At 42.0% G+C, this 72089-nt stretch overlaps 2 protein-coding genes and 1 long non-coding RNA gene across 3 annotated transcripts in view; 2 read left to right on the plus strand and 1 right to left on the minus strand.

The window, feature by feature from the left end:
* six2a (SIX homeobox 2a) overlaps positions 1–27 on the plus strand; it is a 3599-nt gene extending 3572 nt beyond the window's left edge. The window contains exon 2 of the mRNA XM_030070655.1: positions 1–27. This exon is cut by the window's left edge and continues 829 nt beyond it. The gene's annotated coding sequence lies outside the window, so the exon portion shown is untranslated.
* Positions 28–25260: 25233 nt separating this feature from the next.
* On the minus strand, positions 25261–29054 carry six3a (SIX homeobox 3a). Its single transcript, XM_030071430.1, has 2 exons — positions 28230–29054; positions 25261–26264 (listed from the first exon to the last, which is right to left on the minus strand). The coding sequence occupies exons 1-2, from the start codon at positions 28919–28921 to the stop codon at positions 26072–26074; spliced, it is 885 nt and encodes a 294-aa protein (XP_029927290.1). The 5' UTR covers positions 28922–29054; the 3' UTR covers positions 25261–26071.
* A 2934-nt stretch (positions 29055–31988) lies between these two features.
* On the plus strand, positions 31989–51727 carry LOC115372238 (uncharacterized). Its single transcript, XR_003929437.1, has 3 exons — positions 31989–32231; positions 32490–32624; positions 50426–51727. It is a non-coding gene; the product is annotated as an uncharacterized LOC115372238 (long non-coding RNA).
* The last annotated feature ends 20362 nt before the right edge of the window (positions 51728–72089 follow it).

A 72089-nucleotide genomic window follows, 5' to 3' on the forward strand; every position in this document is an offset into this window, starting at 1 on the left:
TTTAATGCAGTGTATGTGGTGTATGCACACACACACACACACACACACACACACACACACACACACACATACACACACACACACACACAGGCCTATATCTACACACACACGAACACACGCAGACATGCACAAACACGCACTCACACGCGCACGCACGCACACACACACACACACACAGAGAGAGAGAGAGAGAGAGAGAGAGTGAGAGAGAGAGAGTGAGGCGGATTTAGGACGTTATAGGTAAAAGAAAAAAATATTTTACCGGAATGTAATAACGTAACATGTTATATTGTTGAAAACAATAACAATAAAATGTCTTAATTCTTGTTACTATTAACGTTGTTATTTTAGGGGTTTAGATATATCAACAGACTCTAGGCACCGAGTTAAAGGTACCCCATCGCTTCGTTTACATAGGGTTTTCCAAGAGAGCCATAAGCAGTTTATTTTGTTTTGTTATTTTTTGGGGGGGGTATCATATCTTCAAGTGTCTTATATACCAAGAGCCGTCTGTGATACGATGAAATATCTTAATCTCTTGACATTATTATTATTTGCATTTTTCATTTTGGAAAGAGACTGCATGTAAACTTTGCGATAAATAATGAAACAAATAAATCGATTCACCTATAGTTTCATATACCCTTTACAATAAAAAGAAAAGAAATACATGGATTAAAAAATGAGAATTGTTTGATTTATGCCATTCAGTGATTTTGGAATGTTTTGCAGCAAGCATTTCTTTTTTTTTTTTTTTTTTTTTAGAGAATATTGTGTCTCCTGCAGGCCACCATCAGATGTGTGTGTTTCAAAACGCCGAGCCACTGGGTGACATTTTAAAAAGCTAGGAGAGGAAGCAACAGGCGAGGCGAAATGACTGGAGTTGGCGTCATCCCTTTAGAATAAGTAGCCTACGTCCATATTATAATACCGACGAGAGCAGGGACACGTCAAGACGTGCATAATCACTGCATTTGAAATCATGCATTATTTAGTGTGCATTGCCTCTTCATAACAATATTAAGATATTTGTGTTTACATTAGGGAAATATTTATATTTGTTCTTATTTTGACGAATGGCACTCTGCCCATAGTGACCTTTGTGGTTTTGACTAAGGCAGCGCATATTAAAAACATGATATAGGCTTATTAATGGTCTGTGCTTCAGTATCTGCTGCGGTGTTTGAATGGGCGCTTCCTTACAGTAATAACGTTGGGGAAATGTATAATAAGATAGCATTACTCAAAATCAAGAGCTCTTAGCCTTTGACACATATGCCTGCTCTTGAAGAAAGAAGATATTGTCCTGTATGAGCGGGCAGTGTGCCGGTATGCACGAGTCGATATCCTGGGATTATCTACCATCTAATCATGAATGCTGGAGGGGAAGTCGTTAGGAGAAAAACTATCTACTTCTCCCCGTTCCCCTCAGCGACTGCCACTCGATTCCAAGCTCAGGTCCCTGGCTCTTGGTGCACAGTTCAAATGGAAACGCGAGCACGGAGCTGATGAATATGGAAACAAGTGTGGAAATTCGGGGTACACATGGCTTGTTAGTTAAAGAAATAAAAAAAAGCCTGTACGAGGGATAACCTGCGCGGATTAAGTTAAGACACCTTTTCATAGTGTTGGCCAAAGTTTTTATATGAGTCTTTATTATAGAAATGTGTTCTTTCAATCAATCAAGGTCGACCTTTAAAGAAGAAAACACAATAATGTTTTTTTTTTTAATTGATTTTGTTGATTTTTTTTTTCTTCTTATGGTGATTACCGGGAGTCATACCTACTTTAACCCAACCACCTCGGTTTAAAAAATTGCCCTCAGACCATTACTTTGTTAAAACAACACGCAGCTAGTGACTGAAGCATGGCATGTGGCCATAATAGGCAGAGCCGGGCGAAATTATACGTGCTGCTCCCAACCTGGGACCTTGATGTTCAAGTGATGACACCTTATCTTTCCTCGCTTTGGGTGACGGGAACAAAAGTGCCGTAGTGTTGGCGGAGAAAAACAGAGCACTGCAAACGTGCGTTGAAAGAAGACACTTTGTTTGAACAGACGCCCCCCCCAACACACACACACACACACACACACACACACACACACACACACTCCTCAAAATCTGTCCAAGCCCCTGCGAATATGGGATATGCCGAGAAACAGTGTTTGACCTGTAGCCCACCCTTTTTGTCAGGAAATGTCAGTCTTTGCTGTCTGTCATATTTTCATTAGGAGGGTTAAGCTTCAACATCAACTCACCCAACAACAAATCTATCATTCTCCTATAGGCTTGGACTTACATTATGTCCAGTAGGCCAGTCAGTAATGGGGTTTTACAACGAACTCATTGAACTTTATGGTATCACAGTGTGCCTGCATAGGTATTTGTATAGTATGCCTTTCATCATCATCATCATCATCATCTCTCTCTCCCTCTCTCTCTAAAAATCCCCAATGATGCTATGACGTTAGATTCTGGTATTTGCCTAAAAGTTTTTTTTTTTTTTTTTTTAATCCACATATGGCTATTCCAAATATTAGCTCACATTAATTGGACGCAGTCGGTGTTAGGCTATTAGGTGCAGTATGTGTGAACAGTTGTGCAAACAAAACGGGCTGGTGGACTGTTTCCTTGTAATTCGTGAAACAAAAGCAGAGGCAGTGTGATCCAGTGGCAAATTAATTTGCTCGGGTGCATGTGTGAACATAAAATGTGTTTTCCAAGAGTGTGAGAACTGTTTCCCTCCCGCCTGTAAATACTAAGTATCACCCACATCTTGTTGACTGTAGCTCCTGGCCCATGAAGGTCAATTACACACGGAGCTCAAACCCCACACTTTATAATTAGCAAGCATTTTGGTGCATATGGGTCTACTCAAAACAAGGCTGTAATAGCGGCCCGAAAGAAGACATAACACGGAATAGTTGGGCTCTCACCAAACCAGCTCTCCAGCTCCAAAGATGTGTGATTTTCGTCTCCTCATACATTCTCTTCCTCTTGTTACCCAAACAGCTTGAAATGTGAACTTGAAGTGGAGCTGTGAGTGTGGCATGTGTGCCTCGGGAGGGCTGGAGAGGCTGTTAAACTTTTTTTTTTTTTTTTTTTTTGGGCAGAAGATGTTAGGAAAATCTGCCAGCATGCAAGAGGAGGGCTAACAAGAAGCACTGCTTATAAACTGATTTAATTCTGCCAAGCTGGCATGTGGGAATAATGACCATCCAGCAATAGCAGAAACAGAGTCCGGATGGAGCTCTTGCTCTCATTTCTTTAGGAGACAGGTGTGAACTTGTGCATGTGGTGGTTTTCTTGCCTTAAATGATCGGCAGGCTGGTTAAAACCCTTGTCAATGTCTGGCGATGCGGTGCAGATAGACGTCAAGTGCCCAGCGGCATAAGCAGCTGTCTAGGGCTGTAGTTAATGCGCTGTTGCCTCAGGATAACTTTTAACATTATGATTAAACTGGGAGAAAGAAGTTTGGGAGCCGCGGGACAAGGCATGCTCCCGGCGCTCCAGCCACACAAGTCTAGAGAAGCTTTACCAACCGGTTTGTGCAGGGAGGCCTGAGGCGTGTGCAGTCTGCAGGCCGCTGACCTGACCCCCGCCGCAGCCAGCCTGCTGAGCTCCAGCAAACAGGGCGGTGATCTTATTCAAATTACCACGACACCGCACGTCTCACAAGTATATATCAAGAACACAATGTTTGATTACATTGTTAGGAGTTAATAACAGAGTGTTGACTGATGTTTAATTGCCGTATGGCTTTTTAAACATTTCCTCTTGTCAACAAGGCTTTTATTTATTTTATTATTTTTTTTTGACACATGGCTTTGCTTGTTTGTAATGGCTGCAGCGGTGTGATAGCCTACCCTGTGCTGTACCAAGAACTACCGATTCTGTTGTCTAGTGGCCAGTTATTTATTTATTTACTCCATCCAGCTTGATTCAGGTTTATTCGGTTAGATCCTGTCCTGCATAATTTAAGGAGACAAGAATAATCGGAAAAAGAAGAATTCCCTGTATTTGCACGTTGGACCCAGCAGGCTGACTCAAAATTTGAACATGCAGAGCTTGTATATTATTTAGGAAAATACATTTTTGTCACGAATAGTTAAAAAAAAAAAAAAACACGTAACATACAGCTTTTTTTTTTTTTTTTGGAGTTGTTATGATTTATGGTGTTGTCTAAGAATAATAAAATAAAATAAAATAAATAGTAGGCCAGAAGCTAAAGCTAGATTCGGTCTGTCGTCCTGTAGCCTGTGAACTGAACTTTTCTGACTAATTTAAGAAACAGGGATTTCTCCCTTTTCAGCAAAACAAAAATGATATGCTAATATTAATATGTAGAGTAAAATAAAATATTTTAGCAATTGAGGATAAAATGCAAAGAAAAGAAGGGAGGAAGAAACAAAACAATGTTACAAAACAATCATCTTATTTGTTTATGTTATATTTTATAGATGATAGATTATTGCTGTCAGACACTGAGGCTGGTTGACAGTGAGAACAGCAAAAAGGGACAGTAATTCACAAACACTTTTGAATTTGATTTTTCAGGTTTCTACCAAGTGGGAAGTCAGGACAGGATATTATAATTGTCCCCTTAACCTGTCCCTGTGTCCTTTTGATGACTGTCCTCAGGAACATTGTCCTTCTCAACTGGGATCTGAGGGTGAAATTAAAGCAGAAAGGTGCAGTTCAGCATCACTGTTTATTCAGCCTTTGTTCTTCTTGGCTTTTTCTGAAATGATTTGGAGTTGTTATTAGAGGAGAACTGGGTCAGATGGAAAGGCTTTGCTATTGTAAGGCTTCTCCCATAACCCCCCTCCCCACTGAGACAACAGGAGGATAGCACACAGCAGGCTGAGATGAAACTCTGTTTTGACACAAGACTTTTAAAGAATCTATATGGATGAGTTATTGTAGGTTCAACAAAGGCTGTCTTTTCCCCTCAAAATGCAAACAGAAACAAAAAAGAAAATGGAAATGCTGCTCCTTGGACTTGCTGATATGCCTACAAAAGTTATCATGATAAAAATGTATCATGTCAGTCCATATCAGTAATTATCTCTGTATCAAATAATTATAATGTCATATTAAAATGATACTTTCAGCTTCTGAGTGAAATCTGCAGAAACCAGAGGGCTCTCTCAGTGAATCTCCTGCCAAAACAGCACAGGTGTGGTGTCACTGTGCAGTCTTTCCTCAGACAGACTGTTCTCTGCTCCTGCCACATGATGGGTTGTTTGTGCGTCAGTCACCGGATATAATTTTGCTGAAAATGGAATATCATAATTTTATTTAACTTTTTTTTCTATTTATATTTAAGATGATATATTGAAGTTTTATCATTGTTTTATTGCCCAGCCCTAGTTGCTTCAAAAGCAAAGTATTCTCATACAAGGGCTAATGTCGCTCTGCCCAGTCTCCATGGAAAAAATGTTGTCATTTTATGTTTCTGCAAACCAAGGATACCAACATGACATTGAAATGTCACATTTTGAAGTTTTGTGATGCAGTGTAAATCGAGCGAAAAACACTGCAATAGGATGCAGGAGGTGTGGTGGATTGCATCATTAACACAATTAACCGGTGTCAAGCAAGAACCATGCTCATTTTCAGCTAGCTGTTATTAGCAAATGCAAGCTAAAGTTTTGTAATGTTAACCACGACCTTTTCCTAACCTTAACCGTGATGATGAACATTTTCCTAATCTTAACCAAATAGTTTTGGTGACTAACAAAGCTAACAAAGCAAACAAATATGGTTAACGTCAGCTAGCCTTTGTGCATTGCTGAACGTTAACAGTCATGTGATGTGACGTCCACCACATTGGCTATTAGTCTAAATGCTGATACGCAATGTATTTTTGGTTCAGAAACGTTGGCACTTCAACATATTTGTTGGTTTGCAGAAACATAAAATGGCATTATTTTATTCTGGTGACTAGGGTTGCATTGTCCTACTGCTGTCTTCTACAGCTAATTAAGAGTCCAAAGAGAGAACGGAAGGCACAGCGATTTGGTCCAACCAGCTTCTTCACAAGACAAAATGCAGGGATGAGTGATAAACCAGCTAAACCAGCCCTCAGTGATTCAACATAAAATGGCTGGCAAGTGACCAAATTTTCATGGTTGGAATATTTGACAGTCACTCATCTGGGGATTTCTGCAAAGTGACCCAGCAAAACTCCCAGGTTGAGTGAATGTGGTGAAGATTTATGATGTGAGACTTTATTGATCCCTGTAGGAAATTGGCTTTTTGCTCACCCCTCTCGGGGGAGGACAGAGGTCAAGTTCAGCTGCAAAGCGGCAGCCCTGGAGCTGGAAGGGATTCAGTGCCTTGCTCAAGGACACTTCAGCAGGGCAGGTGCTGGTAGGGTCCTGAACAGTCTCTCCTACCAAAAGCTCACCAGAAAGCTCTGTGTCTGTGACCTGTAGTCACAACAGACCAAAAAATCCCAGGTTGAGTGATCACGAGGATGATGGTACACATCAGATATTTCAGAATCAAGGTTAAGTTGTGTGTCATCAGTTCACCGTTCACACGTCTCATTGCCTAGACGTGGCGGTGGGGTTTGGTGAGGGTGCTAACAAGACAGTAAGACAGCTGGTATTCACATCACTGATACTGCTGTCATAGACACTTAGACTGTCTACAAAATGGAAACTCCTGTTTGAGCCAGAGGAGACAGAAAAATCTCCTCAGCTTCACCTGCACCTCCACCGTCATTGGATGCTCACTTTTCAAAGCTAGTTCCTCTCTGCACCAAGACTATAAGGTATGCACCGCTTCACTTATTTCTTTTTTCTTTTTTCCACCCCCAAAAGGCACAGGACAGTCCTCACACACATCTCTCACACAGCACCATATTCTGTGATGTTATAATGATGCTCAGAACATGAAGGCCCTCACTGACAGTGAAGTGAAATTAAATTAAATTCGACAGAAAATTCTGGTACAAAAGTCATTTGCTTTCCAGTATGAGTTGATTGAACTGCAATCAGTTTTTTACAAAATGCGTCAGTGTATTGTAATAGTCACTACCATTGAACTCTCTTTCACTAGAGCTGTGCATCAGCATGGCTTCCCAGATTAGCAAGAAAGAGAAAATTCTTCACTCCCACCAGTGTTGATTAATACAGACGAAATATTCATATCAAACAGGCATAACATTTTGAATCTGAAATTCTTCTTTGATCATCTAAAAAAAACATGGCTTGAATATACTTTGAAGGGCTGCCGTGGAGTTGCAGCGAAGGAGGAGCAGCAGAGTCAGCTGGAGAATCGATGGCCTCCTCTCATAGGTAAAGCACCGTACAGCACATCAAATATACCTCCCACTTTCACTGGTCATTTTAGCAATGTAGCTTTCACTTTTTCATCAAACCTAATGCCTATATGGGTATAATGGTGTATTTTCACTCTTTATTAATTTATTTTCCAATTGATGTGCATTACACAGATAAACTGATATTATAAAAACAATCTGTAAGTTTTCTTAAAAGAAAACTAATCTAAAATAGCTTGACATCAACTAGTGATTCTTCAGTGAAATGACAGTAAATCCATGCTGCATGGCCTGTTGACCTGAGGGAGTTCTGGATTACACCAAAGTATAACATGGATTTAAACATAATTTACAGCTGTTCACAGAGCTTTCTTGGCTCATACAATTAGACTGACAAGCAGCTAAGGGCCGGCATGTGAGCCTCTAAAGGACAATTCAACAGGAATAAATTGTCCATGACCTAAAACTAAACTTTGAAAACTTGCCCTGAGAGACAGAGGAATAAAATCAATTCTTGTCAGTAGCATAATGCTCTATACAATTATAACAAACCCCTGCTCTGTGAAAGGTAGGGAGGAACAGGTTAACTCAAATGATGATTAGCTTATCGAGCCAACAGCCTGTCATAACATGAAGTCACTTATATTGCTAATCATGCAAATAGGACAACTACATAAATATTGGTCACTCAGGCAATAACATAATTATTCACTGCAATCATTCCATTGCAACAGACATTTCAATTTCAAAGCTCATGTCTGACATTAGTTTGTTTATTGTTTCATGAGACATAAAAACCTTTTACAGCTTTTTGGGGTCAAACGACAGTGGTATGTTTATTGATGAGCACGCTGATTTCGGACTTTCCTCAGCCATTATGCATTTTTAGTGTATCAGGTGCGTCCCATAAAACAGGATAAAACGGTGGGGGGTTTCGGGGGTGGGGGTACCCGGTGTAGGGTTACGGTCAAAAGAGAAAGAGAAAGAGAGAGAGAGACAGGGGGAGAGAGAGAGATGGTCAGGGGAGTATAAGCAGGTCCAGAGCATTAATGCACTCCCTGTGTGCTGGACGCGTACTGTTACAAAACACACACACATGTCCGCACACACACATGCACACACTGCGGGCACCCCGCGCTTGAGTGAAAGGTCACCTGGCAGACCGAGTCCTGACTTCCATGGCTGCAGCACCACTCCTCAGACGCGAGACGACCACATTCACAAAATAAAGACCTCAGGTTAAAGTTAAAAGTCCCAGCTGCCACAGGAGCAAGTGGGATTTCAACTTCTGTGGCTTCAAGCATCTGAGTTTGTATGTAAAACTTTTACAATCATGTATATTAGATTGAATTTCTTGGAAGGCGAGTGTGTGTGCCTGCGTGGGTGAATGTGCTGATGTGATAGAGGGGGGAAAAAAGAGAAGGAATTTGCATGTGTGTGAATGTGTGTCAGCTTATGTGTGTGTATGTATGTGTGTGTATGTGTGTGTGTGTGTGTGTGTGTGTGTGTGTGAGTGTGTGAGTGAGTGTGTGTGTATGTGCACGCACATGCACTAGGGGTTAGCAGAGGTTCACCAGGGCTTTTTCCCTACTGTAAATTCCTAGATGGGAGACAGACACGGGGTATTCTGATCGCATTAGGCTCACCCCGATGGCTTTTCCAGCTATTGTCACTTGACACCGTCCCATTAAATCTGTCCAGTGTAAAGATTAACTACTCCATTCTTTATGCTTTCACTGGGTGTTCACGCAGAACACCAAGCGGCAGGTTAAATCATGCACAAAATTTTCATAGCGCACTGTATTTTATGTTCAGCCGATTTAGCCTTTTCTTGATGTTGTATCAACTAGCAGCGCAGAGTGTCAATAAAATATATAACTTTGTCAAACTACTCTATCCATCACTTTTCTCCCCGCCTTTTTTCTTCTTTTTTCCAGTAGAAACCTTTACTATTAGAGTAACATAGGCAAGGACTGTACATAAAGCAACCTCACATTCTTTTGCTTGTTTCAGTTATGGTTAAGATATGATATCCCTCAATTTTCATACTACCCTCTTCGCCAGTGTTTGTTTGTTTGTTTCCACTTTTGGAACCCTGCTTTCCCAGTGAATTCTGTGGCACCGTGTCATGATTATGACATCACTATCCACCATTATGAGACCATTATCACATGGTCATCATGGGCTCAGAATGAACTGTGTTCCTTTATTATTATGACAGCACATTTCACACAGGCATTGTTGAGTACACAGTCAACTGTGGCATCATAAATATTATTGCATATTACATCACAACATTTTTTTGCAGTGTTGTTTACACCAAAATGTTTGTCGGTATGTTGGAAATGTTGCTCAAACAGTACTCAGGTCATGACAAAATCTCAACTGATAGCAATATCAGTGTAATCCCATTAGGTGGGAGGACGACTGCTCCTGGCAAAGGGACTCAACTACATTGAAGCTTCACATTTTTATCACAAGCATGATGTCCCATAGTAGTCTGTCACTTACAGTTGTCATCAGAGCAGGGTCTCTCACTACGGCAGTGTATTGCTGCCACACCAGAAAAAGTAAAACAGATCAGTATCACATTATTACATGAAAAGTTTATTGTTATAACAAGATGTTTTTCACATTATAGCAAGATATTTTCATGTTACTACGACATACAAACTTATCCTGAGAAAAGAAACTTTTCTTGTTCTAACAATAAAGTATTTATCTTGTTATAACGTGAAATGTTTCACAATATAACAAAATAAATTTTCACTGTAACATTAAACATTTCATATTAGAACAATAAGTTATTGTGTTATAACATCAAATGTGCCATATTATAACAAGATAAATAGTATATTTTTATGAAAAGTACATTGTTATGTAACATAATAAGTTATAATAACATGAAAATGTCATGTAATATCAGTAAAATTTTCACCTTATAACATCATATTAATCTGTTTTTCTTTTTCTGGCCTGGCTGCCTCCGTAGCTTATCATCACAAACACAAAACCTAAATGTAGAGGAGTTTGTGCTGTTGCTGTGATGGCTCCCAGGTGGTTAACACAGTGCCCCTTTATGGTTTGCTATTCACTTTCAAGTGACTGGAGTTAACACTGCAGTGCAAAACCTTCCCTTTATCTGATTGCATTGCTCCTTATGTAACTATCTTAAGAAAAGGGAGACACAAATTATGATTTATTATTATTTATTCTAATTCTTTACAAAGACAGAGGCTCTCTGGAATTGCCAGCCCTTGTTCCAAAGTGACTGGATTGCCTAAAAAGAGTCTTATAGAGTTAAACTGTCAGCAGTTCCCGAGTATGGTTGAAGCAGTAAGAGAGGACAGGTCACACAGGCCACACAGTGAAGTCTGTTTCCCTCCATGAGGTGGAGGTGCTTTCTGGTGTCCTGGTTAAAATCAAATGAGACGCAAAGCCATTTTTAATAAGCTTAATAATGTGTTTCATTGTAATTACTGTAATTTCCAGCTATGAACATGTTGACCGATGCTTTCAACCCGTACACTGATAACATAAACCTCCAAACTGAAGTGTTAATTTATCCCTTCTTATTACTTTGGTATATGATATGTTTATCCCATGTCTTCTTTTTAATGTGTTTGTACCTTGTAATTACACTCTTTATATTGCCCCATGTGCCTTAAAAAATGTAGCCAGATGATTTTTTTTTGTGTGTTCCTGCACATATAATAATGATAATAATAATAGTAATAAATAATAATAATAACAATAATAATAATGCAATAATGCATGCTAAAAGGTGACAGAAGAGATGAGGCAGAGCCAAAGAAAACACAGTAAGGCATGGGTCGTAAATCTGAAACTACAATGTCGGGAATACCTGGCATTTCCTTAATCCTCTGACAACTCTGAGCACCATTACACAACCGAATTATCTGAATACTATTTGTTGCTTTAAGGACTTAAAGGTTACACAACTTATTCATATCCTGCTCCGGGCTTGTCTGTTCCAGGGAAGCTGTGAGGGAAGAGAGCTTCCTTCTAATTTAGATCAATCATTCAGCATTGGACTGGGGCTGTGCACAGTAGGCCTGCCTGCAAGTCTGGGTATGCACAGTGCAGGCCTGTCTGTTTCCAGCGAAACACACCAACAGGTACAACCTGCTAGACTGTTGATACAGCACACAATATTTGTGAGTGTGTGTGTGTGTGTGTGTGTGTGTGTGGGCGTAAGTGTGTCCATTCATCAGTGTGCGTTTATGTCTATGAGTATGTGTGCATGTATTTATGTATATGTGCCTCTATTTTTTTTATTCTGGCATGTATTTGCCATCTGGATTCAACAAATGTATTGAATCTGCAAGATGAAGAAAACAAAGAGAGAGACTGACCAAAACTTTTTCCTAATAAAGATAAAAACTGAGTACTAGACCAGTAATACAGTGTAATATATGATGAGGGAGTCATGAACACCTCCCAGACTCAGATTCTAACTGGAGCCACCGATTAATGTATAGGTCAGGGTGTCCACTGACTCTTTTAATCTGTACTTAGGGGTTTGGACCTGTCTTAAAAACTATCTGTGTTCATGTCTAAAAAGAAGTCATGCTAAAAAAAAAATGACACACATAAGCTTGTGATTTGCGGCCCATAAGCTGTTTTCTTGATGCCTGTAATAAGAGGGTGGTATGGATGCCTTTTGACACCCCCATTAACAAGCGCCTGCCCTGCTGAAGTGTTTTTGAGCAAGACACTAGATCCCTACGTGGGACAGGAGCACTGCTCTGTAGTTGACCCTGTGCTTCGACCTGCCTAGATGGGGCAAGCGTAAGGAGAAAGTTTCCATGAAGATGAATTAAGCATCACATAATCACTGATTTGAGTCCAACTCTCTCTCTCTCTGTGAGTGTGTGAGATGGAGGGAGAGTGAGTGGGGCTGACAGTGGAGGGATGAAGTCGTCACTGGGTCAGTAACCATAGAAACTAATCCAACCAAACAAACTCACAGACACAGATGAACCCGTCTTCACTCCATTTACTGCTGGACAGATTTGTTTGAAGAGCACCAGCACCTGGGGTTAGAGATGACAGAAAGTAACAATTTGGTTTAGTCCATATTAGTCTGAAAACCCCTTTTTCAGTTGGACACTGCTTCCACCTAGGGGACAGAAAGTCTACCTGCACCTGGTCCAAAGGAGAGAACAAGATCAGGAACATGAACATGTAATCCAGTTCATAATTTGTTGCCCATTTAGTGAGTTGGAAGAACTAGAATACATTTGCTTTATTAATCAATTAATTAGGATTTTCAATTGTTTTGAAAGTTATTTATTTTGGAACAGATACTAACACCGAGACCGAAATAAAAGTGATGACTAATAGACCAAAGGAGGCTTCCAGTGGAATGGTAGCTATAAATCACAGTATTTCTGTAAACAATGTATAGAAATATTTTAGGCACACTATCACGAAATGTTATTAATATAAATAGTCATAGCCCTAGTTAGTCATATAATGGTGCTGGGTTTCAGGAACATCCAGGTTCCTCTCCTCTTATATCTATTCTAAGCCGAAGAGTTGAGTACGAAGGTGTTTTCTAACCTTTATTTATTCACGTCACAGTCATGTTTACACATTGGCCTTAGGGAGAGCGACAGCAATAGAGGGGGGTTACATGCATAAATCCTCATTTTTGTGCACATGCTGTGGTAATAGAGCAGCATCACTGAAAATTCAATGACAGCAAGCTAAGGCTTTGCAAAGGCAAGTTATCACATGAAAACAGATCCATTTTTAGTGGTGGTCGTAATGTCAAGACAATGCCAGTACATACAGCATCTTTGAAAACCCCCTGCCAGTTCAGTCCATGTGTTGAAGCCAGAGTTAAAATCTGGAATAGAATAGAATAGAATAGAATTAGAATCAAATTGTTCCTTAGCTGCTTTGGAAACTGAAGACTTTCTGTACACCAATCCCTCCCCCTCCACCTTCCTTTTCCTTCTAACAATCTTTCCTACACATTTTCCTACATCTCCACGTCCTTCCTCTTTCTGTTATGCTGCTCTCATTTCTGTCTCTGCCCCCCTCTCCTTGCTGTCTGTTCTCTCATCTCCCTTGCTCCCTCTGTCCTCTTCTCCCTGATAACTTACACTAGACTGGTTTCCAAGCTGTGGACCCTCCTCGTTTTTTTTTTTTTCCCCTCCGTCTTGCACAGCAGTGGCAGCTGCTTGAAGTCTCCTTTGCTTTGTTGCTGTTCACTTGCTGCTTGATTGGCTTCTCCACTTCTCCACTTCAGTCGCTCCTGGGCACCAGCCAAAGCGGTGAGCAATTGTGTAGTGAGATATGCAGAAAACATGCTACGGGTATAATTTCACAACACAGTAGCAATGGTGGTGGGAGGGAGGGGGTTATGTGTCAGTGACCTTAAAGCTTCTGTATACACCATTTGTAATTCACTGTACACTTGACTTGACACACACTCCCCATATAACGACAGGAAAGGATCACCAAACCATGAATACCACAGAGAACAGGAAGGATGTATTAGCTGTTCAGCATGCCGCTTTGCATGCAATGCATCCTAATAAGAAGTCATGTCCCCATGTGTGGGATCACTATGCGTTTACACTCAAGTTTTGCATACACATATATTACATCATTTCTTCAATTAATTAAATCAGTCTGATGACCCCTAGTGGCGAGTACATAGTATGTCACTCAAATACTGAAGCATTTCAAGGCCATGTTTGAAATAACACTGTGTCTCTGTCATTGTTAGAACTGAGAGCAATAAACCATTCCTGGATTTATTTATTTATTTGTATGTTTAATATTTGAACAGTTTAGATAGGAGGATATGATATCATAGCATTGTTGCATCATAACTGAAACAATAAACTACAAATTTAGTGCAGATGTCATCATAGTACCATGTAACAGTGTCAATGAAAGGGTCAGTCTTTTCCAGTTGTGAGGTCACAAACTGAGTAAGAATTTGAAGGCACTGGAAATCACACTGTGATTGCAAAGCATGTAACGGTCAACAACCACAGAAAACATTCCGTTTGTAAAATATTGCGAATATACAATTTAATTCAAAAGAAAAGCATTTTTTGGGCTTATTGCTACTGAGAGTCACAGGAGGGTTGGAGCTCATCCCAGCATGCACTGGGCAAAAAGGTAGGGAAACACCTTGGACAGGTTGTCAGTTCATCTCAGGGGGAACACACAGATAAACACATACAAACACACCAACACACTCCCATTCTCACCTTCCTGAAAATGGCAGTAAGGGATCCCAGAGTGGTTTGTTAGTAACAACTCATAAATGGATGCTGATCTCATGCTGAAATTGAAAACTAAGTGCCAAAGTGAACGGTCACTTAAGGCAAACAATCCCTCAGGCCCTTGAGTAATGACATGAACAATTTCAAAGCAAAAGTAAGCATACGTGGTCATTTGCGTGTACATACAAGTTTTGAAAACCTGTTTTTCCCTAAAAGATGTCATTCATTATATATCACTAGATGGCACTGTAACATAATGAGACAACCAGTTACTGTACCAGTCCAGATACTGAGAGTGTGTGAATACAGTGGACGAGAATACTAAATGTGTGTGTGTGTGTGTGTGTGTGTGTGTGTGTGTGTGTGTGTGTGTGTGTGTGTGTGTGTGTGTGTGTGTGTGTCTGTGTGTGTGAATGGCCGTGTTTGCCCTCTCAGTCTGCATGTGTGCATGTGACATTTGAATGAATGTGAGGAAGTGATATCTTAATCCCAGTACAAACACTATCCAGCTCCTCACTCATCTCCCCTCCCTGGGGCTTTATGGACTGCCTGTATGCTGGAGAGGATTACATCAGGGAAATCAAAAGAGTGCACATTGCCCACTGACATCGTCACACCAAGAACAGACACCACCGAGTTAAGCCAATTGACCATTTTCACAGCTCTCAACCTCTCCCTTTGCCCTCTCTCTCTCAATTCTTTCCAATTGCACACACTCAATTTTAATAGTGTGTGTATGTGTTAGACACAGAGGGAGGGAAGGAGAGAGTGACAGAGAAACAAAGACTTTTTGTCCGATTAGCATAGAAGAGTATCATTGCAAATGTGTTTTTTTTTTGTTGTTTTTTTTTTTAGTTTTCCATTGATTACATTAAACTTGAAACAATTGGAGAAATTATTGTTCTGAAATGTAATTGTCTAATTAATACTTTTACATTATGTGACCCAAAACTAGCAGCTAAACCCGAATTACTGATTTTTTTTTTTTTAAGTTTTCTCATCTTCTTCTTTGTGTTCCTTCTCCTCCTCCTCTTCTTCTTTTTCTTCTTCTGCCTCTACCTCTAATGATTATTATTACTAGAACAATGGTTTGTGATGTCCAAGCTCTGCACTACAGATGGAAGAACTACACATCAGCTTCAGATACTGTGTATCAGAAGATATTTCTGACTGAACTGATGTTAGTTTGCTTCATTTTAACTGATGAGCTTCACTGGAGGCCGATATCTCCATCCATACGCACACATGCACACACACACATGCATGCATGCACGCACACACACACACACACACACACACACACAGCAGGTCCCTGAGCTCAACACACTTTCGTTGTCCTTTTTTTCTCTTTGCCTGCCTCTTGTGGGAGCTGTACGGCTGCTGCTGCTCGCTAAACTGGACTGTGTAAGGCGAGTGTGGAGGACCGGGCTGGTGTATACTTCAATAATACATGTGTTGTGGAGGCCTCCTCGGGACAGGGGCCCTTTTTAAAGAGATGCTTCGAAGATGCTCTATGACCGACTCATGTACAGGAACCTATTAAAAATACACAAGGTGGTTGGACAAAACACCCGGTCTCCACTGAGGGCCTCCAGAGCCCTATCCTTCCGGGCCGGTTATTAACTACCGAGGTACATTTTACATCCACCTCTTAGGCAGACTCTTTCATAGACAATGACTTGCAATCGGTGAATTTTAAAAGGGACTTTCATTAAACTTTCCCCATTTTTTTCCAGATGGTTAATCTCAATCCAAGAACAATCATGACAAGTAAAACCTTTCAGTTGGATAGAGAGAGCTGAATATGTGAGGAGAGGAAGTGGACTGCATGGGGAAAATTCAAAGAACGGAGATTTGAATTTCACTTTCCATCCACAGATTTGTATTTTAATTGTAAGTATCATGCCAGGCATAGCCTATATATGTGTATGTATTTGTATCCATTCACTTATTCATTCATTTTTATTAATATTCCATAGGCCTTTTAACTCACTAAACCTGAAAGCTCTGAAAGGTTGATTCAAATCCACAGATCCAATCATGCATCTTTTCTCTATATATTAACCCAGTGAGGATTTGGGAGGTAGATGTGTGTCCATCTAGGCACTAGATCAGTGTCCACTCACTAGTGGGTTGGGCTGGTGCAACTGGAAATAGACTCTGGTGACCCCAGAAGTAGGGTACTTATGTATACTCACATGAGCCTGAAATAGTTTTGCAACTGTTTTGGGAAATGTGAGTGCGTAAAAAGTGGGGGAAATGAAAAAGTTATTGCCTCATGCAACATGCCTACACACCCGTTTCCTCCTGTGATGATTTAATGGGGGTTTCAGGCCCAGTTGCCGTAAGCGTTTTACCGTCCATTTACAGCGAAACCTTCTCCTTCGGCTGTTCCCTGTCCCGTTCCTCCCCTCTTTCCCCCATTCCAGGATGGGAGAGTTAAACACAAAAAGGCTATGCTCCAGCAGATACCATTATGTCCCCCCTCACCACCACCATCAGTACTACCATCACTCTCACATACACACGCACCAGTCGGTCACTTGGCTCCTTGGCGGCCTCAATAAAACTATGGGTATCAGTGGTGAAAAATTAACCAGGGATCGGAGGCTCCATTACACTCTCCGGTGTCTGAATCCTTGATCTAGCACTAAATGGAGAAACTGCTTCAGTGCTCCAACATCATTTGACTTTCATGCAATGAAACTTTAATGAGCATGCTTGTACAGTGTGTGTGTGTGTGTGTGTGTGTGTGTGTGTGTGTGTGTGTTGGGGGGCGGGGGGCAACATGGGCCTCACTGGCCTTCCGTTATCCCCATGGAACATGCTTCAATATGAATGTGTGTGCATGTGTGTGGGCATTAACTAGAGCGCAAGGAAGAGTTAACTGAGAAATAAAAGAGTCCCGAGGTTGCCATATGACCATTTTGAATTGTGATCAATTAAAAACGTAGAAATACTTTCAAATGACCTGGTTTTGTAGTAGATGGACACAGCAGGTGGCACTTGGGTCGCTAGTTTATCCTTGATCTTCCTTGCTGTCCATATAGAAGTGGCACATGAGAATTGAGCACAGAAGCCAATTTCTCACACTTTCTCAATTCATGTCAGCGGTTCTTGAAGTCTTTGAGGCAGCTCCAGAGGGTCCGCAGCAAAATAGTTTAGGAATAGTTTAATTTAACGACTTTTACACTCCCTAGAAATTAACACAATAAGAGGCCGTGTAAGTGCAGCTATTCTAATCATAGCTTTCACTCTGCTCATTTTAACTCCGCATGTAGCCCTATAGTCTTGTAATAATCCATATCCAAAAACAAACATCTTCTCGGTGGAGTTACTCTGGAGAAAATCTCATTAACTTGGGGTCTGTGGGTTGATTACTAATACTAATTCGGAGGTAATTAACATGGGGAATTGTTTGAGAGGCCTAGTCTTGTATGCTTCTGGTGGTGTTTCGTAAAGTGTCCTCTAGATGGCAGTAGATGAACACAGATGGCCCACTGTCTCCGCTCCATTCAGCCTTGGTCTGGCTGGTATTGCACCTGCCTGGCTTGCTCCTCTCCCCTCTCAGTTTGGACTCCTCTCTTGCAGGGCTTGTTTGTGAGCTTGGGAGGCCGGCATCCCCGGGTAATCCATCCTATAGCGTTCTAAATGGAGCCTAAATTGATAAGGGCAACCAGGCTCCAGTCAATCTCCGACCTTTTGTTAAGTGCATAGGCACAAAAAGGGGGCGTGTGGCTCGGCAGGCTTTAAGCCGAGGCTATTTACGGTGTCATGTATTAGGGCCAGTCACAATTATATAGGCTGGGCTGTTATATTGCCACATATTTTAGAATTACAATTCCGGCGCGCTTGGAACTATGTGAGAAATGTTTCATAAACAAATGTTCGGAAGCAGTGAAATGGCTTGACTATCCTGTTTTTATCCTGCATAGAGGCAAATAACAAATTAAACAGTTGATAAATTTGTCAGAATTTGTCTTTGCTGCTGATGTGCCATTCATGGTTATATGATGGTCATCAGAAATACAAAAAATAAATTAATAAATTCTGGCCATTTGAGTTGGAGTTTTTTTTTTTTTTTTTTTTTTTTTTTTTTACATAGTCCATAAGAAATACAGCCTCTATAGGCCTATGTAATTTTCTTAAAAAAAAAAAAAAAAAAAAAAAAAAAAAAAACATATCTAATATATAATCGATGAGCTGTTTGGCGTATGGTGGGGATACGTGACTGATGCCACTATATACAATAGTAACTGAGCTGTATACATTTTGTTTGGTCAACTGTGCTATTATTACTTTGGTATGCATCTGATTTTAAATTTATCTTTGGTACAAAGGACTTTTGGAGTCGTTCGGCCGATTTACATTAACAGCCTGCAACTTTATTCCCAGTCAAAATGAACAGGATAAAGGTGTGTCATCGTCCCAAATGCAAAGAAGGGGAGAAAAGATGACTAATGCATTTGTGAGCTGGCCGGGCACAGCGGGGCTGGGTGTGTGTGTCCAGGTTCATCCGGTGCTTTCAATACCAGAGGAGGCAGGAGCTCCAGCTGACAGACAATAGCATTCAGTATCAAACCAGGGAACAATCACCAATTCATAAAGAGAATGAGAGTGGAAGAAAAGGGGAGAGAAGGGGGACATGTCACCAAAACGGAACAAGCGGGCAGTAGCATGGCGTCTGTTTTAATGGGTTCTTGCTAATAAACACATCTTCAATAGCGTCTTTGTGGAGACGTCAAAGATTATTTACAAAATGAGTGGGAGTAGAAATGGTTTGAGGGTTGTCGGCTGGGGCGCCATGGGAGGCAGCAGCGTCCAAATGGAGAGCGCGGAGGTAGTTCCAACTTGCGCCTTCTTCTCGAAAAATGAGGTAGCCTATGAGAGAGGCTTTCCTTTTCAACCATGCAGCCCCAGTGACTTTAACTTTTTAAATGCCTTCCCTTGTATCAGCGGCAAAGATTAGCCCATAAAATAATATATTCCTGCTGATTTGTTTAATTTGTTGATTTGTAGTCTTGTGAAATCGCTGGACTTTGACCTGGACTAATTTGTTAAAAGTAGGTTCTTCAAAAAAAAAAAAAAAAAAAAAAAAAAAAAAATGTTTGACAAAAGCATGTAGCTCGTTAAGCCAGTGTAGAAATTTAATATGTCAGAAAAAGGGGTTGCAGTTGTTCAAACGCATACTAATGTGTGGGGATAGGCCCATTTCAGCTTTTTGTGATTTCGCTTGAGTGCACAGCTGAAATATTCAGCTCGCTCCTCACTCGCTTTTGTCTCTGGCTCATGTTGTGTGGGTACATATGTCTGCGTGTTTATGGTGTGATTCTCACTGCATACATTAGAGCCGTGCGGTGCCGTGCCGTGCCATAAGGAGGCCTGAGAACGGCGGCAGAAAACACAGGTGCCGGGGCTCTATTTAAGCTGCTCAGCCCTCTGTCTACTCGGTGTGCACAAGGCGAGAGATCACAGCCTGCACCCATCACCGCCACCCCCCGTCCCGCGCGCATACACACTCACACACGCACACTCTCTCTCACACACACAAACACACACATTCCCTCCAATGTTTGTCAGTGCAAGAGTGCGCGTGCACGTGCGCCAGCGAACGCGGCGGTGTGTGGGTGGGGGGTGGGGGGGTCGTGTTCGCTTGAGCAAGTTAAAGTTGGATTGCTTTCATGTCATCCTTGTTTTAAAAAAGATGAGGCTTGTGCAATGGCAGGCCACACTAATAAGCATTAAAGCATTTCTTTACACACACACACACACACACACACACACACACACACATACACACACACACACACACACACACACACAGAGAGAGAGAGTTGTATGATATATATAGGCCTAGCAGCAGGCCAGTGGACATGAAAGTTCAAACGAGCGGCTTATGCACTGACGATCCTGTATCACTGCCTTCAGTGACCTCACAATTACAAGTTAACAGGATTTCAAATAAGGCGCCATTGAAGACAAGGAGGGAGAGAGAGAGAGAGAGAGAGAGAGAGAGAGAGAGAGAGAGAGAGAGAGAGAGAGAGAGAGAGAGAGAGAGAGAGAGAGAGAGAGCAGGGCGCCAGTGACAACAAGGTGCAGGTGCATGGCGACTAAAAGCGTAAAAAATAATACACCTCAAGACCTCCCATCCCCTCCACACTGGCGCACGCACAAACAAACAGACTCAACCTAAAGAGATCTAAAAATGATATGGGCCGTTTACTTACTTGTAACCTCATCAAATTACTATCGACCCGGCCTGACTTATAAGGAGAAATGAGTACAGACTACTGTATATATAGGCCTGTTCCTGTCCTGTAGGCACTAATGTGTCTCTATTCCTCAACAATGAGTTTATAGTGACCTCGTCTTACTTTTAATCTCCTATTATCACTAGCCTATAATATCCCTTAAAGATAACTTACAGGCATTTGCATTCACTGTGATCGCTCTAGAATGTGTTATAAGATTACAAAAGTTTTTCTGCCATATGGAGAGTGAGATTTAGATTTAAGTAGATAATTGGAAAAAATTAAAAAGGGCCTGTTTTCGCCGTCACAAGGACGGCTAATGGCTCTTAATGTTAGGCGTTGCTCAATAACAAAGAGAGACAGAACTGTAGCTGTCTATCAAAGCCTGCAGAATGACAGGCCTGGCCGTGGCGCCTCGCACAGGCCAAGAGGCTATATAACTTAGCATATATTTCTCCTCAGTCAAGAGGAATGCTGCAGCTTGCTGATGCTTACCTATTCAAGAGAGAGAGAGAGAGAGAGAGAGAGAGAGAGAGTGTAGTCCAAATGGGCCCCGTCCATTCCTACATTGACAAGCCGCGGTGGTGAGGCTATGGGCTGCTTATAGGGAAGCTGCTGCTCTTTGGGTGCTGCATGAATACACACCAATAGAAAAGTTGTGTTCAGTTAACCGGTGAAATCCGAGAAAAAACAGGGCAGGGCAAGTATTTCTCACCGCCAGGCCACGGTCTAATAGTTTTTTTCTCCCCTCTTTGTTCCTTATAGCTCGCCTTGTAGTGCCTCCAGTGCTCACCAGTTATGGGAAAACAAAATGCGAAATGACGCCTTGAAAGTGGCATGCTATTTATACGCCATCCCATGAGATCACGTTGGAAAACAAAATAGACAGTGTTGTGGTGGTGAATAAAAAGGTGGGCAAACTATGACCTGAAGTAGGTAATCATCATGAGGCAAACAAGCACCAATGTAGACACAAATCAGCTATATTTTCATAATAGTATTAAATTGTGCTTTTATTTTCTTCAAGGCCATAATGAAATCATTCTGGTGCTACTTGCTATTATGTGGACTCTGAATTTCATAATAATGCATGACAACCTAAAAGGTAGGCAAGCTGTATTCCCCAAATTAAACTTGAGTTTAGCTGGGTTTTCCTCTCCACTGTCCCTGACAGCCAATCCTCGATGCTGTTTGTTTGACAGACGCACTTGCACAGATAAGGCAAAACTACTGCGGAAAGGGAGGGCGTCCAAAAATGAGAGAAAAAAGACAGACATGTGAGTCTCCATTGTTGCCGCACTTGTCTCACATTCTCGTTTACTCTCATGTAAGTATCACACACAGAGATTACTCCTCGCTAAGTTCCTTTGTCTTGTGATCCATATTTGAGTTGACAGATCACGAACAAGAGCTCCCCCACTGTTAATGACCCCAGCCAGCAAGACTCACACTTCCAGCGCTTTTTTTTTTTTTTTTTTTTTTTACTTTACTACCAGTCAGCCCATGCCTGTTTACAGCGAGGGCAACAATGTACCTGTTCAGAAGAGCTAATTTAACTGTCTAATTTAATGATAACCTAACGAAAAATCACTACAGTAGGGACGGTAGTTTGTGGCGCTTCTCAGATATTATTGTTGCTCTCCTATCGTTTTTTAGTGGAAACTCCTATAATATGCTTTTAATTGCTGTGATATTTGTATAAAAGTCCTATATCCTCGTGGAGTTACTTATAAACACACTATTCTTGTTTTAAGATTGCAAACCCGCCGGGCCTTGTTATGGGTGCAAAAGGCGACTGCAAACTTTGCCTTTTTTTTTTTTTTTTTGCATCGCTGACTTTTATTTTACACGGACACAGTCATCATTTCTTCACTCGTGTAGGTTAAGTTTCTGTATATTTACACAGTGTATGCAGAGCCCGTGGGTTTAGGCTAATGAACGTAACATTGCGCAAATGCAGCCCATTCATCACTTGTTTTGTATTCATGAGTCCCAATCTGTGGCTCCATCTTTCAGATATAGCCTTAATCCCCGTGTCCTCCTTTAGCGATAAAAATGCTCTTCAGTTTACGATTAATTTAATCTCAATCATAGCCGGGACTTGTCGCAGCCAATAAAACTTGTGGAGTGCGTAAATGGAGAAAGAGGGGTGTGTGATAAGGGTCTGGTGGTGAGGCGGTGCCATGGCCCCTCGGTAGTCTTGATAGGGCCTATCTGTCTCTAGCAGGCCGATTTAAGACCCAGAATGGGCTTAAAATAGGAGATACAGATTTACTTCATCTGCAATCGACTGCCAATGACGGCATGTTTGAGTGGGAGATGGCTTGTTTCAGCCACGCAGAGACGTGCTTTGGGGTTTGTTTGCATTATGGCTTCGGTTATTTTAGGATCAATAATAGTTTGAACCCACAGAGTCGTATGTCTGCGGCTTCGGCACACTTGTTTTTGTGTTTTGATAATCTCTATCTGAGGGGGACTTATGCCTGAAGACGCTTATGCGCAAATGTCCTCCACTGGGCACGGATAACATTTATGCAGCTGGGAGAAACACAATTTACTGCCAGTTGTCAAATAACATTTGACCTATTCGGTTAAGTTTGGTGATCATATTGACGTCAAGTTGTGACAACTTTAATTTCATATTTTGCACACTGTATGTCATAATAATAACTAATATATGGAGTGTAGTCTATCCGGTTTTAATTATTTACGTTCACAGGCGCGCGCAGGCCACCTTTGTCAAGAAATTTAAAAGCATAAAAACTAAAACTGTGGTCTTGTTAAGTAATTAGTGTAAAAAATTGTTTTTGTTGATGGTGATGATTCTGAGTCTCCCTTCACACGCACGCACGTACGCACACACACACACACACACACACACACACACACACACACACACACACACACACACACACACACACAGGACGGGGTGCTCCATAGTGTTTCATATTTAGGCATTTAGACGTTGTACAGAACTGCCGAGCAGTATGAAAAAATAACCAAAAATATCCTGCTGATAATCCAGACTAGGCCTACATGGCCATCTCAAAGGCTACTTGTTGGACACATGCGCAGTCTAACTTGTTTACACCGGTCCCCATAAGGCTTTTTAACATCCAAGCTCAGTGAAAAATCTGTCCACTGCCATGGCGAGTGGACTTGGAGCTTTCTATTGTACACTGTTGATGCTACCGCCGTGGCTTTTTATGCCTGCCTCCACTCTCTCTGAGTCCTGCGGTCTGCCTGAGCCAAGCAGCAGCCTCTGTCCTACTTTCTGATCCTAAAGAGATGACTGCAACACTCACAGCGACTCGGTGCGTATTACAGAGTCGCATGCAGTTAATAAAACCTCGTATTTTGTGGAAAAAATCCTCAGCAGCAGCTTGTAGGAAGTATAAATTTGTGCGTTAGTGTTTCCACCAAAACTATAGTTCCTGCAACAGTGTCCTATAGCAAATCTGCTCTAGTCTGCAGCATAATTGGTTGGGGATTTAGATGGAAAAGGACTGCAGGAAAGAAAGCCTTTTTTGGAGGGGGGAAATGGTTCTCGTCCGAGGAAGAAAAGCTCTTTTCAGCGGGCCACAATGGGAGATTGGGACAGGGGAGGAGTCCCATCGTGATTAGCCCATTTAATGGCGCGTTTACTTAATTTCTGTATTCACTAGCAACCGTAAACAAAAGGGGAAATAGCACTCACATTTTTAAAGTGCTGCATGACGTTGACGTTTGCCATAATATGTGTATGCACAGAGGCAATCATATATAGGCCAATTTATATGGGTTTGAACCACTGATGTAATCATAAAGAAAACAGTGGGTCAATTATGATTTCACCATCAAGTAAATGACCGCCACCATGGACAAAAATAAATTAAAGAAAACATTAAATAATTACTTTCTGCTTTAAAAACTTCTAACAGTTTGATTACTTACTATACTATGTCATAAAGATTTATGCCAGCCTAAAACCTAGGTAACCTCTACTCCGGTGGAAAACTGATTTTAAGTGGGTTTTCCCCCATAGCCAACCTGGTTTGGTCAAGCATAAGCCAATGATGAGCATTAATGCTTCCACAATCCAATAATGCCCCAGTATGAACATGTGTTTGGCCACTTATCAATGTCCTTATCCGTACAGGCTCGTAATCGGATGGAGAGAGGGACTTGATGCAAAGAGGTATAGCAAATTGAATACTGTATTTGATTTAGAAATGTATACATCAACATAATAACCACGCAAGAAAGAAACATTGAAAAGGCTGATGCAAATAAGCGCTTTGAGCGACCCTGGGGTGGGAGTGAGGGGTGGGGTTAAATATTTCATTTTTTACATATATATGTATATATATATGTTAAACCTCTTTTGCATAAATGTGACAGGTAGAATGTGTCATTAATACCTCCAAAACAGCTAAACCAACAAAAACGCCTAGAGCACTTGGTTGTACGTTTTGACAAATATTTTATGTAGGAACACCAAGTCAAGAAAAGTGAGGAAGGGATAGAAAAGAGGATGAGACGGGGGGAGAGCAATAATTATGTACAAGCATATTTCTACACGTATATTACAGACCGGGAGAATGATCGCATTATTTGAGATATACATAATTCAATATAAAATTTTGAAAATAAAAATAAAAATCTGATACAGTCATAAACGATTCCGTTCGACATTTTTTTGACCATGTACCCCACACAGGCAGTGACTGAAGTGTATTAAAAAGGTGCTTACGACTTAAAATGATTGTCTGATGAACATAAAGTAAAAACAGGATTGCATCTTGTCTGCATGGCGGCTGCTTCATTATCATCATCATCATCATCATCACATCATCATCATCATCATCATCACTTGGACTAAAAACGGAGATGGAAAAAAAAGCGACGAAGACACCAAGACGATCTGCTTTTATTCCCTCTGATCGATGTTCCTCATGGAAAATCTTGAATTCAGGTTATTTCTCCCTGATTAAAAAATAAAAAATAAAAAACATCATGCAAGTAGTCTAGTAGTAGTAGTGGTGGTGGTGGTGGTGGTGGTGGTGTGGGGGTATGAAGAGGAGGGGGAGGCGTGGGTCCTTTGAAAGCGCTTTTAATAAAAAAAAAAGACGTGCTTTTATCTTTTTTATTTTAATATTTATATCAATCGGTCCTTTTTTCATCCGCGATATTTCATAAGTCTTTTTTTCTTCCTCTCAGGTCCATATTCCCTGTAAATATTTCTCTTTTTGTTTGTTTTGTGTGTTTTTTTCCGTATCATACATCGCACTCCGAGTCACTAGATGTGACGGACAGGATGGACGTCCCAGTATCAACTCTCTCTGTCATACTGGAAACGCTGGTGGTGGGACTGGCCGCGGTTGAAGGCGACTCTGCCGAGCTGTGAGGGGTGAGACCGGCCTCTGAGAGGGACCTCATACCGGTCGGTCCTATTGCTTGGTGCTGGAGCCTGGAGAAGAAAAGAAACGAGGAGGGGAGAAAAAAAGAAGAAAAAAAAGAAAGAGAGAGAAATGGCAATTAGACCTGAGAATGTCCCCCTTCCCCTCCTCCTCCTCCTGCAAAACAGGGGTTCAAACTCGCCTTTCTTTCCCCCTGCCGGCCCCAGCCATGCATGCATGCTTTTATCAAACAGCCAGCTTTCAGGGGACAAAACACAGCACTATTTAGACTACCAAATGTTGAAGGAAATGTGATGTTTTTTCTTTTTTCTTCTTTAACAAAACTAGACCTAATATTCGCGTAAAGCGTCAACACTCTGGGCTTTACTCAGCTTGTCATATCACCGCAAAGCAAATAATCTTTTATTCCAACTCCGTATCTGTTACAAAACGCGTTATTTATGGCAGTATTTCACTTAAACAACGGCCTGAAGCTATTTTAGTTTTATTCTTGTTTAAATTACATGCATTTGCAATACAACCTTTCATTTATTTGTTGTTTTTATCATCATCATCATTATTATTATTATTGAGGTTTTTATTAAAAAAAAAAAAAACAGCTTGTGCTTTTGTTTGTATAACTGCTAAATGGTAAAGAGGATTATTTTGATATATGTATAAAATATAGGCCTGTGTTCAAATGCAAAATTCAGCAATGTGAGGCTTTAGCAGAGATGTATTTCAGATTAATAGAAGATGGAGCTGTGTATGAATGAGTGACGTCGAGATCCAGGTTACTCCAATCATCCTAAATGTTTATCTCCAATCCACTCATGATAATAACTCCGTCACAGCGGGATAATGCCGGTCTGGAAATATATCTATTCATTTAGCAAAAAGATTAGAATAGTATTCATATGGCTTAGTACTCTCCGAGGTATGACTTTCTAATCAATTATAGCATTTCAAACGAATGATACTACACTCAATGTCATGAATATAGCCTATGTCTTCAAATGTTGTTTTTGATATGCATGCTCATTTTTATTCGTCAAGTAATATTGATATTAATATTATCCGTGCAGATACGCTGTTTAAACATTCTTAGGTGGTCTATAATAACAAAAATGGTAACTGTATTGTAGTAAATATACTATAGTGTCAGTAAATCTGGTAGCCTATTATAAGACTATAACAACATACCTAATAAAAACGCATATTTGTAAATACAAGTTAATTAAAATGTTGAAGTTTGTGAGTTTTGTCTAAATATTGCTATTTTATTGTGTCACGTTAAATATTTAGACTTGTTTTTTATGTATTTCATATCTTTATCTGTTACAAAGATTACACAGCCTACATTATTGATACAAATAGACCAGGCTACACTCAAATAACTCCGTAATTTTTGTCAAACTGAATGTTGTAGGCCAACGAGTTTTTTTTTTCTCCTTTTTTCTCTTTGTCAAATAGCCTGGACCTACTACTTTCACTCTTAACGAAAAGATACACACGCTGCTGGGATTAAAAAGACAGTTCACAACAATCGCCTCGCGAGTTTAATAAAATCTAGGTCGTGGACTTATTTAATTGTTTCTTTTATTGCTAGTTTTATTTGCATACCAAACTCGTTTTTGCACGCTTAACTGGGTGCGTTCCCTGTTTTATAATTGCTCATTCGGTACAAAATATCGACTGGATTAACCTAGTTAAAATATCTGGTGAATTGAATCTTTAGGATTCTTTTAACTGCAAAACATCCTGTTTTATAAAGACGGGGCAGTTTTTGTTGGTTGTAAGAGCATCCACAGTTGTATTTCGATGGTTCTCCTGATTTCACTTCATAACTAAAATGTCGCCGCAGCCTACTCCCTCCCCCTGCCAGACAGGCTTTTCTGTTTCCTTGACTGTAACTATGTGCAATCTTAGCGACATGTTTAATAAAAACCTGTTGTTGTACTTTCGAATTTTGTTATTTTTGACACGGCTCAGCATTTGCATACACAAATTTGACAGTAAGGACACAAATTACCAACCTGTTTTTGGCCGCCGCGGCTCTGTCTCGTTGCCTCCGGTTTTTAAACCAGTTTCCGACCTGTGTAGGAGTGAGTCCAGTGGCTTGAGCCAGTTCCCTTTTCTTGCTGGGGTTTGGATATGGGTCCTGAAGGTACCACTCCCTCAGCAGGCTCCGCGTCCGCTCCTTGAAACAGTGCGTCTTCTGCTCGCCGTCCCAGATGGTCCGAGGCAGCGGAAACTTCTTCCGCACCCGGTACTTATCGACCGGTCCGAGGGGGCGACCGCGGAGCTTCTCGGCCTCCTGGTAGTGCGCTTCCAGCCACATGGCCTGCAGTTTGCCGTGCGAGTCCTTGGTGAACTTGTGGTTCTCCAGGATGTGGTAGAGGTCTCTGAAATTCCCCGTGTGGAACGCCACTACGGCCCGGGCGCGCAGGATGGACTCGTGCTTGTTGATCGCCTCGCACGCCCCCGGAGCCACGGGCAGGGACCAGAGGAAGCGGCCCAGCCGTTCAATGTCCCCGGTCTCCTCCAGCGTCTCGCAGACGCTCGCCACCTGCTCCGGGGAGAAGTTGAGGGTCGGTAGCTGAAACATGGACAAGTCTTCTGGAGACCTGGTGGTGGGAGCGCTGTTCGCCAAGAGCAGAGGGCGATCAGCGAAGTTTGGCAGGAAGAAATGGGAGGGATAAAGCTCTAAAGGGGATCTGAAAACCATGGAAATGACCTGAGAGAGAAAGAAAATTATCGAGAAAAAGGAAAAACCGAAAAAATACGGCACGTAAAAAAGATTGAATGATTCAATGGCTATCGCCTAATGACACCAGCCTCATAATATCTCCCCCCTAAATCCGCCGTTGAGTGTAGCATTGAAACATTTTGTTTCCCTTTTCTATTGGTCTTCTTGGTGTCGTTGTAGCGTTGTCATGGCAGCCCTGCCAATCACTGTCAAGCGTGCCAATCATTAGCCAGTACGTAGCGCGAGGCTTTCACCACTTGTGCAGCACGCACTGGGGGTTATCAGAGTCTCCGATCTCCACAGCAACCCTCCCACCGCACCGCGCGCATCAGGCACAAGCCAATGCTCGCCAATCTGCTGAATGGAATGAGCAATTAGAGGGTGGAATATTATTGCGATCTTAACGAGGCTCGTTAAAGCTAAAGAAGATATGTAGACTGGAGATGCTTAGCAGAGACGGGAAGGGAGGGAGGGAGGCAGAGGGAGCTTAAAAAGGGTGACAAATGGACAACCTATGGCAGCAACACGGGAGTACACGTTTTGAACAGAATCGAGTCAATTTGCACATTATTTTCGCATAGTTTTGTCTGTAGTGACTACTTTTTCATTTTTAATTAATACATTTATTTTTGTGGAAAGGAAGGGAAGGGAAGGCATCATTTAACAACGCACTGCATTAGGGTCTTCTCCTGTTTTTCCTTTTGTGCAGGTTATCACTTTCCTTTTTCATATTTTCTAAGAGATCAAAATATGACACAGCCCTAGCCTTTCTGGCTTTTTGCCCTGGATCTGCCGATGATAAGAAACATGACATGTCTGTATTTTCATGACATGCTCTGGGCGTGACTTTACTCGGACTCGGTGCTGTGTAGCCACTTTGTGTTAGGTGGGTGCTGGTCCGGGTTGTAGGCTGCAGTGTGATGCCGCTCCCCCTCCTCCTGTCCCCGGCCTTGCCTCTGGGACGCGGGGTGCAGCCTTGGCCCCCTGCCCGCTGCCTCCTCTCCAACCAGCAAAATTTGTGGTGGCAAACGAATATCGATGCGCAGCTTTGTGTTGATTAAACAAAGATCATCAGACGTTTGACTTCGAAAACTAATTTGCCAATGGCATCTTTCTTTGATGGCACGCGTTTATCAGCTGTTTTTTTTTTTTTTTAATAGCAAGTCAGGCCCTCTAATTAATACAATTAGCCTACGATTGGAATTACAATCATGAAAGCTTCTTGGGGACATAAAAGCAGTTTTCATGCATTTGATCTAGTGGTAGGGCATGATCAATGTCCACATCCAGTCATAGGACTCGGCTTAAAGCGGTAGCCACGGCGGTGTGATTTTCATGTTTATGACTAAACCTACTTCATATTTAGACAGGGCTTAGAAGGGTGTTAAAATAGTGTGAGTTCACTCTAACGCGAACAGTGCTCACATTGTGAAAGGGCCGTGTACAAGGCGTAGCATCTAGACTCCGCTTAATCCGCCCTCAATAAAGCTGACATAATGATCCTAAGCCGCCTTTCTACAAAATCATTCAGGAATTCAAAACTTTTCCTTCCCTCTCTCAGATTTGCACATTCTCCGGCGTTGGCCAGATAGACCACCGACTTCAGCGTTGGAGGGGGAGTGAGTAGATCAGCACTGCATGCATGAAGTCTGTGCTACCTGTTTATTTGCATATTTGCACCTACTGAATTGGAATACTTGAAAAATTGTTAAGTGTGAGCGCACAATTACGCACGTTTACGCACTATGTCAAATTAATGTTTTTGGCAGAGGAGGCACTTTACAGGGTGCCTGTGCGTGCATGTTTGTGCGCGCGCACGTGATACGGAGCTGGGGTGGTGATGATCTTGTTGGAGGGTGAGGTGTTTGGTGTGTGTGTGTGTGTGTGTGTGTGCGCGCGCGCGCGCGCAGGGGGTTAGGGGTAAGCTGTGTCTATGGGATCAAACCTGTCCACTGTGCTGTCATACGGACCTCAGGAGAACTAATTCCAAGTGGCACTTGAATTGGTCCCGTTGGAAAGCTCCGTGGACTGGAAGTAAAGGCTGGTATTTCCATGCTGGTGTTAAAACTAACCTAGCCTAACCCCTCCTCTCTCTCTCTCTCTCTCTCTCTCTCTCTCTCTCTCTCTCTCTCTCTCTCTCTCTCTCTCACACACACACACACACACACACACACACACACACACACGATCCCAACATTAGGTTAAGAGTGGGCTTAGCAGCACTATCCCGAATATGCAAAGCCTCCTCTCTGACTGGGTTCCTGGTGCACCAATTTAGGTGATCACCATTCAAGCCGAGGCTCCAGGTATTATGCAGCATTATGTTTTGGAGGAGCCCTCTATGGAGGTAGCCCTCGCAGGCAATTCGGAAATCACTCCTCGAAGAGACTAGAGGTGAAATGTAAAACCTGAATGGGGATTGGGGAAAGAGCCACTGGTAATTCACATTCTTTTACATGGCCTTTGTTTACGTTAAGCATGTAATTAACACCCCCCAAACACGTTTATTCACCTGCCGTAATTGTGTGTTTATCCGAGGGCTTGCTGAATGTTCCGAGCAGCGGGGGACGAGAGCTCTGAATGCAGACCGAGCATTTAGTGTCTTCTCCGTTTACTTACAGCACAAACCCTCAGACACGGCAAAATATACAGCATTTTCCACGCGGTGACACTAAAAAAAACTCGATGGCTAGGTATGAACATCTGCCATGCTTTTCGTTTTTGCAGCCGTCCTCCTCTTTGCTCGTGTAGCTTAAGTTCCTGTGCACTTTCCCAAACTTTGTTTAGAAAAGTGCAACGCCAATAAAGTTGCTGTTATAATTATTATGACTATTTATCATTAGACCTACCGACTAGACTAAAAAAAAAAACTTACGCTTTAGCTCCTACAGATAACGCAGCACGCACTGAATTTGAAATGTTAATTACCGTTCCGGTTAATTGACAATTAGTAAGTTATTTTTCTCTATCAGCGTGTTTCAGTAAGGGAAATAAACAAAGCTGGTGTTACGTCATGTACGGGGTGCAAGAGAGAGAGAGAAGGGGACCGGATGAGAGAAAGAAAGAAAGAGGTGTTGACTGTAAAGGTGAGAGGGAAAGAGAAAGAAGGCACGAAAGAAAGGGACTTGTTTTATTTTTTGCTCCCTCGTTGACCCCGGCTTGTCAGAGGCTGGCCAGAAAAGGCAGCACACCCCTCCCTGGCAAATACAGGAGCGCCTCATGTGCCTGCAGCTCCATCCTGGATTCATCTCAGCATTTACACAGGACGAGATTTTTGGAGCAATGACGGGTGCGTATGCAGAAATTACCACGTTTTCCATTTTTCCCCTTTATCTCTTTTAACTGGGTGTTTAATTTTTCGCATGCATGCATTTCATTTTGAAAGTGGGAGAATTTTTAATTAGCATGCCCTTGTCAAGAAATGATTTAGGTTTTGATTAAGTGATGTGGAAATTGAACGCTTGTGTTGTTTGACATACTTACACGCATCGATTATTATTTTTTTTTTTTCTGCTTTTTGTGCTTCTTCTTCTTCTTCACCTTGCAGAAGTGTGGGCAGGTTTCGAGCCCAGGGGCTGTCAGCGTTTGAGTTTGGGGACTGGACGAGTGCACTTGTTCGCTGAAATGTCACTGGTCAATTTGTCCAAGATCAGGGTGGAAATCCGATCCTAACGCGGCTCCAGTAAGTTTTGTCTCAGCCAACACACGGAGATCCGTTTCCGTCAATGATATTTTGTCTGTATAATCTGCCCGTAATATTCACGAATAAAAAAAGTAATGACTATTTTCATCTTCAAGCATTTTTAAAAATAATTATTAAATGAAGTTAAAAGGCTGGTCATTTTCTATGTAAATGAATGGAACTATAACAGGATCGGTAACTTTTCTATATAATGACTTGAAGGAAAAAAATGTTTTTTTTTTTTTTTTTTTTTTTTCATTTGTATTCAGCGAGCACCGGGGAAATCGGTGTCCTTGCAGAGCACATGTGTGATGCTGTCGGGACGGGGCGCACAATCCCCTCCGTCCCACACCGGCCTTTACCAGGGCACGGAGACAAACTGCACCTACACTGCAAAAAATATCCATGTCAGCAATGTCATTTAATCTGTCATCGAGTGGAAAAATCTTCTGAGATAATTTCACATGTCTCCAGTGCAGATCATCTTGCTACAGATTTTTTATTTGTATTTTTTATTATCATTATTTTTTTAAACAATGTTTATATTTCATGCCTCTACTGGAGAAATATGTCTTATATTCTACCTTGCTTCTAAATATTGTCACTTTCAACACGTTTCCCTGACATAAGTAGACTATAATTAGTGGAGTCGACTCGCCGACAAGTGCAGAGGTTCCTTGTTTTGATAAAATAATAATTATAATAATGATAAGGATAAGAGGAATATTTTAGGACTGAATCTGAGACTCAGTCACTTTTTCAGATGGATATTTTTTGCAGTGTATCTTGCCCGCAGATAGCCTACTGCTGAATCAATACTTTTTTTTTTTTTTCTCCTTCTCTAAAACAAGTACATTTTCCCTTCAGGATACCATAAAAATATGTATGGAATTTTACATATATTTGGACTGACAGAATGTGTTAAATACCAAAACATCTGAAGTGCAAAAACATATATATTATTAGGCAATTAGGCCCAAGCTATTTCAGAAAGTTTGACCAATAATGTTACAATGATCTGCAAATGTGGCGCCAACTTTTACAGCAAAGCATGAAGAAAACTTTAGCAATCTCTCTCTCTCTCTCTCTCTCTCTCTCTCTCTCTCTCTCTCTCTCTCTCTCTCTCTCTCTCTCTTTTATTGTGTGGTCTCATTAGAGGGACTTCCTGGCAGGGCTGGGAGCTTGTATCGGAGCTGTCCAATCAGTGTATTTACACGGGTTGTTAGCGACAGTTAATGAGGGCTCCTCCCCGGGCCGGGAGAGAATGGCGCCTCAACATTAAGATTTACCTTGTGTCAACTCGTTACTTCTAATGAACCTCCATGCAAAAGCCTCCCCGTACTCAATGGAGCCGTGCGCCCGGATCCTGTGTGTGAGACCCTGGAAGAGTGGAGCTTCAAGCCGGCCTCCCTCTCCCCCCTTTCTTCCGTTCCCTCTAAGGGAGGCTTGCTTTTTTTCTGCAGGACTAGGCTGCATGATGCGTGAGTGTGCGTGTATGTGTGCGTGCGTGTCTCGACTAAAGGTGGGTGGAGCATACACTCTTAAAAAGAATGCGACATTTTCAACATATCTGTGTGTGGTTGGGGACAGCACGCATTATTTGTGTTTGACTACTTTTTTATGTAACAAATGGTAATAACCACACGTCACATGTACTAGCATATTAACAAGTAACTTTTATTTCCCAAGACAAACAAATGTGTTGAAAATGACAACTGTCTGAGAGTAGCTTGCCAATGAGAATGCGTTAAAACTGCAAAAGGGAGAGAGCGAGAGACAAAGAGAAAGGAGAGAGCATGTGTTTGTGTGTGCGTGCCCATATCAAAACCTGCTGTATCTTCCATTGTTTGGAGAATGGGGCTTGACATGTCAGCTTGCCTCTGCAGAAGTAAATTCACTTACAATCACCCTCCATCCCACCAGAGTACCGTGCACGGCCCTGGGCCCCTCTCTCCACCCCTCGTCTCGCCCCCAGTGTGGGTTGTTGAGCCGCATCAGCAACACATCACTGCCCCTCAATTCAGGTACAAACTGGAGGAGTTTGGCGGATCCCTGAAGTGGACTCCCCTCTCCTAACTCTCCTAACCCGCAGAGACACCACTTAAAAATCAATTAGGCTCGTCTAGTCTCTTGTTGCTCGCTGGTCGTCATTTCCTAAACAAAACAGGTGACCTCCGCGGAACTGGGGAGGGTTTTAAAATTAATATCCAACTTAAATTCAGTTCAATTTAAAGTAAAAGGTCCAGTTTTGGAAATAAAAAGGTGGATGCGCCGGGGTATGCCTCTAAAGTTACTACGACTGTCTGCCTGTCCTCTTGTTTGGAGTGAGGTTTATTTATTTGTTAATGCAACAGCATTAACAGCAGGAATCGCAAGGGTCCACGTTGTCATGTGGGAAATCTGCTCTGTCCTGTCAGTCCTTATAGACAAATGTACCAACGTGCTTACAGATGGAGTTTTTATGCTGTTGTTAGGCCCCATAAACTGACAGGACAATCTCTTACAGTTATAGTGATTTCCCATTATTGGTAAAACTCTTATGCACACCAGCAGCTGTTAAAATCACCACAAATGTGAATGTTTGTCCCCAGTATTTAGAGGAATACGACGCCCCGCGCGCTTCTAATCCAACCAACGGGCTAAAGCACTCTAGCGCTCACTCAGGCTATTTCCCTATGCAGGTAGATCCAACAAAATGCCCACTTTGTCCTCATGTCGTCTTTCACCATCAGCGTAAACGTGCTGTCGCCTCGTCCCCCTCGTTAAAGAGCAGCAGCAGCAGCAGTGTGACGCGGAGCAGCGACGCTGGAGGAGGCCATGTGTTCACTCTTCCAGGTAGATGGCTTGATTTGGAGACAGAGACACGGAGAAAGAAAGAAATATAATGGGTGCATATCTGATGCACTGCCCGAAGCTTTGCATATGATGCTCACTCTCACCTCCCATCTCCTATCCTTGCGTCAATGACGAATATGACAATTAGGGCGGTTTTAAAACTGAGGAACTAAGAGCTTGACGCTGCCACTCATATGGCTGTTATGTCTCATGTATACTGCGAAGTAATAAAAGCCACTTCGAATTCATTCACATTCAAAAAAACATCGGAGAGTTGCAAAGACATTAGGCTATTTCTCATCGAGAAACCCTTGAAGAACCAGTGTGCATCACTCATTCTTGTGTGAGAATGAAAGTGTACTCAGGAGAACTAACACGATGATGGGGATTACATCAGCAATAAATAAATAAATAAATAAACAAATGATGTTGACAGAATTTATCAAAGAAAATATGAATGTTTTCGACTTGACTGTCAAGGGTGATTAGGTTGTGTGGCTCTTAAATGTAGATAGGAGTTGTGGAGAGGGGCCTTTAGCCCGGTGTCACAGGAGCTGACAAGCCGTAATTACTCTGGCTGACATATCGCTCTCAAAGCTTAGCCTACTAATGTGAGAGATCTGGATACCTCAGATAGCATCGTGTCTACAATCAAGTCCACTCAACTCTTTTTCCCAGAAAGTCCCATTTAACCCAGCGGAGCCTGTTGGATTGTGGGTGCATCTTGGCGTCAGGGTCAAACTCCACCGAAGATCTTTTAGATTTTAACATTTCAAGTGAGAAACAGCCTCATAGTGACGTTATGAAAACATAAGTTAATGTTATGGCACATGAGGATATGAGGCATATAGTCCACAGCACGGACTAGATGTGATAAAAAAAAAAAAATCTTTCTGGGCAAACATCACAGAAGAAATAGGATTATTTATAGTGGTTCCATAAGAGATAGGCCTTATATAACATAAAGTATAATAAGGTTGCAAAAACTTTTCTCACACACTCTCTAAGTATATTATAGTGACTTTAAAAGTAATCTAATTTTATGTTGCGGCGCAAGACTGCGTTAAATATCTAGTTGCTGCAAGCAGAATAGGTTTACAGTGTTAGCAGTCGCCTGTCACATTCATTTGACCGCCCCCATTCTCTCTGCGGGTAAATGCTTTCATTAAAGCTTTATTTTGTAATCGACCGATGTGAGTGATCTATAGGCTGCAGATCCATATTGAGTCGCCTCTCTCTCTTTCTCTCTCTCTCTCTCTCTCTCTCTCTCTCTCTCTGTCTCTCATTCTCTCCCTTTCACTGTGCGCGCGCGTGTGTGTTAAGGTTACAGCCACCGTGCCATTGTCATTGTCTCACATTTTGTTTGTTGCGGGGTTTGCATGGCACGCAATGAACAAAACAGACGTCTCTCTCTCTCTCTCCTCTCTCTCTCTCTCTCTCTCTCTCTCTGTCTCTCTCTCTCTCTCTGTCTCTCTCTCTCTCTCTCTCTCTCTCTCTCTCTCTCTCTCTCTCTCTCTCTCTCTCTCTCTCTCTCACCACCCACTCCTTGACTGCAGCTTTTGACATTACTCCACTCGATTGCCCGTTTACCCCCAAGTCAAGTTTGAGACAGGCATCAAGTGTAAAAGAGGTGGGCCATGTCATATCCGCTCAGCGTGCAGGGATTGTTGGCCTGCATGGCTGTGATGATTGTTCAAGAGAACAATTCCTTTACAGAGGGACCAAGCAGGCAGGAAGGCAGGCAGTCTAAAACAGTAGAAGAATAGTCACAAGCAGAATAGGCTTGTTGGAGAATATTTGGTTTATCCTGTAGCCTCTATCGAGGATTTGTTTTAAAAAAGTAGGTCTGTTTTGTTATGGAACTGTTCCATACAGTTTCCTTCGGCCTACACGCGACAGTAACAGATTGGGATTTAGTTTTCTGTGACTATGTTAGATGAATTCGAAAGTTTAACATGTCTTTGTTAAGGTTAACTCTGCCACGTGTACACACTTTAAGGATATAAATGCAACTTGTTTTATAGACTCCAAAAGTTAATCTTTTGGCACTGGTTGAAACTAAAGAGAAACTCACGTCAGCCCTCTCCAACGCATTATAAAGTGTCTGAAAGTCAATTTAAATGACCCTGAGAACCTTCACACCGTGAAACGTGATAGCACATCGGGCTTACAATTGATTATTTTCTAATTAGGCTATGTAATGAATCAATGGAGGCCGTGCTTTACCACAGCTAAGAGGCTCTACTCATGGCACAAAGCGTCCAGGAACTTTGTGACTAACACAGATTCCGGTTATTAAAAAATAAATTACACTGGCTGTATACACATTGCATTTTTAGGCAATAACAAATAAAATAACAGTATAGCTATTAGCCTAAAGGTTATTCCAAGAGGTCTCGAGGAGTAGTAGTAAGTGGTTGCTAGGCAACACTATAGCGCCGCTGTGAGTGATGGTTGTCGTCCACATTAACTGTGATAGTGGATAGTGTCTGCTGTTATGCGGTCACACGTGTGTGAGTTTATCGGATACATCACTACGGCCTCGGACGCGACTCAGCCAATCAGAAGTGAGGAGGAACTATCCGTTTTATAGCTCGATATTAGCTTACAGGATAATAACGGAGGGATGCGGCGGTCAAGGTACCGGTTACTCACGGGTGGGCAGCGCCCGTCCAATCTGATTTGTGTCACGCAGCTCCGTTTGGCTCGCAAGATCAATAGCGGACGTCTGGGAGAACACGGGAGGAGGGGGCGGGAGGGCTGCGTAGCAGTGACAGGTACAAGGAAAGGAGGGAGAGAGAAGGAGAAAAAAGGAATTAAGAGAAAAGGAGGGAAAGGAAATGAACGGGAAGGAGAGAAAAGGAAAGGAGGTCAGAGGAGGAGAGGAGCAACAGGTAGCCAGAGTTACACTTGCATACATCTGAGGGACACAAAGTCGAGGTCTAGCCTATATTATGTCTAATGTGATATGGTTCCCAGTGTGAGAAGCCCATCCTTTGGAATAATTTAGCCAATAAAAAGAGAATATAGCCCACCCCAGTTCTGTGCTAGAATCACGATTAATAAGCCAATTACAATTCCAGAAACAACAGGAGCAGCAGCAACTACAACAACAACAACAACAACAACATTAATACCACTACTACTACCACTATTGCTACTACTACTACTACTACTACTACTACTACTTCTATTACTACTTCTATTACTAGCCTACTACTTCTGATAATAATAATAATAATAATAATAATAATAATAATAATAATATCAATAATAATATTAATAATATTAAAAAAATAAAAATAATGACATCTTTACATCTCTCTGAGATCACTACACCTTGATTCCCCCATACAAGTTTCTCTGTAATTATTAAGATCTCTCCCTATCTCAGCATGCATATTTTTTTGTCTCCATTTTTTTGTGACATCTGCACGTGCACGAATTCTTAGCAGTTTACAGTCTCTTCTTTGTGCTTATAACCACAAGAAAGCAAAACACACACACACACACACACACACACACACACACACACACACACACACACACACACACACACACACACTGTAGACTGTGATATACAGTATAGGTAATGTATCCGCAAGCGCAACATATGGAAATAGTTTCTGTTTTAGGTCTTAAAGCATGCTATAGGCCTACAGAGCCATTCATATTTTAGACTATAATTTGAATGGGCATTTAAGTGTGTTCATCGGAAAAATAGAAAACTTGATTAACTGAACGAGATCTGGCAGTTTTGTTTTTATCAACATCATAGTAATCTAACGAGCAGCCTTTAGTTAAATTTAAATTATTTAAAATTCAGTCAGAGTAAGCCTTTTTTATGAAGAGCATAAATCATCAGAGGCTTATTTCAACATGTCACTTGCACCCTGTGATTTTTGCTTATCTCTTTGATGTTCATAGTGGAGAATTAGGCTTTTTAATGAAGGGCTGATAGCCTGCGATGCTGGCTTACAGAATCCATGTCCTATCAGTATTTGTATCAAGTTGGATGCGCTCACCACGCACACCCACTCCCTGCCATTGAAACCACAATGTTTTCATACGCATGGGGCTCATACATACTGCGCTCCCTTCTCCCCATGCCAGCCTATATATCCAACAGTATAAAGAAATGTGGGAATCCTGTGATACTATACTATAGGTCCACAAACCAACCAGAAACACTCACTGCAGGAGTGCTGTGGGAATATCAAATAAAATATAAGTAAATGAATGAATGAATGAATGAAGTCAGCTATTACCTGTGCGCACCCCTGTAAGGGATATGATTATTAGCCGACTATAGTCATTATTTTGTTGAGTGACTCTAACTAGTGACCTATGTCTATCTTATGTAAAATGCTATGATACTACTATATTTCTGCTTTATTGTTGTAAATGACCATTCATTATTCAGGTCTAAATGATTAGCTTTGCATGGCAGATGTCGGAGCGTGATGGAGATGTTTATGTGTGAGTGATTTGAGGAGCCATTATCCTGGCCGCTTATCAAACATTTATGGGCGGCAGCTGTAGTTGTGGATCTGTCTGATCTTCATTTCATTAGAGACCGGCCCTCATCTTAAAGAACCAAGACCCTTCCACTCAGTTAATTTATCTCTTAACATTTATTGGACAGCTTAGCCACTTACAGAGGAGAAACCTATACAAAAACAGTCTTGTCGGGCTAATCCTAATCATATGTGTGTGTGTGTGTGTGTGTGTGTATGTATGTGTGTGTGTGTGTGTGTGTGTGTGTGTGTATGTATGTATGTATGTATATGTGTGTGTGTGTGTGTGTGTGTGTGTGTACATTCATTTATACATGAAGACATGTATAAATGAATATCAATAAATTATTATTTTAGTTAGGCCTATTAATTCCACAGCAAAAGGTTAAGGTTAATCAAAAGCCAAATTATAAAAGCTTTATAGACCTATGCTTCCCTATTACAGGAATATTATAGTAATATTATAGGAATACATTACCACAAAGTATTTCAAGGACATTATAAACTCTACTGAAGCAGCACAGTATTAGGTTCCAAGGCTAATAATACATTTGTAAAGATCACAACAACGTGTTATGCTCCTATAGGCCATCAAATAAGGCTACAAACAGTCTGTATCTTTCAATTTACTTTTATGAGTTTTGAGTTCCAGTGTCATTGTTGATTGTTACCCGAACAAAATGACTGCTGTAAACCGATAATACGAATTTCTAGTGAATTAAATTACAGTGTGTGTTTTTATCTTTATAATCCTGTAATAAGCGAGTCTTGCTGTGATCTTAGTGTAGACGCCGTATAAACTGTGCTGTATAGTGACTACACTATTAGACTATATCAAACCTAACTTTTCCAGCCATTGTGTCTGTTGCCTACTCAGTAGCGAGTATTGAGAACATATCGCATACATTCATTTATATCTTCTATCACCACAACTATCTTATAACAAGAAAGTTATGCTACATATTTGTAGAATATACTATCCTTCAAAAAATAAATAAATAAAAAAAATAACTATTTACCTATATAAAACGACATGTTTTCCAGTGGAACAGGCTGTTATTATTATTATTATTATTATTATTATTATTATTATTATTATCTTACTTTTGTGTACAGAAAGTTGTTGTAGCCGATGTAACGCAACATTACATTTTCTCTTCCAGCAGACTGTGGCTGCACAGACCATCCACTGTTCCGTAATTGCCCTCTGAACATGGTGGTTTTCATTCTTTTGACCCCTCCATGAACAGCTCGCTCCTCGTTAATGGCCTCCACCTCCTCAAAACAGCCGCACACAATGATGCGTGTGCGTGTGCGCTTTGCGGTATGTGGGTTAAATGTCGTGCAGAGGTAATGGGAAGTAGTCGGAAGGTAAGGTCGTGGGTTCACGGCGGGGTTACACAGACCCGTTCGCGGCTTCTGTTTGCTTTCTCTCCACAAATCCGCTTCCTTCCTAGAGGAGGATGTGTCCAGTGCCACCGTCCTCACCCCACAACTCCGTCACCACACAGACCCTGTTTGTTTTTCTGCGTTTATTAAATCTTCCCCTGACAGGAAAACAACCAATATCACCACGTCACAGGGCGCTGGGGAGTTTAGCGTCCCTCCCCGGCTGCCTGACAAAAATCTTTTGTGTTTGTACTTGTGAAGTCTCATGCCTATTTATATCCTCCCTGAAAAGGCACCAAGGCTGCCTCAGAAGTGGAAGGTGAACCCACCTAAAACCATTTCTCCACTTTCATTATTGGAGCTGTAGAGTTTTACCCACCTTTTAAGGCTCAAATACCGAGCGGTTTTTGTGAAAGGGGGTTATTCCCAGATTTAGAGCAGCGCAACAATAAAATAGCGCTTTTTAATTCAAATATATCATTGAAATCGTCCATATATTACAGATATTAAGATTCACAAAATGGCCATTTTATTGAACAAAAAAGCAATGAAGAGCAATTATCCCTTTTTTAAATCACCAAATTAAATTTCAACAGCAGTATTTAATTTCCAACATTGTTGGCAAGCTCAACAATAGCTCTCCAATAGTGATTGTTGGCCAAAATTTCACTTAGGGTCCTTTTATATGAAACACTAGATAAGTTGGTAGCAGCTCAAACACTACATAGTTTTACTGATTTAGGGACTTTTAAGAGAAAAAAAAAAAACACATAAATGATTTCTATCCTTAAAAAAACAAAAACCATGTCTCATATTGACGCCATTTATGACGATGAACTCCCTGCAGGTCACAGTTTGTCCTTTTTATTTACCATTGCAATATTTACCATCAATGTTTAAGCCTATCAGTTTATAAATATAATTTTCCTTCAGAGTAAATGAATGAAAATCATGCCTCTATGATGTAATATAGGTTGTTATGATGTTAAGAATAGCAAACAAATAAGTACTAATTGTTACAGGATAATTATTGCAGGATTCTAAAAGGACAAATTCTATTCTATTCTGTTTTATTCTATTCTATTCTATTCATATGACCTATTCTAAGTGACAGCAGTTATGTTAAGCCTTATTTTTAAGCTTTTATTTTGTAATCAAAAGTTAAATAATGGCAAAGTATAGCTTAAGTTTAAAGTAGTCTTCAGCAGTGTGTCTCATGCCAGTAACCTTATATTAGTGCATATTCTGTGATTTCTTAATTTTGTTGTTCTGAATGTTTTTGTTAGAGACATCTGAATATATGGATATGCTGAAAAATTAAGCTTTAGAATTTAAAGCAAGAATAAAGGCAATTTTATAATAACTTTGTTGTCACTGTTTCTTTCAAAGTGATGAATGGACACATGGTTGGTTAAAAGTGGGTGTGCCTATGATTGAAGTGACATGGAAAATTTCCCAGATGACCTCAAATAAATCATATTTTACCACATGTCCTGTGATCCCCATTGCCTCAGATTTGCCATAGTAGCTTTTCATATTTAACCAATGTGAAAAACAAAATAAAACAACAACAACAACAACAACAACGACCTGAAACTGTATTTGAACTTCAGTTTGAAAAAGTAAATTATAGGTGATTACTCACGACACATAATATTTAATATTGTGGGGAACACTGTAGAAATGCATTGTGTATATAGCATTTTGATAGCACATTATAGCATTATTATAATCACTATATTATTCATAATCAGAACAAAATTGAATGCACTGACATGCTTTAATAAGCCATAATATAAACAACATAGAAAAACAGAGAATTAAATACTTTATGGGGAACTGTATAGCGAATCAAATGTTTCCTGTCATTGTAATAATTTAAGATGACTGCATATGGTTATAGTATGCTTATAATTCATGTATGAAGAATCAGTGGGCACTCAAGTACTTGTTATCAGGTTCTCTATATGGAGGCCGGCCTCTGGGATTAGGGTTTGAGTATGTAACAACTAATCTGAGTGATGCTCAGTGGCAGCAGCAGCTCGGCCTACACCATATGTATGAAGCAACCCTGGAGTCCATGGACAAACCTACCACTTGTTCTTCGTCTCTACTCAGGGAAAAAAAACGATGGAAGGAAGGATGACAGGATGGAGAGGATAGAGGTAGGACTGAGAAAGGGATAGAGGGGATGAAGAAAGACAGAAATTGAGAGAGAGAGGAAAAGGAAAGGAGGGGGAACTTTACCATCAATGAATGCGATTTTACAAAACAAGAAGCCATTACAGAGACAGAGGCAGACAGAGAGAGAGAGAGAGAGAGAGAGACCTACAGAGGAGGTTTGCATTGGCAAAGACAGAGCCTGTTTTGTTGCTGCTTCTCCTATACACCCGTCTCCCTCTCGCTCTCTCCTCTGTCTCACTCCGTCTCTTGTTCTTTCTCTCTCTCAGTCTCAGTATAGAGACATCTACATGCAGGCCTCACATAGGAGAGGAGAGAGAGAGAGAGAGAGAGAGAGAGAGAGAGAGAGAGAGAGAGAGAGAGAGAGAGATGTTGGTTGTCTGCCTATCTCCTCCTAGCCATGGTGCCCCTGAGACCAAGCAGGAAAGGAGAATATACACACATCCACACATGCACACCCACGCACACACACATGCATGCACACACACACACACACACACACACACACACACACACACACACACACACTCACACAAACATACTGCTGCCACAGAGGAGAACAGCTTGGCTCTGTGTTAGATTGAAAGCCCTTCTTTCCTTCAAACAGACAGAGAGACAGGTAGATAGCCGGGTGTTACACTAAACCCCTTCCCCCACATGTCCCTCCTTTCAAAGTGCCCCCCCTTCCCCTCCCTCTTCATGTCACCTCTCTCTCTCTGCTGCTCTCTTTTTATTTCATCCCTTGTGCCAAAAAGGGTAGAGAAGATAGTCAGCTTTGGGAAATATATAGAACTATGATACGAGTTAAAAGTGTAAAACAGAGAACAGATCTTTTGGTTTGGTTAGTAGGAAAAGTGGAAACAACACACCCACGCAGGTAGACTCTCATGCACTCACACTCACACATGCGTACATGCACGTGTATACATGCACATACACATGCGTGCAGACACATTTTCACCAGTGTGTTTCTGATAGTATGTTAAGCAGGATGTAGTGTCTCTCCTACAGCCGTGTTATCTGGCCGTCTCTCGTCTCTCTTCACACCGACCCCAAGTTCACTCCTTCTGAGCACCACTTCACCCCCAAGACCATGTTCTGTGTGTGTGTGTGAGTGTGTGTGTTTGTGAGTGCGCGCGTGTGTGTGTGCTGAGAGCTTTTTGATGTCCTCTCTCTGTGTATGTGTGTGTGTGTGCAGTGTGATAGGGAGAGATGAGAGAGGATGATGGTCAGGCTTGGCCTACTGACTCATCCACAGAGAGAGCTCTGTTGATACAGGAATGAAGCCATCACACACGCACACACACACACACACACACACACACACACACACACACACACACACACACACACACACACACAAGCTGACAGCCTCTTCCCATCAGTCTTTTGTTGTGCTTGCCAGTGATGATGATCTCACCACATAGCAGTACTAAGCCCCAATAGTCAGTCAGTCAGTTTGGCAGGCAGGCAGACAGTCAATATGACAATCAGTCTGTAAGTTTGTCAGCCATTCAGTCATTCAGTCAGTCAGCAAATCAGTCATCAAAACAATAAGGCTTTAAACCTCACCCCTCTTTCCTCCTTTTAGTCTCTGTAACTCTTCATCTGTCAAGAAGTGACTTGGATTAGACATGGAAAGGCACGCGTGAAGAGGACACATTACATTAAATATATATACATATTTAATATATATATATATATATATATGTGTGTGTGTGTGTGTGTGTGTGTGTGTGTGTGTGTGTAACACTTTTTTAGATGAAATACTTTTTTAATTAATTACACTGTCACGTTATAGTATGTTAACACTGTCATGTATGTGGAATCTTGTGTCCTCTGTCAGAATGTTTTGTCATGGTTTAATAGCATGTCAATAAACTCAACTGAATTGAATAACATTGAACTGGACAGGAAATGAATTAAAATATGAGCCCTCTGAAAATACTCCTGAAAATATTATGTTTTTGCTTTATTTTTGAATCAATAGATTCTAAAAGTTGTGTATTGTGTCCTCAAAATGGCCAATTTCATCTTGTGTTGGTGTAGAAGAGCATCAGGTTAGGCAAATATGAACCAACACATGTATTTCACATTCAGGAGAGAAAACACCCGTTCTAAACAACATGGTGGCACAAACATCAGCTTCCAGGTCATTGAGAAAAGTGGGAGGAAAGTCAGAAACAGTAAAAGAGAGGACGTGCTGCTGCTCTACGCTGGAGGATGGGAAAAACGTGGATCATGGTATTTGATAGCCTTGAATGAAACCACCTGATGTGGAGACCCCCAACACCAAAAACACACAAATTTAATATATCAGACATCAGCTCAAACCCTGCAGCATTTGTCATTTTCAACCAATGAAATTCAATTTTTCAATCACATAAAGATTCCCTCCTATTCATTTAAACCTGTCAGATAAGTGTGTATCAGCTGTTGGGAGGCATGAAAGGAATCAAACAGTCGCCATTGTTGCTGTCTGTAAACAACACCGAACAGAACAGAAACCTAGCCAAGAGAATAATGCCGTCTAATTGATTGTTTACCAGAGAATAGCTGTGTTGTTAACCATCTAACGCTACCTGCCTGATTGAGTTACACTTCCTTCAGGCTTTCCCATAACTCTAGTCAGTTGAGAAACGGAGAAGAGATTAAAATAAAGAGCATATTTAAAAAAAGAAAAAATTAAAAAAAAAAAATACAAAGAAGTCGGAAGCTGATATGCAAGCAGTGTGCCTGATGAGCATGAACAAAACAGTGTGTTGGAGTTGGAACATTCTAAGAACAACTGTATCCGTTGTTTCGCTAATCCTAAATGAAATATGTATTCAGTAAAAGGATTAGGGCGTCCAGTGTCATAAAAGAAACCACTTACCAGCACCAAAGGTAATTTGTAACCTTAGCAACTGCTAGTGGAAATGAATGGGGGATTAGGATTGGCTGCAGCCAGCATTGCCCTCATGCAGTCAATTCGACCAGCATACACAAACACACACACACACACACACACACACACACACACACACACACACGTTTGTTCAAACAAATACATCTAACAACATGAGCAGTAAAATAAGTACAAAGTGAAGAAGAATAAAAGGTTGAGGAGGAAGAAGAATAAGTACAAACACAAAAAGAAGTAGAAGAAGGAAAAAGAGAGGGGAAAACAAGGAAGAGAGAACCTTGTTTTTTTTTTGGGGTGGATGACATAATACACACAAACCCTGGTGAAACAATAGTTGGGGTCTGAGTTGTCATCAGGTGAGGAAAAGTACAGTATTTTTAGGCAAACAACACATTACACACTGGTGTATCAACCTGTAATGTTCAAAGTGCAATTAAATGGAGTGATAAATATGTTGGGACAGTCCCAAGACTATTTCCATAAATATCACTTTACAGTAAGACTACCCTTATAAAGGGTTTATGACTCGTGTATACTTAATTAGGTTGTAAATACTTTATAAACCGTTAATACACAATTATAAACATGTTACACCACAGTTTTCATACATCAATACAGGCTCACAAGTAAAGTAAACAAATCAAGTAGCAATACTAAGATTTTGTTTTATGAAAACTTGTTTATAATTGTTTGTGGTGATTTATAGTGTTTACAATGTAATTAATGACCTAATAATAAACCATTATTAAACCGTTTTTAAGGATGGGCTCATTGTGAAGTGGTACCTTTCCATCTCTGATTTATTCACCAGTCCAGCAGCAAATTCAGAGATTGGTAATAATTCTTGCTGAATCAGCAGAAAACCACTGACACTGATCATGGTAAATAATTAATATATTTGCTACATATTTACATATTCCTAATGGTAGCTCACTTTCAGTGATGTTCTTCTGATGTGTGATATAGATTTAAAATCAAATTCAAATTTGTGCTGAAATGTAATGACTCTTATACCTCCCATACTGAATATTTAATAATCAAAGTTGAGCATTTGGAATCCAGACAGAGCGACAACTGGACGAAGGCTTCAGCCTGATATGACCACTGATAACGTTACAAGCTGCCTAAGGAATCCTTAGGTCTTGATTATAACCCAGTACTGGACTGGGTTTACAGATACTTACAGCCAGAGCCTAAACATGGCCATTCACCACACCCAGTCATTGTCATGTTTCATTGTTTTCATTATTTTTGGAAGAAAGTTGACATTCTTCAATGTTTTTAAGGCAATTTGTGGGGAGCTACTCAGAAACATGCAAGGAGTTATTTTTATTTGCATTTCACAAGTTAATGTTGCTTGGTTGGGGACCCCTGTGTTCACTAGCTGTTTGTGCTGTGGGTTGCAATGCCACATAACAATAATTTCAGTGGTTGCTATGGCAGATTGCATTTTGGTTAAAGCGAACAAGCCACCAATGTCATGGACAGTGTTGGGGTCATCACTCAAAAAAAGTAATGTATCACTCTTTTTTCTTTTTTAAGTAATGCATAACTTTAGTTAGTTTCTCCCTGTGGAAAATAATTTGTTTCACTACTCGTTACATTACACTCAGCAGCATCGCTTTAGATACATTGTCACGTAACTGCCAGTTAACAGTAAACTTTAAACCTTGCATATGCCCATGTATCAACACTAATCTGTAAGTGTGGATACCTGACCCAGGCCTGTCAGGACCTGTCAGGACCCGATGGGTCGGTCCAGGTTCAGACAAATATTTAGAAAATATGTCCAGGTTCGCTTATGTCAGCATTATTTTAGTGACAAATTATGGCCCTACTGTCTGTTCTGGGCAACTCCGTGTACAGTGCTGGAGTTTACATGATGACGCTGAAGGCAACACATTTCAGATGGTAAATGCAATCCGGCGATGGAGGACGAGCAAAATCTCGAGCTCGGGTTGGGTTTGGATAAAAATATGCAGCCCGATCCGCACTCTAATGTGCATCTCCACCCCTCGAAAGTTGTAGACTGCTCTGCCATTTTGTCCGATCTCCTGCACGACCTCTCGCCAAAGTGAGGTGACGACTCACGAGAGGTCATGCGACTGTTGCACAAGCATGCATGAAGACACAATAACTATTTTTCACATTATTTTTTGTCACACTACATAACACTTTTCATGGAGTAGCAAGATGTAACTGCAAGTTGGTGCATTTTGGGCTTAGCTCTAAACTAGGTAATTGTGTACAAAACTAAGGCAGCTGCAGGTGCTAATGATTCATAATTTGATACAGAGATTAGTTTTGATGATGTCAGTTCAAATTATTAGCAAAAAATGAGAGTATGAGAGTATAAGAAGAAAAGGGAGGTTCTTATATGAACAGATGATATGAGTATCTAATGTTACTGACTACATGACAAGTCTCCCTATCAGTAATCAGCTATTTACAATGACACATCGAATCAGGCTCTTGTGGCAACAAACCATGCCTCGTGGAAACATTTACACAGTATCCACCCGTTCTTGCTACACTGCTCTTCTCTTATTCAGTTTTACATGTTGCTGTGTGTTTGATGCCAGAGAGAGATCTTAGGCAACAGGTCGCTGGCTGGTCATGGGGGCAGGGCTTATACGTGCTAATCTTGAATTAGTAAGGCTAAGAAGGCATAGTAAGCAGGATAATGCCCCAGGGTGAAGCACTGATAGATACCCAGCTCCAGCTAACACATTTTCTACTGTTAACTTGCAGTAATTGGAGAAATTAGGGGGCACCAAACTGGAGTTTTGTCCAGATTTGTTAAAATGGCCAGTTTGGGCTTTTCTGAAGAGTTAAACACTTACGGGGAGGTATATGTGTGTGCATTTATGGATGCATTTGTGTACGCTAGCCCTGCATATATTTGTATTTACATGCAAGTGCACTGCATGTGTGCGCATGCAACTTTGCCGGTGCTAATGTGTGTGTGCGCGCGTGTGTGTGTGTGCGCCTGTAGCATGTTTTAACCCGGGTCTTGTGGGTTGATTTTCCGGAAAGAGAGACCGCGGTACGTCAACTGTACCAGCAACTTCTCACATTACACTCCTTCCACAGAGGAGGGTGTGTGTACATATCATGTATATGTATGTGCACATGAGAGAATGGCAAACAGACAGACACACACATCCTGTCTAGATGCATAAATAAATGGATACGTCAACACAAAGCCTGATACATGAGTGAACAGGAGAGGAAGAAGAAAAGTGAGCGCAGAATTATATTTTAAACAACTACTTGCAGAACCACCTTGCTGGAGACATCTCAAGTAACTAATTGCCTAATCATGTGGAAGTGACAATAGCCCAACCTTGTTCCCGTCTGTCCTGCTCTGTTCTCCCTGTCTTAATCCCTCCGTGGTGGTGTGTGTGCTGCCTTGCTTAACTGTATGCATCTGCATTTGTCTCGGTCTCTCACTCCATGTCTTGTCAACTCTTTCTCCCTCTCCGTCTTTCTGTCCCTCGCTCCTTCCTTCTCTCACCTCATGCCTTCTTATTTTCTGTCCCCCCTTCTGTAAGTTTGGGGAAGCTATTAAAGCGGCGGCAAATGGCTTCTCGGGTGACATTTGCTGACATTCAAGGAAGTGCATTTATCAGCGTACTACAGTTCACCTTGGTGAATGAAATCCATTTGTGCCGCCGTGATGGCCTGGTGGCCTCTCTCTCTCTGTCCCTCTCTCTCTCACTCCCTCCCTCCTTGTCCCTAAATGGATGCACAGTGCACGGGGAAATGGCAAGGTGGCGTGCGGCTTCGCAGCTGCTCTCAAATGTCACACTGGAGAAAAAATCTTTAATGGGCTAAGTGTAGCCTTTCCGGCCCTAACTTGTCAGGTAATCAGAAATCTCTCTCTCTCTCTCTCTCTGTTTCTCCCTCCCTCTCTCTCCACCTCTCTTCTTCCTCTCTCCTTCCCACCCTCCCCCCGTTCCCTTGTTCCACAGCTCACCAGGGCCATGACACACTACTAATTACCTGTTATACCGATCGGAGAGTGGGACGGCGTGAAAGAGGAAGACTGCTTTTAAGACGGGAGGATATCACGTCCTCCTCCCTCATTCAGCGGGGTTGAATATTTTTAGCATGGTTATGAATTGTTTTTTATTCAGCCAGGGGATAACTCTGTGGCATCAGTGTCACCTGGAATACAACACCCCTTTTTACAGATGGGTGATTTTCATGTAAGTGAGGGGATTTCTTTCACTGTATCTGCTGGAACCGACGTTAACCTGTTGCCAGAATTCACTTGTCGCTCCGGGGGAAGGTTTACATCGCTACATAGCGAGAGAGTAGAACAGCTGGGTGTGAGTTCAAGTCTGCAGTGTAATTGCGGAATATGAGCGTATTCACTGCATGCGTTCATTTAACCACACGGAAAACATTTAAGCAGCTACACATAAAAAAAAATATATACGCAGCAGACGATACATTCAACCTGCTGTGGACCTTTTGTCACATCCTCCGCCATGATTTAGTTGTTTCCTTTCATATGTTGACTTCACTCACTGTTACAGAATCATGGGTAATTTTCTTTCAACTAACAAATAGTTCCTTGAATAGCAGGAATGTAATATTCTCACATTTTGAGGAAGAATACCAGTGTCATTTAGTGCTATAGCCCAATTTTCATTATTGTCATTTTTATAGTTACTATAATTTAAAAATCTACTCATTTTTCAAGGTTTTAAAATAAGACAATGTTCACCCTGAGATTTTACCTGCTGATCTGGTAAACAAATATATCCTAAATAAGAAAACATGGGTTTGACAGCAAAGTTTGTATGGTGGCATGTTGAGTAATTATTTCCTGGTGGAGACTTCCATTTCTCCCTGTGGGTGGGTGTCAGGTGTAAAGGAGGGGGGAAGACCATACAAAACAAAACAAAACAAAACAAACAAACAAATACACATGCATTATCCTTTGAGCCTCATTAATATTTTGAGAGGAAAAAAGTGTAATAATCCTCAAATGTGTAATCCAGAATTCCCTGCAAATCAGTAGGTAGTGGAGAACTAGAGGTGATATGTGAAAAATTAGAGATGAACAATGAAAGGGGACAGTTTGAATTCAAATGAAGGACATACATACAGATTTGAAATGATTTTGGGAAAATATTGCTGTGTTTCTATTGTTAAATCTATGAGCACCTGTTTTTCTGTTAACATTATGACAGATCTGTTTTTTTTTCCTCTAATAAAGAATTCTTTATGGTCGCGTTCTCTTTTCATTGAACTTCCAGTCTGTAAGCTCACACAACACCGCAATGTTTACATGCATTTTTCTGTGTGTATTTCTGTGTGTGTGTGTGTGTTGTGATTAAAATGCTAATGCCTGGTGAGGTGCAGCTTTGTGCCTGGACAATAGCCCAGGTCAGTGAGGTGAGGCAGGCAGGGAAAGGTTGATTATGGTAGAGGTGTGGAGGGCAAGGGCTGCCACGAAGCTAACGCACCCAGTCCACTAGACTCATTCACACAGACGGGCGCACACACACACACACACACACACACACGCACACATATAAAAATATACACACAAACACATGGGTAAGTATGTGAGCGCCCACACTTAAAGTACACGGTGTGAATGAAAACAGTTACAGCCACACAAACATCCACTTGTTGGCCAGCATGCACACACACACACACACACACACACACACACGTACACCCACATGCAATAAGCCCATTCAGTAGCCGAGTGTAATGTTATTCTCTACCTTGAGGCAAAACGTTAGGAAGAAGACGATAAGACTGGTAGAAGGAACAGATGAGGGAGGGACGGAGCGAAAAGAGGCGCGAGGCGAGGGAGGAATAATGAGTGAGTGACAGGAAGAGGGATGTGCAGTTTTATGTTGGGAGAGAGATTGATTGATGGTTTTGACCTTTCCATGGAGTTCCATCCTAAAGCGTACTTTCAAATGGAATTTCCTAGATAAATATATATAACTGTGTCCCAAGTTTTTTTTTTCTCTCTCTTTTTTTCCCAGCAGAACTCAGAGAGCAAGCCTCGACACAAGCACACAGTCTGAATGACACTTTGGCAATGTATTCATATTTGAGTGTGTGGATCTGTTATGTCATCTAATTTAGTTTTATCTTTTTATGTAAGTGCATAGAAACATATTGTGTGTGTGCAAACCATAATTAAATAAAACTGAAACTGAATGAAATAACACCTTGACTCAATGCAACCTCAGTGAGAGCTACAAAAAGGCCATTTGTCTTTCAGTAATAAATGTAAATTAAATATGTGGCTCTGTTTTCAATGTGACTTAAATTATCTCCCTATCAGACAGATGATTGCAGTCTTAAATATGTGACTATTTTGTGTTTCATGGTTCCACTTTTAATTCAGCATTTATTTATTTATTTTTTATTAAAGTCAGTGTCAGTATTATTAAATCTACGTTGTATGAGGATGTACGTTTTTGAATTCTGATTTACTGATGAATTAAACTATTCTCATGCCAACTGCCAAGCTCTTTATAGCAAACACATCTCACACTCTGACTTCAAGATATGAGGTATTTATCTAACCTGAATCTTAACCACTAAAATTAGTTTCACAGGAGGAAAAATGTGATAGTACATACCATGACCGGAAAGTTAAAATGCTCAATCATGTTACAGAATCTCAGAGAACAACACAAACCTGAGAAAGCAAAAACTCAAACCCACCGACATTTGTGCATGATTTTGCTCATCACTGTGGAAAACAACCACGTGAAAATGTACAACGCAGGATTCTGCTGAAGGAATCTGATTGGTCAAGAGCCAAGTGTGATATTTACTATAACATCACAGCAGCTGCATCACTTTATCTGCATTCTTCAAATATAACTTTTGGTTTGGAATATGAGTTTGAAGACGAAGGAAAAAAAAACAAAGCAAACGTGAAATTACTGATTTCGTTATGTAGCGTCACAGAAGATGAGTTGAACCAACTGGACAAGAAATGAGGAGCTACAAGACAGACGGTGTGGGCCCCCCACTTTTTTAACAGTTGGCTAGAAAGTCACATTGTAACAGATGTAACTTTACCTTTTGGCCGTATACAGTCTAATCCTCAGATTGGATTATGATGTTGAACAAGTTTTAGTTTGGGAACTGTAGTTTTCAGAGACGCATTAAAAATGGTAATCACTCTTACTTTCAGCAATTTGAAACAATATTGTTGCTACCAAGTCATAACTATTGCATAAAAGCCCTGTTCATGCCTGCGACCAAATCACAGCTGTGATGTTATTTACTATAAAACACAGCCTCTTGTGTTCTATTGCTTAAGTCACATACATCAAATTGTATTCCTTATACTTGCATCGTGGGGAAATTAAAACTAAAAAGTATGTATAAACACCCAAAGAATTGTCTTAGCCATCTTTGCACTGGCAACAGAGTGCATCATGTAACTTTGAGGACTTCTTTTCCTATGAAACACGTGTAGTGTCAACAGTTTTTTTTTTTTTTTTTTTTTGCATATTGCACCCATACAGGCATAGGCTACACAATATGCATGCCCACATGCACATACACACATACATGCACACAAACACTCAGGGCCTACACTCCAAATTCCCCTGTCTCCGGTTGTTTTCATTTCTGTAGATGAACAGAGCGAAGCGACGGTGCCTGAGTTTGCCATTTATTCTGTCAGCCCCTCGCTCTGCCACTCTAGAAGACCAGGCCCTTTAAAAGTCAGCCCTTTCTTCCTCCCCACATTCTGGTCTTTCATAGCGCTTGGCCTCTTTATTGATAAGCAGGTTTTCCATTCAGGGGAACACGGACCGCCGTACAAAGACTCGAGAATAGGGAATGACCTTTGGGGTCACACATCATTTTGAGAGAAATAATTCCATTTTTTTCACGACGTGACTGTATAAAGATGCAGGACTCACGCTGCTGACGTACCACGACAAGACTGCAGGAAGGAGCAAAAGGAGGGAAAAAAAAACATGGTGGCAACTTTCTCTTCCCCGTCTGCTTCTCTCTGTCCTCTGTCTCCCTCACCCTCCACTGGGTGGTAGAAATAGGGGTCCCTTTCTAGGTGACACGGGTGCTCTCATGGATGCATCCCACACAGCAGAGTGAGACCCGTCTCCCGGGGCCCGTGTGTGTGTGTGTTTGTGACTATTAGGGTAGCTCAGTGGCTTCAAGAAAAAGCCACAAAATATCTTGTCCACACCTATCCCTCGACAGCCTGTCCACAAAGTGCTTTTCTGTGTAAGAATCCGGGACATGTGTGCATGTGTGTGCGTGTTTGTGTGTGTGTTTGAGTGTGTGAGCATGCCCCCTGCAGACTTTGCTACCGACAGTGAGTTGACATGAACATGGCTGAGTGTGTGTGTTTCAGTTATGATAGGGGAGGCTGAGAAAATGCCTCCCTGCCTGCCTCCCTGCTGAAACCACATGTCCGTCCACCCGGTCTGCACAAACGTCTGTGTCTGCACTTACTTGACTAATGGAACTCAATTCACTATTGACAAATTTGACGTTTTATGTATTTGCATTTAATAAAATTTGATTCCAAACTCGCATGTCAGTGAATCTTGCAGGCACTATTACCGAAAAGGGATGTAAGGATTCTCAGCTCACTCCACGGTCTTAGTCGATATCCTGTGCAGCAAAGAAACCACTTAATGCTTCCTTAATATTAACTGGGGTGTGGCAGTGCTTCCCACTATTATACAGAGACAGTCCTAAGCGGCCATATTTCTATGACGTTTCCTCACAAATGAGCCAGGATGTTTCATGTAAATAAGTAACACACACTTGAGAAGATAGGAAAACACAAGCGCGCACATGTATTACCAAAAGGTCAGCACTATGCCAGTGTTTCTATGAGTCAACAGCCATCAGAGTTAGTTTAGGTAGCTCTTTACAGCCTCTCGAGAGAGCCACATCAGCTCTACGAGTGGACAAACAACACTCCATTCAACGCTTGTCAACACAAATTAATTCTCACTGAAAAATCAACTCACAAACACTGAGGAATTCGCTGTGTAATGACTTCAAAGCCGAATGCCACCACCACGACTGATTTCAAAGACTGAACTGGAATCTGAGATTGGATTCTTGCTAAACAGCAACATTTACAGCGTTGATTTTTCAGTGACGATTATTCTATGTTGACAATTGTTGACTGAAGTGTTTTTCCAATCACAGAACGTATATCGCTCTGAGGCAGCTGTTCAAAACCACCTAAAGTGGTAAATGAACTCATAAACACAAGTACAGTGTTAAACTCATACAAACAGATCCTCCGCACACTGACTCAAGTACAGTACAGTGTTGTTTATGAGCCAAAGGCACACATAGCAATGTATAAACTCTTTCTCTCTCTCTCTCTCTCTCTCTCTCTCTCTCTCTCTCTCTCTCTCTCTCACACACACACACACACACACACACACACCCACATGCATACACAAATACACACATACACACACACACACACACACTCTCTCAAACACATGAACACAGCAAGAAATGATCAAGTGTCTCTCTCCCTCCTTAATGAGAAAACCGCTATCTGTAGTTAGATTTGGTAATTATTAATTATGAGTGGGTTACAGTGCCTGGGAGTTCTTAGTAGGGTGATAGGGCTACAGTGATAAGATGCAGTGCCACACTAATAGTGCCATCCACCAGCGTGGCGCTTCAAAGATGTTGGGAGTGGCAGCCCTGACACTTTGAGGGTTCGCTGAGGAGGCCAGGCAATAATCATAATTGTTTCTAGATCAAGAAGGCCATAATTAATTTGCCTGTCTTGAAGTTCGGCAAAAGGAAAGAAATGGCTGCTGGTGCAGAGGAGGCAACGACAGCGGTGGGGAAGGGAGAGGGCTTTGTGTATGTGTGCATGTGTGTGTATGTGTGTGTGTGTGTGAGGATGTCTGTGTGTGTGTTGGCCATAGTTCGTTTCCGAGCGGCGGGGTAATGACAAAAGCTACGCCAAAGCAGGGAGAGAAACAGGAGGCGTGGAGTGGCGTTTAGATGTTTAACTACGTGCTGTCTGTCGACAACAGGGGCCAGTGTATGTGTGTGTGTGAGTTATAGAGCGTGTGCATGTGTGTGTTAACGCCGTCCCATTGTGAGGGAATTGAAATGCCATAACAGCGACAGTTTGTCCGGCTGCTTCTCTCCATTTAATAGTTCTACTGCGGCGGTATTTAATACAAGTGGCCCTGGCTTTTAAAAAACGATTTAAAGAAGAAAAAAAAAACACAAATCGCAGTGTGCAGAAAATGACCGACTTAATGAAAACAGTGTTCCCCCAATGCTGCCTGCGGGGGGTCTGGGACCTGGGGGAGTATTTGGGAATGCAGGGACCACAGGGTGCAGAATAATGACCATGGGACCTGGACTGCAGAATGCACGCTTGTTATGCTAAAAGGCAGGGCTGGTAGCCTAAGGGCTGAGATGGGAGGGCAGGGACACACACACACACACACACACACACACACATAAACATAGGGAGGGGACAGCTGTTCCTTAATAACCTATGGTAAATGGTGTCCAAGGTAATTAAGTTGCCCAGGAGGAGCAGGGGAAAGATTTCTAGCAGCCACACGAGACACAATGAGAGACAGACAAGATTGTCCAGTTAGGGAAATCAGCTCAGAAATCAGATGTGGGAACTTGCTTTTATCAATAAGTTTGGAAATCCACAATTCATACACACATTTACACACATGGGTTTCAAATGTGCTTGGGAACGCGCATAGCTGCACCAGACTGGTTTCAGAAAGACACCTGCTGACTCCCTCATCAGCATAAAACTTCCTACGCATCAAAAAATAGTCCGGGCCCCTCCGTTTTCATCTTTACCATGTAACCTTTGTTTTATACCCATGGCCTTTACTTTCACTCATGCAGGTTTCAACCAGATTGCTACCAAATACTTGGGTGTTAGCAGACACCCTTGCCTTTCCTCAAACCTTTAAAAATAATATTTTCACAACAAAAGCTAGTAGCTAGGTACTGCTATGCAATCATGCCTCCCACGCCTCCATCTGCAACCGTCTGCCCTCCTAAAAGTGTTCAGGTAGCTGCCAGTCCGGGATAGACTGTTCCGGGATAGCGGGATGGCGGCCTTCCAGCTGCCCCAGCCCAACCTGTTACAGATGGCGGAGACGGCAAGCAGCTGTGGTCAGATCTAAAAACAACGTTTGCTGTTGCTGGAGTCAGAGCTGCATCGTGCCAGATTAAATGTCTCTTACGCGTGCCAAAAATAGAGAGAGACTGGTAATTAGAAACTCTTCATCTTGAACAAACACACTGTGTAAGTATTTGTTCAAGATACATACTGGCAAATACTGGCATTTGATATGTTTATTTTTTAAAGTTGCACGAAGGAAAGTACAATTTAGGGATGCACATCTTGAGACAGATATATAGATATAGATATAGATACAGATATATAGATAGGTAGAAATGTGTATTTTTTTTCTAGTTATTTTGGTAGGCCTATACACACACAGACATACTATGTATACGCACGCTCATTATGTTTATTTTACTTTACATTTATTGCCAGAAAATGTGATGCTTAAGTGCATTTCAAATCAGATACTTTAAGATTTTTACTCAAGTGATATTCTTGTGGGAGACTTTCACTTTGACCAAAGTAATATTTTAGCAAGATATATTTACTTTAACTCAAGTATGACGTTGGATACTTTTTTAACACGGTTTGCTTTAGTCCTTTGTTTTTAATAAATAACACAAAGGAGATGTTGGTAAAAGGATTTATGTTACGTCTCCAGTGAAGTAATCCAGGAAGACTGCTGCCATTATCAGCAATCTACATGTGCAACAATGGCGATGGTCATAGTAATAATGATGACAAGGGTGATGACAACACAAAAGCTGCCACTGATGATGACTGTGCTGATGGTGATGCTTTCTTTGTGTGTGGGTGTGTGGGTGTGTGGGGGGGTATGTGTGCGTGTGAGTGTGTGTACCTGTCTTATTTCCTTCATCCTCCTCAGATTGGATTCCAGAGCAAAGAGGTGTGTTGCTAATCTTTACAGGAATGTCAGGTGTGTGTGCGTGTGTGTGTGTGTGTGTGTGTGTGTGTGTGTGTGTATGTGTGTGCGTGTGTGTGTGACAGAGAGAGCGTTGATTACACCCTCCTCTCAAACACAGAGCAGACATTTCTCAAGTGTGTGTAATTATAGTGAGCACACAGCTTCCTAAGAGCCCTGTCAATCTGAATCAGAAAGAACACACACACGCACACGTACACGTGCACACAAGCACAAAAACTATTGTGTTTTGAGTACACTTATGTGCTTTTATGTTAGTCTGCGTATGAGTGCATGTGTGTATCTGTGTGTGTGTGTGTGTGTGTGTGTGTGTGTGTGTGTGTATGTGTGTGCATGCAGTTTGATTTTAGCCCTGCACCCCTCTGTCCTGAGTGAGAATTTGGCTCCAGAGATTGTGTACATGTCTGCACAGAGCCTGTTTCTCTCTCCTCCTCTTGCACAATGACATGGTTTGGATTTCACTTTCTCACACACACACACACACACACACACACACACACACACACACACACACACACACACACACACACAGATTGACAATCAGGTGCTAAACAGAGGCTATACCGATTACCCTTTTAGCTTATAGCTCAATTATAGTTTAAATGAGTATCTAGGCCCAGGGCCAGAGCTGTCAAAATGTCCCGTTGACAGGGAATTCAAGTCCTGGAAATAGTTGAGAGGTGTGTTTGGTATGGAACACTTGACACACTGGATGAGCAATCCTAACGCATAATGCTGAGGTGCACCAAGCTCCGCAACTTAAACAACAGTTAAATCAAGTGCCCATGAAGTGTTTTGATGCAGCTGAAAAACAAACTGCATGTCAACCAGTTCTACTGCCCTTTAATTTGGATGGAGACTGCAGCGGAACCTTGTTTATCCCAGTTTAGGCCTTTCAAAGGGGTGAAATGTTTGCAACACTGACATACGTGAACATAACCAGGACAAAAACACTGATGTGCATTCCTGAGCACGTTACTAACACTTCAGAACCCTGAGATATCTGGGATAAACAGGGGCATGACTGTATGTACTGGTGATTAAAAGAATATATGTTGCACTTTGTGCCCATTGATTGTTTCTGATGAACATGGCATAAGCTTTATAAAATCATTTTACATTTTTTATACACTGATCTGACTGAATATACATTTCTGATTGGCTGGAGGGTGTGTATTCAAACTGTAACTAAAGCTCACATTTAATTAGTTTTAAATTCCCACACTGACCACAACCTACCAAAGCTCAACAGTTATGCTGACTACATTAGCTTATGTTAGTTACATTATGTTTCGCATTATGTTTTGAGTGATGGTGGCACAATCCACAGGACATTCCTTCTGCAGACCGGGGTTTGCTACCTAACGCTCTCAGAGTAACGTTTCACAATGTTTATTATGACCAGTTCCTAACCTTAACCATGATGACAAACCCTTTCTTAATTAACCATGACCTTTTCCTAACATTAATCAAGTAGTTTTAGTGGCTAACGAAGCTAACAAAAGTAACTAACGAGCTAACGAGCTGATGAGCTAACATTAACAGCCACATGATGTTGGCTATAACTATAAAAAAATATGGTATTTCTGCTAAATTTGACAGTAACAGTAGAGAGAGACATGAGAGGCAGGGGGGATGACATGCAGCAAGGTTGAGGTCGGATTCGAACCCAGGACGCTGTGATCAGGACTCAGCCTTGGTACACAGCACGCGCTCTTAAGAGCCACTAGGGCGCCCCAACTATTAATTCTGATATACAACATATCTTTGGTTGGGAAACGTTGACGTTTCAACCTTTTTTTTTCGTTTGCAGAAATGTAAAATGGGAACATTTTATTCTGGCGAATGGGCCTGCCCTCTGCTTCCTGTCAGATTGCTCTCCCACGTTAAAATTCATGCATTAAAATTCTTTAACACACACGCACACACCTCGGCTTGGATTATCCCTCACATAGCATCTAGTGGGCTTAATCATCTGAAAATGTATCATCCACTTCACAGAGAATCTTTTTTAAAATTATCTGATGCGAGACAACAGCACATGCCTCTCTGGACTGTGTTTCTGTCTGCCGCCTCCTCCACTCTCCTGTGTGATTGTTGTGTGTTAAACATATGCATGATGGAAAAGCCGGTGGCTGCTTGAGCTTCCTCACCTCACTTTCTGCCTTTTGCTATAAATTAAACAGAAAGAGAGAGGGAGAGGGAGAGGGGGGAGGGGGGTGGCGGGGGGAGATAGAGAGAGAGATGTGGTAAATTACATTGCCAATTCAAATCCTGCCACTAATGCATCTCATTGAGTCTGTGTCGCTGTCATCCCGGATGCTCAGTTATCTGTGTCAGTGCAGCCAGCATAGAAGGTCTGCCATGTTAACAGCCCACTGAAAAGGAGCGCAAAGTTTAGCTAGCCAACACTGCCCTGAGCCAGGAGGAGAGGGGTTAGGCAGTGGAGATGAGGCAGACGTGCAAGACATGAAAAATTCATCTTTTCCTATGTGTGTGTGTTTGTGTGTGTGTGTGTGTGTGTGTGCCCGCAGAGCAGCCCATTCGCAGAGCTGTATCAGTTTAATTACAGCCAGCGCCCCGGCCTCCATTCCGACACGGCCTCTTTCCTGCGCGAATTAAAACATCGCTGTAACTTCTCTCTCTCTCTCTCTCTCTCTCTCTCTCTCTCTCTCTCTCTCTCTCTCTCTCTAACCAACACACACAGGTACTACACACACACACACACACACACACAAACACACACATACATTCAAAAGCACAAGCGCTACACATTCACACACATACACACTACCCTGTTGTAGTTGTCATCCCCTGTTCGCTTGCGCCCCTCCTTCTTCTTCCCTCCATCTCTCCTCCCCTCCCCACCACCCCCTCCCCCCCTCCTCGTCCTCAAAACTATTTGAAAATCAATTATCTCAACAAACCAGCTGTAAGGAGTGGGTGCCAGGCACTTACTCCTGAAGTGAATAACTTATTTGAAATTCATTATTGTGTGTCGAGCGGTGCGACGGGTCCCTCCAAGATTCTGCATTTCCCATTCCCTCTCTCTTTCTTTACATAAACTAACTACTGGGCTGGACCTCTCTCTTTTTTCCTCCTTTTTTTCTCTCTTCTCTCACGTTTTCTCCTCCTCTCCATAAGCCATAACCGATTGTCATGCAATTTTAACCAGCGCAGTGCCTCCAGTCGTGTGCCCACCCCGACACGCGCACGCACATACACATGCATACATACACACAACAGGCTCTCTTGATTGGCTCACCTCATTTATTTATCACATGCAAATCATGGGATGCCCAGAGATGCTTCTTGCCTGCCTGCCTGTTTTCACCAGCATGAATATGAATGGAAGGAGGGAAGGAGGATGGATGGATGGATAGATGATAGAGATGTGAGAGATGAATACAGTGGATTCACAAATGGGGGAGGGACAGAGGCATGAATATGGAAGTAAGGACAGATAAACAGGACATGAGACGGGAGGACTGAAATTTGAAGTGGAGGTATGAATATGAGGACATGTGAGCGCTTGTGCCTTTCTTGATTAAAGCGGGCTTTCGGGATTCAAAACTAACCAACAAAAGCGACAACTGGTAAAAAAATGTTCATGTTTTCCATGCCTGGGTGAGTTTCACCCCTTTTTACGTTGAACTGAAATCCCACTACAATCTGGGACTTCAGGATGACCCGGCATGTCTGTGCTGTGTTTTGAATTCTGCAACAGTCCTGCAAATTAACAGCTTCGGCAGAGGTGTAAAAAGGTCACCTGCTAATTTTTGATAGTCTGAGACATGCTCTACATTTTAGGTTTGCATTCCATACCTCTGGGTCAATTTAACCCCCTGAACTCTGATTTTTCTCTAATTTCCTCCTGTGTAGCTTAAAAGTTTGAACACTATTGTACAATGTTGCAATGCTTCACTGAAGCTACATCATGCTTAAATTGAGTGAAATCTTCAAATCCACTATGTCATGTTTTTATGGCAATAGTGTTACATCAAATAGAAAATATCTCAATGTACTGTGTATCACACATAGACATGTATACTAATTTCTCTGTAACTCAGGACATGTTCGGTGTCTTTGGGAACCTTGGGATCTCCACTTTAATTGAAAGTTCTGTGGAGCTTAACAAATCTGGTGCAATACGATAAATTACCAATAAATCGGCATCTTTTAAACTGACATATGTTCACTTCTATTTAGAGCCAAAAAAATCACTGTTTATAACATTTATGACAATCAAAACAGGACAACACAGGACAACACCCGCTGACTGAAATTTAAAATAAAACACATGAGCAGACAAAATGGCAATAATGTGACAACAGTTAACCCTGAGGTGAGTATGTGCTCCTTGACCTCCTCTAATCTAAACAGTGTCACCCCCTTTATTTCAGCAGGTAATCTGGGGTGAAAAACACAAAAACAAAAACAAAACCTGCAAAGTCTGCTTGCTTGGCGTAAAAGTGGCATTAGTGGGAGCGAATGAGCGCGAGAAAGTTTTCCACTGTAATGATGAATGGAATTTTCTGTCTGATGACGCTCATGGAGGGGAGCACACACACACACACACACGCGCACGCACACACACACACACACACACACACACACACACACACACACACACACACACACACACACACACACACACACAGGCTGGTGGTGTGTCAAGGGCATTAGTGCCATGGCAAGCTGATAGACACCAGTGTGGAAGCAATGTGAAAGTGAGTTGATGGAATGTCACTATGGCTCTTAATCTCTCTCTCTCTCTCTCTCTCTCTCTCTCTCTGCTGTCTCTTCTGTTACCTCTACCTCTTTTTCTGTCCCCCCTCTCTTCTCTGTCTCTCTCCTTTACTTTGCCTTTCTGTGTCCCTCCTTCTCTAACCCACTCTGTCCATGAGAGAGAGAGAAAGAGAGAGAGGGAGAGAGAGAGAAAGAGAGAGAGGAAGAGAGAAAGGGTAAATGAGTGTGACAAGGCTGTCATGTATGTCCCAGCAAAGGCCAGCAAAGGCCAGTGCAGAGACAGGAGGTGTCACATCCACGCAGCTCTCTCTCTCTCTCTCTCTCTCTCTCTCTTTCTCTCTCTTTCCGCTCTCTTTCGCTGCCACCAGCTGGACTCTCTTCCTCTCCCCTTTTCTGTCATCCTCTATCTCTCTCTCATCACTCTCTTTTATGTGTCCTCTGTCTCTTTCTCCGAGCCTTTTTCCTGTTTTTTTATTCCCATTTCTGTCTCCCTGTCTCTCTCTCTCTCTCTCTCTCTCTCTCTCTCTCTCACTCTCTCCCTTTCACAATACCTGTACTTGTAAACTTTATCCTTGACTGTGCTTCAAAGCTGCACCCTCTTGTGACAGTTTCAGTGCCTTGTAAATGTCTGCCAAGATGAACATTTAAAAAAAAAAATCCCTGTTGTAAAGGTATACTAAGGTATACTACAAAGATCTCTGTAACAGAGCTATGCAGATATCCAATTGTTATTATGAAGGCATATTATAAAAGCACATTTCATGAACTTAAAATGGTGTAACATGACTTTGCATTACAAAGATGTCTATAAGTTGCAGTTGTATCAGTAGTTTTAGTATATAAGTAAACTGTACACAAGGGTGTGTAATATGTAATAAAATATTTTATAAATATTTTATATATAAGTATCTGTCCATGAAATTTGAGTTTCTGCAGGTGGTGCATCTTTCTGTGTCTGTTTAGCAACAGCTATTGCTGTTCCCTCTAACTATTCAGTTCATTTTCCTATTTAGTACAAATAAACTGAAGAGTAAAATGCATCACTTCCTCTGTGAAGAATTTTTCTCAAAAATTGACAAATGAATGAATAGAAAAATCAAATACTCTAATGAAATGAGTATGGTGTGAAACAAAATCTGTGATATCAATCAGCAAGGACATTAATTTATATGAAAATGAAAAAACAAAATTAAAGGCACTTTTATGTTTCCTGTGCTTGGAGGGTAGAGGGAGGTGGGTTACTTAGACTCAAAAAGCTTAGCATTAATAAACAGATAAAGTGATAACCTCAAGATGTACCACATCAGAACAATTTTTTTTTTTCTGAGAACAGTCTGCAGTTATAGTTTGAGTGGACAAATGCACTTGCAAAAGGATGTAACAGTGTGTGTGTGTGTGTGGGGGGGGGGGGGGTTCTTCAATGAGACCTCTGCCACACCAGCCATGCTCTTCACGTCTCATTCCTTTACTTTTCTCTTCCTTTTCACCTCTCACACATGGCCCTGTGTCACCAATAGTAACTGGTATCAGGGTGTTTTTTTATGTGTGTGTGTGTGTGTGTGTGTGTGTGTGTGTGTGTGTGTGTGTTTGTGCGCGCGTGTGAATCTGTATATGTGCACTCACATACATGTATATCCATGCAAGCGTGTGTTGTGCACACACACCTACATGTGTGTGCATGTGCCTCTAGCCTCTGGGCAACTGTGAGCCTCTGTGGCAGGAAATCAGCCAGCTGAGCCATCACAGTGAAAATGGGGTCAAATTGGCCTTTCAACTGGCCTTAATCTTCCAATCATTCCTAAAACCTGCCTGCCGCTGCACAATACAGCTCTCCTCTGAAGCTGGCAGATGGACACTGCAAATAGTTCATTTCAAGATTTGATGAACACACAAATATATGCCGACGAGTCACACACTGCTAGTTCTTAGGTGTGAGTCTGTGTGTGTGTGAGTGTGTGTGTGTGTGTCAGAGTGTGTGTGTGCATATACATGTGTTGGATGGTCAGTCTGAGCATGTCGTCATTGTTGGGCAGCTCTGCTGTGTGTTTGCGCCTGTGTGTTTTGTGTGGGCTCGTGCCCCGGTATTCATGCTCTCTCCACTTCTGGCTGTGAAAGGGGTTTGTTTGCATTGGGAGTGAGAAAAGAGAGAGCCACGATCAATGATAAAACCATTATGGGACACGCTTTAAGTGGAGCAGCCCCGTTTTAGCAATTTGGCAGTGGCCGCGGCCCGCGTATGGAATTATTTGATCAATAGCCTTGTAGCTTGATAGAGAGGAGTAAATTATATGATCGATGTTGTGTACAATGTTGCTACCTGCTCATCCTGTGAATGTGAGTTTTGTCTATGTATGTGTGTGAGACTTTGCGTGTGTACACATGCATCGGTGTGTGTGTGTGCATCGTGCACATGTATGGCAGGTGTGTGTGTGCTTTTGACCATACATTCTTGGTGTTACTGTCGTTGCAACATTTTCTTCCCTGCTCAGTGGAATAAACGCCCTTTTCCTCGGGCTCTTTGTATGTTACTTGCCTGTTTTTCTGGACATTTCCACTCTGTTTCAGGGGTGGAAGCAGAAAAGGATATCAAATGGCAGAGATGAAAATAGAATGAATGGGGCGTTATGGGAGACCGGCTGAATTATTGATGTGTATCATAGCAGTGTATGAACACACAACGCACCGAGCCATCCTCTCAGCTATTGCGCCTGCAGTAACACAGTCTTTTCGTTCCACTGACAAGTATCCTGCTTACACACTGATATACACACACACACACGTGCAGCACACACACATAAACCTGCCCATGCATACATGCGTGCAAACAAAAGCTCATGGATGTTTTGTCTGCAACGAGTGTCTTTTGCAAGGAAACTCATGAGGTGAAGTGGCTGAAGTGTGGGAGGTGACGTGAAATACACACATACACACGCACACACACACATACACACACACCTCCACTCTGAGGCCACGTCTGTCTCCCTGGATGAGATCACTGCCTCCTCCCTCACTTCAAAACACTGGGTGTGTGTTGGTGGGGTACAATGGGGTGAAGCGATACCTCTCCTCGTTTTAGGTTCATGGTCGTGTGTATGTCACTGAACTCACCGGGAGACAGGGTGAGACGGAGAGAGAGAGAGATAGATAGATAGAGAGAGTGACAGAGAGACAGGCTGATAGCCCGGCGAAGCGGCCTCGCTTTGAGCCTGATTTGTTTTTGTTTTTCTCCGTCTCTCTCTCTCTCTCCGCTGTCACATGGTAAAAGTTGAAGCGTCGAGGGAACGATAAGCAAACGACACTGGGGGGAGGGAGGGGAGGGGGAGACAGGGACAGAGGAAGGGTGGGAAGGAAGAGAGGGATCAGAAGAAGAGAGAGAGAGAGAGAACGACACAAAGGAGAGCCTGTCACACTCACTTAGATGCTGAAATATTAAAGTGAGCAGTCAGGTTGTAATTTTCCTGAGAAAGCCGAGGGACAAGGGGGATAAGTGAAGCGAGAGAGAGGGAGGGGGAGGGAGGGGGTGGGCGGTGGGGGGTGCGCCGGAGACCCGTGGAGAGACGAAAGGTATCACCGCCGATCTCTCTTTCCTCCCTTCTCGGAAGAGACACAGGCACACTTTTAATACCGCCACTTTAATTAGCTTGGCTTCGTACGCTCCTTCTCTCTGTCTCGCTCCGCTCCGCTCTCCTCCACAAGATGTGAATAATTCAGCAGGAATGGTGTACCGCTGCCTGGCGAAGACAGCAGGCCCACCGATCTGCAATGTATCTGAGCGAGAGAGAGACAGAGGCTGAAACACACACACACACACACACACACACACACACAGAGAGAAAGGGTCTGTCGCATCAATAGTTTAACATTTTCCGCACTCAGCAGACTTTACTTGTCTCAGGCTGTAAGACACTTTGTCTCAATCCGCAAGATCAATGTTGTTTTTTTGAACAATGGCCCCTCTCACGAGTGTGTTCACACACGGATCTGTGTGTGTCCACATGCACATGCGGATATTCATGTGTATCGGTGTCCGTGGGAGTGCACCTGTGCTTGTTTTTGCATAGCTGTGTGTCTGGATGTGTGTGCACAAGACCATTTTTGTGTCTCTTTGTGTGTGTGTGTGTGTGTGTGTGGGTCTGTGTGTGCATGTCAGACTTCACCTCGCTCACCCATCTGGGTTAGTGAGGATGATATATCAGGACATTCCAGGTTATGTGTGTGTGTGTGTGTTTGAAGGGTAGGGGGTGGCGGCGGTGAGAACTTTCATTCTGCCATCATCACCTTGATATTATGTGTTATATTTCTAAATGTGTATGTGCATATGTGTGTCCCCACTTTTATCTGTGCATGTATGTGCATGTGTTTATTCTTTTGTGTGCTCGCGTGTGTGTGTGTGTGTGTGCAGCATCAATGTCCAGATGGGTAAGCTTGGTGATTGAGGGGGCCGCAGCGTGCTTAGTGGCCCAGACAAGGTGAGGGTTTCTGGGCCAGGCTGTGGTGGGCTGTCCCCTGTGTCAGCCCTGCAGCCCTCAGTGTCACTGCTGCAGGGAGGGAGGGGGGTGAGGCCTGAGTGTGAGGGAAAGCTGGAAAGACACACACACACACACACACAATGATATGAGCACTGCAATACCTCATGCCATCTTTCGGCTTTGTAAGAAGTTTTAATGAGTTGGGAATACACATAATTTCTCTCTCTCACTCTCCTGCTCTCTGATGTTCTGTGTCTATCTTTGTCTCTTTCTCCCCTTTGTGTGACTTGTCTCCATTCCAATCATAGCTCGCCTCAGTGATCGCTGAGTCACGTCTGAAATAGAATCGACATGGCAGCCTGAGTCAGCCAGGACAGCGAGCTGAGCGCAGATTAGTCATCCCGGCGAGGTGCTTTTGTCTGGGGACGATGACAGATCCATGAAAGGAACGGGAGAGTGATGCACCGGGGGTGTCTGGCTGTCTCAACTGGGGATTACAGATACTCCTGAGTGTGTGTGACCACGGCTCTGTTCGTGTGCGTGTGTGTGTGTGTATGTGTGTGTCAAGCGCTATAAAAAGACATGATCCTGCAGCTCAATCTCGAATGCAGAGGCAAAATTACTTTGGAGTGCTTGTGCTTTGTTGCCTACTGCTATTCAGAGAGCGAGCCCGGAAGAGAGAAACACAGAGAGAGAAATCTCCCATCTCATGTCTTTGAGCATCCCTCAACTTCTCATTTTTTTTAATCTGCAATATCATGAAACTGTGAAGGGAAGTGGAGAGGTAGACAACACACAGAGAGGTGTGTGGGCACAGATTGTCCTCCGCTCCTGATTTATTTACATGTGTATCCCATGCACGCTGATCCCCCCGCCTCCCCCCCCTCCTGCTGGCTCCAAGCCGGGCAACAACTTGTCTCACAGTCGTGGGCTGTTTTGGAGCTTCCCAATCAAACACGATTCGCCGCCACTAATCTTGTTTGGGACTAGATAGGTCACCGTAATCCTTTCCACGGCAAATAGGCTTCTGCGGCACACAGTGAAATCCACCCCCGACCAGGTTGAAATGGACTCTCACTGTATCACTCATCGTCCATCTGCCCAAAAAAAGAGACTCCCACTCCATGTGACTCGCCCACAACTTTGACGAGGAAAGCGTCTCTCCGTCCCACCTCCGCTCCAGTCCTGCTCTAGTGGTTGTGGATGAGTTTAGGTTGAGGGGTCGGCAACTTCCCTCTGACCGCATCGCCCACTGTCAACAATGGATATCCATTAGACTCTGATGAGGACAGCCTCTACTTGTGAACTTTTAACATTTAAAGCTGGCGGTAATTGTTAATGTTTACCGCCACGGTGTTTACTGTACGACAGAGTGCAAAAACAAGTATTGATCCCTCAGGGGACTGTGAGTAAGCTGCTCTTGTGAGCTCAATGGGATTTTTCTATTTCAAAATAACAACCAAATATTGTCATTTTGTCATCTTTTTGACATTAAATCAAGTTTGATTTGGGATAATTCAAGGGACCCAATTCAGTTATCGCTTTTTGTCACTTTTTTTTTTTGGTTTATAAGAGAAAACAATAATACCATCACAGCTTTGATAAACACCATCTGACAGGACACTCTATGAATGAAGGTACACAGTTTATTGAAAACACTCATACTTCTCCATCTTTCTATCTAATCATTGCCCCTGAATGAATAAAAATCTTCAAGAATTAAAAAAAAAAAAAGTAATAATGAATAATCTCAAAGGACCATATAATTTGTTGCCACCACAGTAACGTACATAAGAAGTAACAACATGTTTATATGAGTGAACAGGTTCGTAAAGCTGCTTGTTGGACAGTTTCCCACGGAAAACAGATGGCCTCAGCACTGCTGCGTTAGTGTCGTGTTGACAATAGAAATGTACTGGCTGATTTAGGGGACTTTGGAGAGGGCTGCTGTGTTTTGACCACACACACACACACATACACACACACACACACACACACACACACACACACACACACACACACACACGCGACCTTGCCCCCCTCTAACCTGGACTGAAGAGGTGTATGTGAGTGACTGACTGATTAAATCAACTTTCGTTTCTAATTCTCCTCAGACCCCCGGGGTTATCCTGCACCATCACTGCTGATGAGGGAGGGGATGTGGGGGGAGGGAGGCCAGTGAAATAGAAACGAGAGAAAGATAGAAGTAAAAAATAGTACTTTAGCAGTTTAGTATACACAAGGCATATGCACCCGCAAGGCATCACACACCAAGCATGGGGAGGGGGGCGTCTTTTTTCACAACACCAGCCTGTGTTGAAGGTTGAAGCCAGCTAAGTGGGATGCCAATCAATTCTGAAGTTGGCACATGCGAGGCTTTATTCATTGACAGCGTTTTTTATATTGAGGTGAATGTGCAGCATGAAAAATGATCTCAAGAACAAGCTATAGATGAAACATATAAATGTGGCCTCAGGCCAGGCATAATACCGCTTTGTTGAAATTCAGTTCTGAAATGCCCTCAGTCAAGAAGAATAACGTTATAAACAGAGACCATTCAGGATTTCCAAGGCTATTACAACTGCAGCAACAATAACCAGACTTGCCATCCTGACATCTATATTGTACACTACGTACTTTCTTATTGGCTCCTATTATTACATGAATATTGTATGTACACTGTTAGCGAGAGAGAGAGAGGAACATGCACACATCGACAAATGACTTGCCTGACTGAGACTGAATGGGCGGGAGGTAAGGTTTTTTTTTTTTTTTATAAACGAGTGATTTTATCAGTCTCACACCCTTCTCCTCCCTCGATCCTTTTCTCCTTCCCCTTCCTCCCTTCCTCCCCTCCTCCTCCTCCTCATCTGCGCCCCTCCCTTCTCCTTTCATTCCACGGTGGTGGTGAAATATCAGTATTGTTTACGCAGAAGATTAGGGCAGAATTGGGCAGAAGGCGGTTGTTCTGTGACGATGAAGATAAGATAGGGGATGGCGGTGTGTGTGTGTGTGCGTGAGCGTGTGTGTGTGTGTGTGCCATGTGCTGTCCCGCCTTATCTCGGCAGCAGGCGGAGCAGCCATATGAAGTTGTTCATTGTAATTACCCGTGGCAAGAGTAGATTTCATAGGGAGATTTAGGAGAGAGACAGAGAAGGCAGGGAATAAAAGCAAGAAAGGGGAGAGAGAGAGAGAGAGAGAGAGAGACAGGGATAGAGAGAGAGAGAGAGAGAGAGAGAGACAGGGATAGAGAGAGAGAGAGAGAGAGAGTCGTATGGGGCGAGCAAGAAGATGCAAGGAGGGTCATGGACACGCGCACATACACAAACACACATCTCACCACTGTCTATCTCAATTTTTACAGCTCTCATCTGTGATATCTTAATGCCGCCATATCTTAATGACCTTTTTTATGTCTAACATCTAGGCCACTGTTCTAATAATCAGCATCTCATGACTCATCTCCATCTTCCCTCCTCTGTTGCTCTCTCATTGATCTGCTCTCTCTCTATCCATCTATTGCTCTCCACTATAATTATCACCCTAGACGAGAATGTCAGGTGCAGCCCAAAAAAAAAAAAAAAAAATATCCAGCTTCAAATGGAAAATCAATTCAGAATCAGGTTAAAGTGATTTGAAGTTTTGATAAAACTTTTTTTTTTCTTTGTTAAAATGGATGCTTTGATTCAGTTTCATGAAAACCTTTTGACACCGGCTGACTAGGGGAGCCTCAGTCGGCTGTCTGCAAGCACCTCTTGGACCAATCAGAAACAAGATTGACCCATTATAGCGGCTCCGTCAGGCCGATGATTCAAACTTTTTAAAACCCACAATGCAGCAAACAAAACAAAACAAACAAAAAAAGCATTATGCCTCCAAGTTTTGTCAAAGTTGGATCCGTGCTGTCTGAGATATCACATCTGATTTAAGAAATGACAACCTGTAATTACAATGCCTCCAACAGGCCAATCAGTGTAACGGCGGAACACGGCGCTAATATGCGTCATCCTTTCGCATTTTGTCAAAATTGCACCGGCAGTGTCTGAGATAATACATTCGAGTTAAAATTTTTGACCTTTAATTACGGCATCCCCATTAGGTCAATCAGTGTAATTTGTTTAAATGCCAGAACTAAGTGCAAAAATGCATCATCCTTCCAAGTTTCATCAAAGTCAGACCAGTGATGTTTGAGTCATGTTGGAGTTAACGTTTTTGACTTTTAATTTTAGCACCCCCAGTGGGCTGATCTATGTAATTTTTGAAAAATCCTGAAACCGTGCAAATATGCATCATCCCTCAAAGTCTTGCTAAATTTAGAAGAGCGGTGCCTGAGATATCACTTGAGATGT

Source organism: Myripristis murdjan, chromosome 15 (genome assembly GCF_902150065.1).
Source record: "Myripristis murdjan chromosome 15, fMyrMur1.1, whole genome shotgun sequence".
NCBI classification, from domain to species: domain Eukaryota; kingdom Metazoa; phylum Chordata; class Actinopteri; order Holocentriformes; family Holocentridae; genus Myripristis; species Myripristis murdjan.

What these genes read in the sequence shown, in the direction of transcription:
- six3a (XM_030071430.1), bottom strand. Translation starts at nt 28,921, where the DNA reads ATGGTTTTCAGATCCCCTTTAGAGCTTTATCCCTCCCATTTCTTCCTG. An exon ending in GCCGCGGCGGCCAAAAACAG is followed by an intron (nt 26,265 to 28,229) that starts GTTGGTAATTTG and finishes TTTCTTCTCCAG; the next exon opens with GCTCCAGCACCAAGCAATAG.